General features: G+C 37.3%; 1 protein-coding gene across 1 annotated transcript; it reads right to left on the reverse strand.

The window, feature by feature from the left end:
• Positions 1-43,670: 43,670 nt before the first annotated feature.
• On the reverse strand, positions 43,671-47,617 carry LOC128870186 (tigger transposable element-derived protein 2-like). The gene is made up of 4 exons (XM_054112781.1): positions 47,510-47,617; positions 44,565-44,651; positions 44,271-44,486; positions 43,671-43,991 (listed from the first exon to the last, which is right to left on the reverse strand). Exons 1-4 carry the CDS (start codon positions 47,615-47,617, stop codon positions 43,671-43,673), a joined length of 732 nt encoding a protein of 243 aa, XP_053968756.1.
• Between the last annotated feature and the right edge of the window lie 24,472 nt (positions 47,618-72,089).

A 72,089-nucleotide genomic window follows, 5' to 3' on the forward strand; every position in this document is an offset into this window, starting at 1 on the left:
TCATTAGCATTTATCAACAACTTACAATGGATACTCATGTGGTTCAAACACATCCTAGGGTTATCCAGGTCCACGTTTTGGTCTATATCTCGAGACCCTAGTTACGGAGGGGCATTAAAAATACTCTATACTATAGCAATCAGCAACAGCTCCTATTTGCTACCCATATTGTACAAACACATCCTTAAGTTATCGGGGTCCACATTTTGGCCGATATCTCGAGATCCTAGTCACGGAGCGGCATCAAAAATACTTGATACTATAGCAGTCATCAGCAACCACGTTTTGGCCTATATTTCGCGACCCTGGTATCCAATTCTTAAAATTTCAAAACACAAACCTTCTCCACATGTGTCTCTTCAATGTGGCAAAGTTTGGTTAAAATCGGTTGAGCCATTCTCCGTAAAGTTCATCACAGCGCGAAAAACGGCGGAATTTTTATGTATATAGATAATATGAAAATTTTTTGAAGAGAATACTTAGATTCAATATTTTCATTTCATTTTATTTGAGAGGATTTTTTTTTAAGAAAATATAATAAATAGCGGCCCGTGCTTCGCTACGTATAAAGTGAAATATTAAATCAAACTCATTTATAAAAAAATATATTTAATTATTTGCTAGCTATTTTAAAACTTAATCCAAAACATTTGGATAAACAATATTTTTTGTTTTTCCATTTTGACCATTAATAAACAAGCGGCTGGGGGTACCGACTCTGGAACAGGCAACATAAAGTTGGCCATGTGAAAAACATGATTCCTCCAAATTCACACCACAAACGTTAAGTGTTTGCCCTTGAGCTTTGTTGATGGACATCGCAAATGATAAACGCACAGGATATTGTAATCGTTTGAATTCAAATGGCATAGCAGTTGGAATCATAGGGATACGCGGTATTAAACAAACTTTTCCTTTTGATTTTCCAGTTAAGATCGTAGCTTCAATCAAATTTGGCAATAAATTTTTCACTGCCAATCTGGTGCCATTACACAGTTTTGGTGGATTAATATTTCGTAATAACATAATCAAAGAACCCACTTTCAGATTCAAGCAATGCGGTGGCATACCAGCCGGTTCTAATGAATTTAAAAATTCAGTTGGATAATTCATTGCCTCATCTTGATTCATAGCACTGTCAATTGATTTATATGTCGTGACTACACCTGTGAGTTTTGCTTGAATTTGAAAATTAATGACATTGATATGAATGTTCTTCGGTGCTAAAATGGCGCGATCTCTCAACCAATCATGATTTCTGTAATTCTGAAGAATATTTGGAAAAACACATTCAATCAATTCATCTATCGATTTCGTAATTGTACAAAAATTGTTCGGTACAGTGATCAATCCGTTGGTTCTGTCGATTTGTATTTAGCCATCACCAATTTGTAACAATTGTTTTGAAAACTCATGGGCAGCTGGATCATTTTGTAGGTGAATACGCATATTAATGTTCAGTGTCAATTTTTGTACATATCTCCAAAGAACTGATGACTTCAAACAGGCATTTATTTCATCAGCAGGAGTTGACCGAGGAATGACAGGCAATGTTTGTCGAAAATCCCCTGACAGTAATATCAAAGCACCACCAAAAAGCTGTTGGTTACCACGTAAATCTTGCATTGTTCGATTAAATGCTTCTAGTAATTTTTTATTCGCCATTGTACACTCATCCCATAAAATAATTGACGTTAATCGCAGAACTTTTGCCATAGCAGAATTTCTTGAAATATTGCAAGTTGGAGTTTCAATCACCTGTACATTCAATGGCAATTTTAATGCAGAGTATGCTGTCCGACCACCTTCTAATAATGTAGCAGCAATTCCCGAAGATGCAAGTGCCAATGCAATTTTCTGTTCCGGTTGAATAGTGGCTAAAATCAGTGATATAACGAACGTTTCGCCTGTACCACCAGGTACATCCAAGAAATATAACCCATTATTGGAAATGGCTTGCATGATTGTGTCATATGCATGTTTTTGCTGAATATTCATTTTGGTTATATTCGATTGTACAAATAAACGCAAATCATTAGAATTGAATTCCTGCTCACGTTGCAATTCACGATCAAACAGATCATGCATTTGTCATGATTTGCATGTCACGATTTGGTGCGGTCATACCCAATTGTACTAATGTTTTATTTGCAATCCGTAGACACATATCTTCAATTATTATCAAAACTTCGTTGTACATTTCCAAAGTTATCAACAAATCAGGATTTCTTGCATGATGACGCATACGAATTCAAGTATCTTCTGCAATATTATGTTTATATTTGTTCCATAATTCAAGTGGATTTGATGGCATACATGTTGATAATATAACGGCAAACAGCATTCGTATTTGTTGAGGATGAGCCGAAATAGATGCATCATGAAGTGTTGAATCCCAATGTGCATCATCCTCCAACAAATGCAAAAGTTGGCATGCTTCACGGTATGTTTCACACAAATGACCGTTGACTGTTCTGAATTCCAATGATTTTTCAAATAAAAACACTCAACATTGTTTGGATGTACTGTATATATTCTGCCAATTGCATCTGTTTGGAAAATGCCAGGATGCCCATGAACTGCTGTTCCTTGTTTACGTCTTTGAAATTTTTTCGAAGACACATTTCATGTGTAATACAGAGGCACTTCAGAATATAACAAAGTTATCGCAAATGTATCAGTTTCGCATAATTTGAAAAAAGTTGTTAACGTAGTTGCTGGTGGTTGCGCTGCTCTTTCCAATAAATTTGCTACATTAAAATAAACACGTTGGCCATTCTCAAGATGCACAGCCAAGTGAACAACCGCAGGATGTCTTTCGTGCGTTGGAAACGACATAATCCTCCAGACAGCTTCATTGCTACTAATATAGCGACCCATTTGATACTGAGTAATTTCATCATTTCTATTATCACCAGCAACACCGAAAAAAGCCATATCGATCCCTTTATTTACATACTTACAAATATATTTAATGGATTTGACAGAATTACAATATTCCACATTTATATGAGCGTTGAATATTTTCGATAAGAATGGACAATACGGAACCACCCAACGATTATCAACTTCAATTTCTTGGTTATGCATTCTAATGGCTGCCGTTTTGCCATTATCATTAGGTGATCTACGTCGATACAACGGATATCCGTCATTGCCCGTTATTGTGTCTGAAGTAAATTGCCTTGGGTATTGTCGGGGTATATCGACGATATGTGGCCGATTCCGTAGAAATGAAAAATAGGGTAATTTCAGTTCGTTATAATTTAATTTTTTTGTAATTGGGTATATAATATATACATGTGTATAAGTATGTATTAATTATTTATAATAATAGGTAGATATAATAACCTGTGATGTTCCTATTTATTTGGATTTTGATTTCTTTCGTGCGGTCTTCCTTGCGCTCCGTGTGCTGTTAGTTAAAAAACTGAAACTTTTTATCGATGTTGGTGCTGTTATTAATTCCTGCATTGTCCTTCTTTCGTCTTTCGGAATTTAAGAGGACAATGCAGGGATGTGTTTGTTTGGAATAAACATCCCGGCCGCCTTGCAGTGTCTGTGAATAAAAATTGGTTAATTGGATGGAAAATACCTCTCATGATATTGAGAAATTGTTTTAGGTAACGAGTTATACTTAGGGTCTAGTTTAAAATTCCGGTTAAGATCCATCCTAATGTGGTGTTTTGGGCGACCACTGTACCATTATCGGGATGAAATATGCCGGATTTTATAATTTTTGGGTATAGGTCGGCTCCAAGTTCGAGCATTACGTTGCTTGCCTTCGTGAATAATGGGTCAGCTAGGACTTAGTGATCGAAACGTTTTCGAATCTCGTCGCTTATGTCCTGCTCATATCAAAGCGTGTGTTTCAAGCCGCAATTGATCATCAATTAGTGATCCGATTTCGAGATGGCAAATCTGATGTTCGTTAAGGTATGTTATCGGCAGTCTCAGCTTTTTTATTAAGTCAGAGTCGATGGTGGTTATTTTTTCGATCGGGTTGATGAGGGCCCTGACTTTATGCCATTTGTCTGCTTGTTTGATGCGGATGAGTGCCGTGGGTACAAGGGTCTGCTTGGCCAGTAATGATGGTGGTCCTCTAGGGGTGATGAAGGGATGTGCTTCGACTCCTCGTTCTCTTTTTGTTTCCGTGACATGAGTGTACAATCTTGGGTGTCCATGTAGGGTGGAGTGATGTTTTCCATTGCATGTGGAACATCGCTTCTCACTTGTACAGCTTTTTGTCCGGTGTGATCTGGCCAAGCAATTGATGCAGTATTTGTGGGTTGTGACTGCGTCGTATTTTTCTTTTACATTCATGTTGGTGTATTTGGAGCATGTCACCAACCTATGATCCCTTTTGCATATTCCAAATGCAACGTGTCGGTGTATATTATATTTGGATCGCGTAGTGTTGGAAATTTTGGGGTGCACCGTGCGGTGTATGTCGCTATTTCTCTCTTCCTGTATGGGTGAAAGAGTTGTACGAAACCGGCGTGATCGAATTGCTAAAGCTCTTAAAGCTTTTTCATCCGAGAGTGGTGACAAGCTGCGGGTCGTGCTGAGGGAGCGGATGCTCATTGATGGGCTGCTTCGGCGAGTGGTCCTGACCGTTGAAATGGTCTTCCTTTTTGGAGTTAGGAGGGCCATGATCCTATACAAATTTAACTTTTAATTAATAGGTAGTATTACGAGTTTTGTTATGGGACGGGTTATTGTGCCTTGAGCGGTACGAGTGACTACTACTCGGGTTCTGTTATCTGAACCGCAGTATGCCTTTTTTATTCGGCCTAGTTTCCATTCGTTTGGGGGTAGATTTTCGTTTCTGACGACAACTAAATCTCCAACTTCGACGTTACGTTGAGGGTATTTCCACTTATATCGCTTGTGGAGTTCCTTCAGATATTCTTCTTTCCATCTTTTGGAGAAAAGTTGATGGAGTGCTTTTAGTTTTGTCCATCTGTTTATAATACTTAGGTTAGTATCTTCTAAATGGGGTTCGGCGGGTGTTAATATTGGGGTACCAATCAAAAAGTGTCCGGGGGTTAAGGGTTCTAAGCTTGTTGGGTCGTCATTTGAAGGGCTTAATGGGCGAGAATACAAGCAACCTTCTATGCGGGTTAATAGGGTACTTAGTTCCTCGAAGGTAAATTTTTGGGCTTGTGATACCTTTTTTAAATGGGTTTTGAAACTTTTTACTCCTGCCTCCCATAGTCCGCCCATATGCGGAGCTCCTGGGGGGTTGAAGTGCCAGTTGATGTTTTGATACCCATAATTAGCTGTTACTTGGGTTTGTAGGCTTTTGAGAAATTCTCGTCGATATTTGACCAATAGTTGGGAAGCTCCCACAAAGTTTGTTCCGTTGTCCGAATAGAGATCGGAGGGACATCCACGCCTGGAAAAAAAACGTGCAAATGCTGTCATAAAGGCTTGCGTCGTAAGACTGCTGACGGGTTCAAGATGCATGGCCTTGGTTGCGAAACATACAGATATAACCTTTGGTTATTATGCATGCTCTTTGAGTGTAATTTTTTATTTCATAGGGTTCAGCGAAATCAGTTCCTCTGGCTGCAAATGGACGGGTTAAGGTCGTCCTCTCAGTTGGGAGTGCCGCCATTATTTGTGTGTTGTGTCTTCTTGTATAATATACAAGTTTTGCAGTTATGGATCATCGATTTTATGAGGATCCTTAATTTTGGTATCCAAAACTCTGTTCGCATGAGTCTCAAAACCAATTGATTGCCGCCGTGTAGGGTTATTGAATGGGTTAATAGCTTTGCTAATTGGCTGCTATAGGGTAGTAAGATTGGGTGTCGCTCGTTATATGATACTGCTGCAGAATTGCTTAATCGTCCGTCAACTCGCATTATTCTATTCGGGTCCATTGACGGGTTGAGGGTCAATAATGAACTTTTCTTGGGTATCTGGCTCTTTCGGGTCAAGGCATCATATTCTTGTGGGAATTGAATTCGTTTGGAGTTATTTCTTGGCTTGAGTATTGACATTCACGTCTCCTGGGTGAGGCATTTGAGTAGAACCTAAATAAATACGCAACTATACGAATGGCTTTGGGTAGTGAGGAGAATCTTTCTAGGATATCCTCATGGGTCGTTATTGCGAAAGTCTTTACGGGTTTGATTTCGATCGTCGTGCTATAGGGTTTTTGAATTTTCGGCCATTGTTCTTGTCCGAATCTTAATCAATTGGGCCCGTGCCACCAAAGTTAGGAATTCAAAAGTTCCGTGGGTGTACATCCTCGACTTGCCAAATCTGCGGGATTGTCATGGCTTTCGACATGGCGCCAGTTGTTGACTCCAACCTTTTCCATGACCGCGGTAACTCGGTGAGACACGAATGTACTCCAAGAACATGGTGGTTTGTTTAACCACGATAAAACTATAGTTGAGTCCGTCCAAAAATAGCTTTGATATTGCTTTAAGCTTAATTGGGATAGAATAGTGTCAACAAGACTAGCTAATAGAACGGCTCCACAGAGTTCTAACCTTGGCAACGATATGCTTTTAATTGGGGCAACTCTCGTTTTCGATACTAAGAAGGTGATCCATACTTCGATTTCGATGGTGACTCGAATATAAAGGGCTGCGGCATAAGCTTTCTCGGAAGCATCAGAAAATCCATGAAATTCGATGGTTGCTAATGGTGAGAAATGGGTCCATCTGTGTATTTGAATATTGTTTGCCGTTTCGTGGTCTTTTACGAAATTAAGCCATCGATGAAGCGTGAGTGGCTTAAGACTTTCATCCCAGTCGGTTTTATCAAGCCATACTTGCTGCATAATAATTTTTGCCGTTATTATTACTGGACTGAGCCAACCGGCGGGGTCAAATAATTTGGCAATAGCTGATAAAACCTCGCGTTTGGTGTAGGTGGGCTTATTCTCGATTGGGTTGACGAGAAAGAAAAATGAATCTTTTTTGGAGTTCCATCGTATACCTAGGGTTTTGGTATTGTCGAACTCGGGCAAATTCAATAATTCCATGTTTAATTTATGTTCCTGAGGAAGTTCTGCTAATATTTCTGGGTCATTTGAGGTCCATTTGCGTAAAGCAAATCCAGCTGATTCCAAAGCAGAAATTAGTTCATCTTTTGCCCTTTTAGCAGTTGATAGGTCGTGGGTTCCTGTTAAGACATCGTCTACGTACATTTCGTTGCGAAGAATATTCGATGCTATAGGGTGTGTATCTTGGGCGTCATCGGCTAGCTTTAATAGGGTTCGAATAGCTAAATATGGCGCGCAATTTATACCGAACGTAACTGTTTGGAGTTCAAAGTCTTCTATTGGGTCTTCGACAGATTTTCTGAAGAGTAGACTTTGAAAAGGGGTGTGCTGCGGGTCGACAAGTGTCTGTCGATACATTTTTTGAATATCCGCGTTAAAAACAAATCGAAAGAGTCTCTATTTCAAAATTAGAAGGACTAAGTCCATTTGAAGAGTGTGTCCAACGTATAAAGTGTCATTGAGGCTCTTTCGATTAGATGTTGGGCTTGATGCATTAAATACCACTCGTAATTTTGTTGTTATGCGGTCGGGTTTAATAACCGCGTGATGTGGTAAATAATATGAGGTTTTTTTATCCGCGGGCTTATATTCAACTTTCTTCATGTGGCCAAGTTCCAGGTATTCGGTAATTGCTTTATCATATTCCGCCGTAACTTCGGGCCTTTTAAGTAAAGACCTTTCATTTCTGAGGTATTGAGCTAGCGCTATGTGTCTTGACTCTCCAATTTCGACGTTTTCGGGGTTCTTAAAGGGTAGAGTTACTACATAGCGTCCGTTGGGGTTTCGACGTGAAGTTTTTTGATATCTTTCTTCGCAAAGTACGTCTGATGGGGAGGCTAGGGGCTTTTTGGGAACTTCCTCTACCTCCCGAAAACGAGTAAGTAGGTTATCCGGGCTCATTTTATTGTAAAAAATAGACCAAGTTTGGTGACTGAGACAATCTGGGTACAGGGCCAGTCAAAATCCACCCAAACTCTGTCTCCTGGGCTAAGAGTGAACGTAAAATATTTCAGCTTTTCAAGGCACAACTTAGGGTCAAGTGGGTATGAGGGTAAATTATCCGTGAGGCTGTTTAGAATAAATGTTTGTGCCGATATTCTAAAATGTGTATTCAACCGTGAGTATAGGGTAATTCCGCACATTTTTGTTGGTTTTGCTGAAACTGAGTTATTTAACCCAGTTACTTGGGCTGACATGGAGTGTGTGGGTATATCGAGATTCTGCTGTAGTTTTTTGAATATAAACGTAGCTTCGGATCCCGAATCGATGAGTGCTCTTGCAGTGAATCTTTGGCCATTATGTTCTATCTGAACCATGGCAGTTCCTAATAAAATCTGCTTCCTATTTGGGTTGAATGGGTCTTGGGCTGTCGATAGAGTAGACTGTATGATGTTGGTATAGGTTTGCGGATTTATTTTTGGGGTTTGCGTGGGTGTGGAGGTATCTGTGTTGTTATCAGGAGTTGAACTTAAGACTCTTGATCCCTCCGGGGGGATTGGGTTCGACTTGTTGAGTCTCTATGGAGTAGGGTACTATGTTTTTTATTAGATTTTCTGCAAGAGTATTTGCTTTTGCAGTCTCTGAACCTATGCGACATTGCCAAACAGTTATAACAATATCCGTATTTTTTGATTAGAGATATACAGGTTTCGACACTCATGACTAGGAATTTATGGCATTCACGAATGGAATGTTGTTTTTTGCATATTTGGCAACTGTCTATTTCGAATGGTTTTTTTGAGAAATTAGGTTCGGAATATTTTTTTTTGTTTTGACTGTCCCGGGATGGAGTTATTAGATACGTTGACGTGAAAAGTGTTGTATCGTTTTTCATAGTCTGTTTTTGTTATGGTGGGTTGGGCTGGGTGACTTTTTGAAACTGAAGCTTTAAAATTCCCTACTGATTGCAAAGTTTTATATTTATGGGTCAAAAAACTATCAAAAGTTTCCCATGAGGGTACTGTGGAGTTATCTTCGAGGGTGTATTCAAATGCTTCTAGGGTTTCCTTAGGTAGTTTTGAATTGCAAAGGTATATTAGAATCGAGTCCCAGCTTAATGTGTCTATCCCTAGGTTTGTCAAATTTGTTAAAGAACTATTTATCGTTCTTTGTAGGGTTTTAATGGAGTTGCCTGTTTCTTGTGTTACTTGTGGCAGGTTAAAAAGAGTTTTAGTTGGGTATTCGCCTGCATTCGTTTGTTTTCATATTGGTCGGTTAAATTTTTCCATGCTTGTATGAAACCATCTTTCGTTAAGGGTGCGCCTCTAATTGCTTCTCGTGCTTCGCCCCGGGTCTTTTGGTTCAAGTGGAAGAGCCTTTCCACATTGCTTATCCTTGGATTATGGATATAAAGGGATGTGAACATGTCTCTAAATGTAGGCCATGTCACATAATCTCCGTAAAAGATGTCCGTGTCGCATGGGGGTAGATGAACTGTGGGTGCGAAATCCATTATAGGGACCTGTGAAGGTCTCTCTTTAATTTCTTGGGTATGTTTCGGGTTCTTTAGAATGTCCACATCCTTATTTATTGAAGCTAAGCAGTTGAGATACATTTGATAGTATTTTTTATATGAATCTTTTATTTTGTTTAAATCGATGGCCTCGTCGGCACTATTAGGGGCTCTGCGAAAAACATCATATGCTTTCTTCAATTTATTATAAAGAGAATCGAGTTCAACTCTTTTGATTTCTAAAGTGTATACTGACTCGTTTTCAGGTAGGGTCTGGAAATGATCATCCACGAATTCAATCAAATCAGAAGTTGTTATCTTAAAGTCTTCCATTTTATTAAAAAGAGTGTGGCTTTACCACCGAATGTAATGAAGGGAGTGAGTTCGATTATTATATTGAAGGTAAAGCTCAAATGAATTTTCGCACTTTTATGTTTTATTCATTAAAGGCAACTAAGAATACGTTTCAAATTTTTCCTACAGGGGGTCTTAAATTTTTTCCTACTGGGTCGTTTTTTTCGATTTCCTACTGGGTCATTTTAGTTTGTGAGTACTGGTTGGGTTAACCGTTGATATTGATACCAACAAATTGTTAGGGGAAATGGGTTGCTTTGTTTTTATATACGTGTGGGTGTGTATATTTGATTAAAATGTAAAAAATATAAACAATAATCGCCGTCGACAGAGCAACTGGTATTATAGGGTAGAAGGGGGCACATTCGCCACTCCCCGTTTTCTCTAAATTTATCAGTGATATTGAACATTCATGGTCGATATATTGTACTTCAGTTGACCACCTCCTGTGGCTGCACCTGGGGCACATTCGCCAGGCTACAGGTGGCGCAGTTTCGCCGTCGGTTGTGCCCCATGGGGTAAATGCGCCACTGGAAAATGCAACCTACCCATGAGTTAGACTCAGATAAACTTTTATAAAATTTTATGCTTAGGTTGTTAGTAGCAACATGGTTCGGAACTATAAGAGAAAAACTAATCGTAGCAATTTGGATGAGGAAAAAATTAAACTTGCTATTAAGGATGTTCTTGCAAAAAAATTTTACGTAAGCGAATCCGCGCGAACATATGGCTTAAGTCGCACTACATTAAGAGACAGAATAGTAAAAATGAACAAAGAAAAAACCCAAGCACTTGATGACTCTGGAAATTCTTCAGACGACGAAACATTTCCATTCTCTTCAAAGTACAGCTCCAACCAAGTATTAACAAAGAAACAGGAAAATGAAATAGCAGAATACTTCAAGGTGTGTTCTAACCTTCAACATGGATTCACGTACAGCGCTGCGCGGAAGTTCGTTTACGACTATGCCAATGTGAACGACATAAAAGTTCCTGTAACTTGGATAAGTATCAAAACAGCAGGAATTGATTGGATGCAAGGCTTCATGAATCGAAACAAATATTTAAGTTTGAGAAAACCTGAAAACACGAGCCTTGCGCGTTTTACGTCATTTACAAAAGCAGCTGTAATGGCATTTTTTGACAATGTACAAATTTTGTATAGTAAATATTCGTTCGATCCTGGTGACATATATAATCTTGATGAAACTGGTATAACCACAGTACTTCCCCTGCGGTCCACGTTTTGGTCTATATCTCGAGACCCTAGTCACGGAACGGTATGAAAAATACTCTATACTATAGCAATCATCAGCAGCTTCCATTTGCTACCCATATTGTACAAACACATCCTAGGGTTACCCGGGTCTACGTTTTGGCCTATTTTTCGAGACCCTGGTATTCGATTCTTAAATTTTTGAAACACAAACCTTCTCCACATGTGTCTCTTCAATGTGGCAAAGTTTGGTTAAAATCGGTTAAGCCATTCTCCGTAAAGTTCATCACAACGCGAAAAACGGCTGAATTTTTATACATATATTAGATAACAATCTTAGCAACTTTGGCTATGTTTTTTAAATTCATCTCGAACTGTATTAAGTCCTAGCCATAGTATGTTTAGTTTGATTGGTGTACCACGACTCAAGTGCGATTGACTTCCCCTTTTCGATCACATAAAATGTAGCAATTTGTTCTAAGCCAGTTTTTACCGATATCGGGGCTTCAAAGACTTTTAGTACATTTAGCATCATATCTGCTAAATATGCCTTAAATTGATTAGTCGACTTTGTCCGGCTATTCAGCATCATTGGATTGCTACTTTGGAGTTTTTTTCCAGTCCTTTTGGTTAAGGAGATTGAAATGTGACTCAGGATCAATTATTATCGAGGTGTTTTGCCCCCCTATACAGCATCGTATGGCTTATCCATCGCGAAGGTATCATTAATTTTGAAGCGGTCAAAACTTCGGTCGGGCCCTGTCAGTGCAGCGCAATCACCGGTCGTCTTCGTTTAGCTCATCTAACGGAAACTAGCTGTTTCGACGGGTTGGGTCCAGAGGGAGAGGGGTGTTAGATGAATGGGTTTAATGGGGCATGTGAAAAGGTGGTTAGTGTCGTGTGGGGTGCCTTCACATGCTGGACATATGTTCAGTATGTCGGGGTCGATTCTGGATAAATAGGAGTTTAACCTGCTACAGTATCCGGAACGTAATTGCACCAAGGTTACACGGGACTTGCGGGGAAGTTGGAGATCTTCGTCTGCGATTGGTGGTGGTTGGGCTCCGATAACGGCATTCGGGGGTCGGGAGCTTAAGAAGGTGGTGATAGTCTCTCGATGAATGTCGTTTATTGCCTATCTGTACACTGTCCGATCCAGTAGCTGTCTGTCTGTTTTGTCTGAGATCTCGTCCGCGTAGTTGAGGAGATGCCTCCTGATGTGCCTGGGATGTGGCTCAGGCTCAAACAGGTGTCTGCATGGGTGAGTCCTGCGGTAACACCTTAAAAAAAACTGCTTACTGAGCAATTTCTTATGCTCCTTAATAGGCAGCATTAGGGCCTCATCGTGTAGATGTTGTATAAGTGACATCAGAAGACATCCTGTCGCGGTCTTTAATGCAGTGTTTTGGCAGGTCTGAAGCTTCGTCCATTGCGAAACAACGGTTCTAGGCGACCAGACAGGCGCAGCATAGTTTAGAACCGGCCTATTGCTTTAAAAGTCGACTGCAACATTTCCTTGTCTCTGCCCCAAGTGCTGCCGGCAAGCGACTTGAGAACCTTGTTGCGATTCTGTACTTTAGTTGCAATAGCGGTTGTATGCACTGAGAAGGAAAGCAAGCTGTCAAAGGTGACACCCAATATTTTGGGGTTGTTAACAGTCGGAATTTGTGTATCATCGACTTTCACCTCGAGTTGTATCTTGGCCTCCTTTGTCCAGGTGGTGAAAAGGGTCGCCGTGGATTTAGTGGGAGAGAGTTGTGGTGTTAATGACGGTGGGTGCCGTAGTGGTGCTATGCACTCTTCAGAAGCCATGCTGGTGTGAGGCTGGGGTCAGGTGCGTCGTAAGGAGTGGGAGTAGAAGGGCCTCAAGAGTCTTCACTACTGGGGAAAGGAGAGTAATGGGCGATGAGGCTCCCCTTGGTTGGCGGGTATCCTAGGCTTCAGCAGTGGGACCACTCTCCCTAATTTCCACTTATCAGGAATGATGATAGTGACCACAGACAAATTGAAGACCTTGGTGAGATATTCTACTCCCAATGGACCCAGTTTTTTCAACATCAGCATGTCTAGTCCGTCAGGTATGTATTTTCTTCTTGTTGTATTCATATTCATCCACCTTGCGCTTTTGGGTTCTCGTCTTGCGTTTGCTTGCAAAATGTCCAATACGCCCACAATTGTTGCATTTTTGATACCTTGCTGGACAGTGAGAAATTCATACTCGTATGCCCCTTCTTACCACACCTTCCGCAATCGTTCTCATTGTGTCTTATCCATTGCGAAGTTGCAGCAATTCTATTAACTGTGTCCGGCTGTGTGTTCTATTAACTGTGCCCGGCTTCAATATCACTTTGCGAGTGTTTGTTAATTTGCTCATATATCTGACAATAATTGATAACATTATCTAAGCTTTGTTCTCTTTCCAACAGCTTTTTTCACCTCTATAGGCTCCCATGAATCTATGGGTTTGTCTTTCAATGAAATCTCTTTTATTTCATCTTGCGTTATGCCAAAATTGCACTTGGAGCCGTGTAGTCTTTATTTTTTATTTCACCACATCTGTTATATCTTCTGCTAGAAGATATAAAGTGGGATACCGAAACCATTTTTCGCACTCAGTTCTAAGTAGAGACTTATCAATACTTTCGCAAAGAAAAGGTTTTATATCGTTCATCCTTCTCCCTGTAATTAAATGTATACAATTAATATAGCCACAATTTAATGTGCTTTTTACCTGCAAGCAAATCAAATCGTTTTTAACTTACCACCTAATTAAATGGGCTGTGGCTGCACAATTCAATGTGCTTTCTATTACCGCAATCAGTTAATGGATTTAATAAGGATTTATAACGACCCAGCTGAATTTTTCGCCATATATACATATGAACAACGTCAAAATGATATGCTTTGTTTGTATTTGTATGTTTATGACTTCTCTAGTTGAAATTTTTATTGGGTGAATGGTTATTTGGCACTTGCGAGCACATTATAATTCAAGATTATGTACGTTTGCTGAGCTATTGGTGCAAACGGAACATTTATTCGCGTATGCCAATTTATTGGCTTGCGGTTTTCCTTTAATTTAATTCATTTAAAATTTTAGGACAATTTATTGTGGCTGTAGCATTGCTAGACCGTGGTGAGTCATACAATGCACTGTTTTGACTCGCTGATTATCGAAACGACGTGCAAAGATTAATTAATGCAGGTCCACAAGAATTGGTAATAATTTTATCTGGTGGTGGTTTATATACTACTGCATTTAAGCTGCTACTGGCTTCGAATTATCACCTCTTCTCATATGGGTACGCCGCATTACCAAGGAAGGCGTCAATCAAGCATGGGCGTGGTTACAAGAAAATGAAATAGCTGGTGAGAATAAATAGTTTCTATAGAAACGTTTTCTTTGCTATACGATTTTTTCTATAATTTAGATTTGCCTCATCGTAATAAAACTGTCGATATGACCCGGTCACTGTTACAAAAATTCATTAATGATTATGAGTTAGAAAATTCTACTATCATACGTAGATATATAGCAAACAAGCTGCTAAGTCTCATCGCTTTTATACCGCAATGGCTATATAATGACTACAAGGTATGAAATTTACTGTAAAACCGTTTTATATCATTTTTTAAATACATGCATACCAACAGTTGGCGAATTGTCCTGAGCTGTTGTATTTGTTCGTCAAACATAATCACTTAATTGAAGCTGCAGAATTACCACATGCACTGTTGGAAGCTGGAAGCGAATATTTCTGTTTTAAACATTCGATTCCGAACATAAACCAGGAAATTATCTCTACCACTGAATACATTAAATTTTTTGTTGCATGGTTTGAAATTGAATGCTAATTCAGATATCGCGTATAAGCAGGTATGCATAATAATAATTCGAACAATAGGAATAAATAATCATTTGGATGGTTCCATATATAGAAGTCCACGCGAGTGGGGAAAGTTACTGATCGCCATTCACTTGGGAGTGGCCAGGAATATTCTTCTGCATATGGTTCAAGCAGCTCACAACGTCCGGGACTAGCCCATGTACCCTCTGGGTAGCTTCCGAACACCCGTTCGGGAGTGAGCTAACGTGAGAAGGCGAAACATTCCAGGATAGGAACATGCCTCGGATGAGACCTCCCTATACTGATGACGACCACTGCAAACGAAATAAGGATTACGATTTGAAGGCATGCACCTGGAATGTCCGGTCCCTTAATGGGGAAGGTGCCACTGCCCGGCTGGTTGATGTCCTCGTGAGAGTAAAGGCTGACATCACTGCCATTCAAGAGATGCGATGACGGGTCAAGGCAAGAAAAGCGAAGGACCTTGTGAGGTCTACTACAGCTGCCATGTAAAGGAGCGCAAATTCGGTGTCGGATTTTTTGTGGGAGAGAGACTTCGTCGCCTAGTACTGTCGTTCCCCCTGGTGGACGAGCGTCTGGCAACAATCCGAACGCCCACGCCCCGACGGAAGAGAAGGACGATGGGACCAAATATTCCTTCTATGAGCGCTTGCAACATTCCTATAAGCGCTGCCCCCTCCACGACATAAAAATCGTGCTTGGCGACTTCATCGCCAGGGTGGGCAAGGAGGGAAGTTTTGGTGCCACAGTCGGAAAATTCAGCCTGCGCAATGAAACATCCGGTAACGGACAGAGGCTGATCGACTTCGCTTGGGCCCGAAACATGGTAGTCTGCAACACCAGATTCCAGCATAAGAAGATTCACCAAGCCACCTGGCTGTCTCCTGATCATAAAATACGAAACCAGATCGATCATGTTGTGATAGATGGAAGACACGTTTCTAGTGTATTAGATGTACGTACGATCCGAGGACCCAACACCGACTCGGATCACTACCTTGTTGCAGCCAAACTGCGCACTCGCCTCTGTGCAGCAAAAAACGTACATCTACCTACGCAAAGAATGTTCAACATCGAAAAGCTGCAATCACAACAGGCAGCCAGAAGATTCGCCACTCGACTCTCACTCCTGCTCTCAGACAGTACTGCCCAACAAACCGGCATGCACGAACAATGGAGCAACATTTCTCGTTCTCTACGTACCACCGCCGAAAAAGAAATCGGATTCCGGTGAGCCCGGAAAAACAATTGGTACGACGAGGAATGTCATGTCGCAGAAAGAAAGGATGCCACCTATAGAGCCACGCTGCGATCGGGCGCAACGCGAGCCAAGTGGGATCGCTACAGAGAGCTATCCGACCACGACCACTAAATATCACCTATAAGGTTCTAGCGAGCGTATTGTGTGAAAGGCTGAAGCCCACCGTCAACCAACTGATTGGACCTTATCAGTGCGGCTTCAGACCTGGAAAGTCTATCATCGACCAAATATTCACAATACGCCAAATCTTAGAAAAGACCCATGAAAGGAGAATCGACACACACCATCTTTTCGTCGACTTCAAAGCTGCATTCGACAGTACGAAAAGGAGTTACTTGTATGCCGCGATGTCTGAATTTGGTATCCCCGCAACACTAATACGGCTATGTAAGGTGACGTTGCTCAACACCAGCATCGCCGTCAGAATTGGGAAGGACCTCTCCGAGCCGTTTGATACCAAACGAGGTTTCAGACAGGGTGACTCACTGTCGTGTGACTTCTTTAACCTGATGTGGGAGAGCATCGTACGAGCCGTAGAACTTAATCGCTCAGGCACAATTTTTTATAAGAGCATACAATTGCTGGCGTGTGCCGATGATATTGACATCATCGGCCTTAACAACCGCGCTGTTAGTTCTGCCTTCTCCAAACTGGATAAAGAGGCAAAGCGAATGGGTCTGGTGGTGAACGAGGACAAAACGAAGTACCTCCTGTCTTCAAACAAACAGTCGGCGCACTCGCGTATCGGCACCCACGGCACTGTAGACAGTTATAATATCGAGGTTGTAGACTTCGTTTATTTAGGAACCAGCATTAACACCGATAACAATGTCAGCCTTGAAATCCAACGTAGAATCTCTCTTGCCAACAAGTGCTACTTTGGACTAAGTAGGCAACTGAGCAGTAAAGTCCTCTCTCGTCGGACAAAATAACACTCTACAAGACTCTCATCATGCCCGTCCTAACGTATGGCGCAGAAGCTTGGACGATGACAACATCCGATGAAGCGACGCTTGGAGTGTTCGAGAGAAAGATTCTGCGTAAGATTTTTGGACCTTTGCACGTTGGCAACGGCGAATATCGCCAACGATGGAACGATGAGCTGTATGAGCTTTACGACGTCATAGACATAGCCCAGCGAATAAAGATCCAGCGGCTACGTTGGCTGGGCCATGTCGTCCGAATGGAAACAAACGCTCCGGCTCGGAAAGTATTCGATGCGGTACCAGCTGGTGGTAGCAGAGGAAGAGGAAGGCCTCCTCTGCGTTGGAAAGATCAGGTGGAGAAGGTCTTGGCTTCACTTGGTGTGTCCAACTGGCGCCGTTTGGCACGAGAAAGAAACGACTGGCGCGCTTTGTTAAACTCGGCCAAAATCATGTAAGCGGTTATAGCGCCAATCAAGAAGAAGAGAAAAGACTTCGCATTTTTATGAACCAGCATTAACACCGATAACAATGTCAGCCTTGAAATCCAACGCAGAATCTCTCTTGCCAACAAGTGCTACTTTGGACTGAGTAGGCAACTGAGCAGTAAAGTCCTCTCTCTACGAACAAAACTAACACTCTACAAGACTCTCATCACACCCGTTCTAACATATGGCGCAGAAGCGTGGACGATGACAACATCCGATGAAGCGACACTTGGAGTGTTTGAGAGAAAGATTCTGCGTAAGATTTTTGGACCTTTGCACGTTGGCAGCGGCGAATATCGCAGGCGATGGATCGATGAGCTGTATAAGCTTTACGACGACATAGACATAGCCCAGCGAATAAAGATCCAGCGGCTACGTTGGCTGGGTCACGTTGTCCGAATGGAGACAAATGCTCCAGCTGTGAAAGTATTCGATGCGGTACCAGCTGGTGGTAGTAGAGGAATAGAAAGCCTTCCTCTGCGTTGGAAAGTACAGGTGGAGAAGGACTTGGTTTCACTTGGTGTGTCCAACTGGCGCCGGTTAGCACGAGAAAGAAACGACTGGCGTGCTTTGTTAAACTCAACCTAAATCGCGTAAGCGGTTATAGCGCCAATCAAGAAGAAGAAGAATCGTTTTTTTTATTTCACAGGTGCTCACACATTTAAAGGACGTCATACAGACCAATATCGATACCGCACAGTGCTCAGCAGAGGACAAAATCCAAATGGATTTAATAAATTTAAATGAAAATAAATAATTTGCTTTTCAATCAATTTTGTAAAGTTTAAGAACTTATGTTCTAAATACAGATTATAAAAAGCAAGTTTTTCTTATATCTTATAAAAATACAATTCTCCTTCACCATCGATATAATCTGTTTCAACAGAGAGCTCAAAAAGTGTAAAAAACTGTTTTTTCTTTCATTTATACATATTTAATAAAGTATAATTATATAAAATGAATTCACAAGCATGTTAGAAATTCGTTATCCAGAATTTTTAAGTGTTTTAGATGTAGACCATAGCGACTTATTTGTATGTATTCTATCTAAATTTTCTACGAAAAACATGGAGCAAACATTTTTTGTTCAATATGGAATGCGCATCTCAACAGTATTTACATGAAGTCATCATAGTCATCTCCATAGTCATTAGTAGCATAGTCGTATATCTGATAGCCATCAATATCATATGAGAGTAGCGAATTACACAAGTAAAAATTTCAAATTAAAAATGTGATACAACTTCAATTCAGCTCAATATTACATACATTACTTTCTGTACGCAGTGAGACTTTAATTTTGCCCTTGTTTCGAAGTTTTTCTGCGTTGTGTTTCTCCATTTTAAACTTTTGCGTTTCCAAACTTCATTCTCTACATTCATTTTCGCCTTATTAATGCCCGTGGTAGATACTGTAATGTGTATTAATAAATAAAATACCGCAAACATAGATGATTTTTTTCTTATCTACAAGAACTTACTAAATCGTTAATGAACTGTGGGAAATGTGGCGACTTTTTATTTTGTGACAATTTCCAGCGTAGTTTTCCAACTCAATTTTCCTCAGGTGGTAAATTAGCTAAACGTTTTTCCTCTTTTTATTCTGCTTATCGCTATAAGTATGGAAAACAATCGTTTTGGCGAACGTTTCTAACACCCATTGTAATTGTATGGAATCCTCCTTGCCGCGCTGTGGTTTGGAAGAAATATTATTTAAATGCAAGACCGCTAAGTATTCTCTTTGCTTACCTGCATTCACATCACCGCATCGCAAATGCTGACATATATCTTCAAAGCATTTTGCTCACGCTTACAAATTAATAAATCCAGCTTGGAAAGTACTAAGCAATTTAATTTCACCAGCAAATCCTGAACCTGAAACCTGAAACAAACAGCTGATTTTGACATGATGCCTCCACCAATGCCATTTCCAGTTAATTGCGTCGTCAAATACACAATTTAATGGGCACCCAATAAAATTTCGTTTTATTAACTGAATTTTTTAAATCTCTAACTGCTTGACGTTTTGTTTACAGCTACGTCGAACCTTCAACTCTTTCGTTTCTGCAACGAGTTGATTTTTCGCTTCATGCAAATGAGCAAATAAAAACACACCCAAAATTTTCCAAATTGTAAGAATTAAAAAAAAAGTAAATATATTACAAATGCGTAAGCGTCTCATCAACCTCGTCGCCATTCTATCAACCCATACTTACTTACGATATGTGCATTGAAATAAATACGCTAGAACTTGTTATTCTCATAACAACTTTTTTTGTTTTTGAAAAATTTTAATTTGCACTTATGAGAAAATTCAGAACTTCGAAAACTTTGGGTCGCATTTACAGTTTTCCGTGTGGATATTTATTTAATATTGTTGTATATTGTAGGATGTTGGTAGCTTCTGCTTATATTTATGCACAAATGTTTCCTCTGTTTGGGTTTTTGTTTTGAATATATTGGGTGAATATTCCAATTGTATTTTCCACTCGAAGGACCAAATGTCGGGGTATGTCGACGATATGTGGCCGATTCTGAAATAAGGAAAAATAGGGTTAGCTTAAATTCTTTATATTATTTATATACATATATACATAATAGGGTGAGTGTTTTTTTTTTTATGGAGGTGGCAAAAAGCATTGAAAGCCGAAAAGTGTGAGACTTGTCTTTCGACTCACCCACTAAAAACCCCACCCCAGCTCCGTTTCCCTCCCGCGGGACGACCGTTAGGTAATACTTCACGGGAGGGGGAGCGGCCTATTGCCTCTTCATGAAAATCTGCGCTGATGTTCAGCACGTCGCAGTTTGGTATTTACTTATCATTAAGTATTAATTCTGGGAGGGGAGCGGCCTATTGCCTCTACATAAATATCTGCGCTGTTGTTCATTGCGACGCAGCTGGGTAATTACTATCCTTGCCATGTTACTGATAGCGGACCAATGTTCTTCTGAGTCAAGCACGATATCTACTAGATTGTTAACCATTATTGGCTTCCCCACCCTATCACTCGAAACGAGGGCAGACAAAGAAAACATGTTCTGCATCTTGAACTAGACAGTCGCAAAAGGTGCAGTACGGGTCATCTTCGTGCTTAAATCTATGCAGATAAGCCTTAAAGCATCCATGCCCACTAAGTACTTGGGTCAGGTAGAAATCTATCTGACCATGCTTTCGATTTATCCATCTTGTGATATTCGGGATCAATCGATATGTCCATCGTCCGTTCATGGAGTTCCTCCATTCCTCCTGCCAAGTACGGATGCTTCGCTCCCGTTCAGTCCTTCGGTTAGTCAGCTGTGCTGGATCCGCTCGATGTTTTTTCATTTCGGCGAATTCTAGTGCAGTCGGCTTAACTGGTAGCATACCCGCGAGGACTAATGCAACATCTTCCGATACTGTGCGGAATGCACAGCACACCCTGAGGGTACATAACCGGTATACCGTATACACACTGCTAAGCAACTTCCTAGAAGCCTGCTTAGGTCCTCTCGTATTCATCATAATACGTGTCAATGCGGTTACAGCCTTCGCTGCTTTATCGCTGGCGTATGTTAGGTGCTGTTTAAAGCTCAACTTAGAGTCTAGGGCGTGGTCAACTACTCTGAGATTTGCTGTTTTAACTATTTTCCTGCTACTGATGAGAACTGCCTCTGTTTTACGGTTTGTAAGGCTTTAACCACTATTGCGCAGCCAATCTTTTGTGATTTCGACCGCTTGGTTGCAAATCGCTTCAGCCTGGTTTAGGAATTTAGCAACGACTACGATTGCAATGTCATCAGCAAACCCTATGATTTGGGATCCTGGAGGTAATTGGAGACGCAAAACTCCATCGTACATTATATTCCAGAGGAGTGGGCCCAACACTGACCCCTGTGGTACTCCTCCGGTTACTCTGTACCTTTTCATTCCTTCGTCGGTTTTGTATTGCAGCACTCTGTTAGTGAAGTAGCTTGCAACGATTTTCCGAATGTAGGCTGGGACTCGGAAATTCTCCAGCGCATTTAGGATTTTGCCCCAGTTTGCTGTATTAAATGCTTTTTTACATCTAACGTTGTGACTAGGCAATACTCTTTATCTCCGTAGAGCCAGCGAGAACCTTCAATCGCTTTGTGAGCAATGCGCTTAACCGCTATAACAGCATCTGTGGCAGAGCGTGTTTTACGGAAGCCATATTGGTGCGGCGATAACCCTCCAGCACTATCGATGGAGGATTCCAGGCGATTTACAATTAGCCTCTCTAATATTTTCCCTGCCGTGTCCAGTAAGCATAGTGGGCGGTAGCCTGAGGGATCTTCCGCCGGCTTAGACCCTTTTGGTATTAGCACTAGCTTTTGCAGTTTCCACTCTTTCGGGAATGTGCATTCTTCTAAGCAGGAGTTGTAAACATCCACAAAGATTTCTGAATGCTTTTGGATTGCCAACTTAAGAGCTTCATTCGGGATCGCATCGGGCCCGGGTGCCTTATTGCCTTTGATCTGTTTGCAAATGTGCAAAATTTCGTCAGCGTTGGCCAGACATCGATTTCCATCGTCTTCCATACAGCTGGCAGCGTTGGCTGCGATGCCTTGCTGTTGGGGGAACAATGTTTTGACCACGTTGCGCGGAATAACCGGGCACGTCGTGGGCAGCGGTTTGAAGGCTTTTGTTTTTTTCATCACCAGCTGGTATGCAAATCCCCATGGATTGCTGTCAGCATTCTCGCATAGTTTTTGAAAGCACTGGCGTATTCTGTTCTTAATTGCATTTTTTAGCCTTTTCCTTTTTTGTTTAAATAGGAGTCTGTTCCTTTCATAGCTGGTCGTACCTCTCGACCGCTGATATGTTCTTCTTGCTCTATTGCATTCTTCCTGTGCTAGAGATATTTCTTCTGTCCACCAGTAAACGGGCTCTCTGTGGTTTTTATTAGGCGTTGTTTTACTCATAGCTGCATCGCATGCTTTAGTGAGTTGCCTCATGACTTGGTTAGTTTTTTCAGCCGCATTTCCAGTAGGTGTAAAATTTGCCATCATTATCTCGAACACTTCCGGGTCCAAAGTTCCAACTTGGTATCTGACCTCGTGCGAGTTAGATGACTTCGGCCTATCATGTTTGCCTATAACGCAAAGTATTGCAAAGTGATCACTACCAGTGTAATACTGGCTAAGGGACCATCTCGTACTACTCACGAGGCTAAAGCTAATAAATGTCAGGTCGATTATTGACCCTTTCCCTGCTCTTTGGAATGTTTGCTGGTTCCCGGTATTCATAAGCGCTATGTCAAGCATAGCGAACGCTTCTAAAAGGGCTTTACCTCTAGGGGTGGTTCGAGGGCATCCCCAGCTCACTGCCCAAGCGTTAAAGTCGCCAGCTACAATGACCGGACCGGATGCGTGTATGGCTTCCGCTAGGGTTAAGTAAGCTAGGTGGAAGAAAGCAGCTGTAAACAAACAGCTTACCAACACGGGCTCGTACATAGCCACGTGTTGCGCTTATATTCGTCATTCGTGACCTAATCATTCCACAATTCCATATAGCTGATTTGCCTGTTATGTCGGATACCCAATCATTCCCATTTACGTATTTATAGGGTTCGCTGAGTATTGTAATAAGGTGAGTGTGTGTACAAGTGTGTGTGTGTGTGTATATTGTTTATAAAGTTATTAACAATTATATTAATATTAACCTGTTTATCCGTTTTAGGCCTTTGAAATATAATTTGCTATTTGTTATGGTGACGCTTGGATGTGTCCTTGCGCTCGTAGTTAAAATAACTGAACGTATAGCGATGTTGGTGCGGTTATTCACTCCTGCACTGTCCTTCTTTCGCTTTTCAGAATCTAAGAGTACCATTCAGGGATGTGTTTGTTTAGAATAAAGAAAACAATATATATAATTGGGGCGTACACCCTGTTTGGGTATTTGGCCGAGCTCCTCCTCCTAGTTGTGGTATGCGTCTTGATGTTGTTCCACAAATGGAGGGACGTACAGCTTCAAGCCGACTCTGAACGGAAAACATTTTTTATGAGGAGCTTTTTCATGGCAGAAATACACTCGGAGGTTTGTCATTGCCTGTCGAGGGGCGACCGCTATTAGAAAAACTTTTTCTCCATTTGGTGCCATTTTCGACAGGATTGGAACCTACGTTCTCTGAATTCCGAATGGTAGTCACGCACCAACCCGTTCGGCTACGGCGGCTGGAAATTAAAATCCCCAAATACACATAAGTGATTATATATTGTACTAGCGTACCCTCGCCCGCTTCGCTAGACGATCAATTCAATGATTTGCTGAAAGAGAATAAAATTAATACGAAACAAAGCAAATTCTTTGATACAATTTCATTCGAACTTTATTGTAACACTTTTTGGTAGACAACGTTTTTGGTTTTTTCATCTTTCGCGTGAATAATGACGATGGTTTGCCAACTCGTGAGCAAGCTACATACAATTGTCCATGAGAAAAAATTGGGTATTCTAAATTAATACCGCACATTTGTAGAGACTGTCCTTGCGCCTTATTAATTCTCATAGCGAAGGCAAGGCGAATAGGGAACTGCAAACGTTTGAAATCGAATGGTAAATCCGCCGGAATCAGTGGAATTCAGGGTATCAAAATGTCTTCTCCTTTGTACTTCCCTTTCAAAATTGTTGCTTCGATAACGTTACCCATTAGCTTCTTCACAGCGAGTCTGGTACCGTTGCAAAGTCGGGGCACATTACTATTGCGCAGCATAATAGTCCTTGCTCCAATTTTTAATCGTAAATTATGAGGTGGTAAGCCTGGCAAATCGAGTGAGTTTAAGAATTCAGTTGGATAATTTACGACCTCATCTTGATCAGTAATAGTGTCCATTGACTTATACGCAACTATGTCACCAGGTATTTGATCTAAAATAGCTGAATTTATATCATTGACGTCCTTATTTTTCCCAGCTAAAATTGCTCTTTCGCTGAGCCAATCATGGTTTTTGTAATGTTGAACTATGTTTGGAAATACACTCTGTATCAATGCCTCTTTAGACTGTGCAAAAGTGCAGAAATTGTTAGGCAATGTTATCATTCCTGTTGTTTTTGAAAAAAGGTTTATTTTTTTTGGTTAAAAAGTGTTTTTTGAAGTATTGAAAAACACTTCGCTCTATCAAATTTCTTCTCAGTTAATTGCTGAAAATTAAATATTTTGAAAAAACAATTTTTTTTTTAATTTAACGTTTTTGAGAAAATTTTGTTCTTGAAAAAATTTCATACTTTTGTAAAAGTTTAAATTGATTTGTTAAAAAAGATTTTTGTCCGCTTGGAAAAACACCCCCTCGAAAAAATGTATTCTCTATTAATAGTGGAATATGAAATGCTTTGAAAACACCATTTTTTTTTTAAATTTTGTTTGGTTTTCAGAAAATTTTGTTTTGACAAAATTTCATACCCTTGAAAAAGTTTTATTTTATTTTATTTGTTTAAAATTTTTGAAATTTTTTTTTTTGTAATTTTAGAAAAACACCTCTTCGAAGAAATTTCTTTTATCTTTTTGAGGAAAATTTGGTTTTGAAAAAATTTCATGCTTTCGAAATTTTTTTATTTTACTTTATTTCTTCAAAATTTTTTAAAACAATTTTTTTTATAATTTTCGAAAAACACCCCTTTGAAAAAATGTTGTCTATGTGTCATAGTGGTATTCCATTAACTTTTAGGATTATAGTCAAATACTTACAAATATCTACGCTTTCACAAATAGCAACAATAAACAAATTTCCTTAAAAGCAAAAAATTTACTTTTTTTCTAAAAAAATACTAAACAAACAGCGTAATAAATTTAAAATTTTGTGTTCACTTGTGTTCACGAAAAAACAGTATTGTTTTTATTGTATTAACTGAAGACCAAAATGTTGCAAAAAATCAAAACAAAACTAAATTATTTTTTTGTGTTCATTTGGTCCATATGTTCCATAAAAAGTTGATATGGTAAATAATATGCAGGGTCTGATACACGCAAATTTCCATTGACCATTATAGTGACAAAATTATCGATCACCAATTCCAACAGGATTTCAAAATCAGAGTTGGAATGAGTTGTTGTGTGGTGTACTTCTGAAAAAAATGAGAAATAAACAAAATAAATCTAAAAATTCGAATTCTAACTTTATCTTGTGTATGTTCTTATTACCTAAATTTTCCAAGAATTTTTTTTATCAATTCGCGTTTCTTTCCTTTTTCATTCGATTCCAACATTTGTTCATAACCGAAAACATCGTTTGCAAACGCATTCATTTCCATATAGAATTGGTCAAAGAAAGCATTGCTCAATTGAATTGAAACATTATTTTCATAAATACTTAGGACCTTAACTAATGCACCTTGGTACATACCTAACGCAGATATTCATCGCGACCTTGATATCGATACTATTGATGAAACAATACAAAGCGCTAGCAGAAGACACATAAATAGACTATTAACGCATACAAATCCTATGATGAGAAGACTACCAAATAAAGAAAAATCTACCCAAAGTCGGCTTAACCGTCAAACACCAACAGATCTTGCAAAATCCTTGTAATCAATTGTCAACTAATCGTATATATCATTGTTTGTTAACCACTTGTTTTTAAATAATATGTATATATTTCTTCTAAATGAGCTTGGGGGCATTGGCCCTTCAATATCACTCTCATTCCATCTTTTTGTAAATCAAATTACTTATTGTCTAACGACAGGTGTAATATTTTATGGAAGAAATAAAAAAAAAAAAAAAAAAATTTTCATTCGAATCATTTGAAATTTCTGTATACAATACATTTCTGTATCACAATACAAATACAAAAAATTCAAAAAAAGTTGTACACATAAAATGAATGTCGATTCGAAACTTACTTTAATCTAAGAATCGAGCAAGTTTTGTTTAGTACAATATTTTGATTTTTTCTTTTTTTTATATGAAGAAAATATTTAAAAGAAATTTTTTTTTGCTAAAAACCTTCCCCTAGTGGATCCCTATAATATGAAAAAAGAACGAATAAAATTGGCCTCGTATTGGCCCAAAAAAATGCGGACAAACGAACATCATTTCATTTTTATATATATAGATATACTAACTGATTATACACCAGTGACGAAATGTTGTCCGTGTGAGCTCTATATGAGCTCTGTAATTATCAAAACTACTACCAGGTGGGATGTATGATGCCACTAAATATTATAAAGGGACCCTTACTTGAGTAACCCTCAATACATATACATAGTGATCTAAGATTGAATCATTATTGCTTAAAGAAAAGAGGAAAACACTAAAATAACGCCGAACTACAATAAGAATCCCCTTCACAAAACGGGTCTGTTGGTATCACAATCTTTGCGGAATCCGTTAACTAATTTCAGATCGAAAAATTCGTATCAAAGAAATTTGAATTCTGCCAATTTTCCGCAAAGGTTATTATGTCAAACTTTGAGACTACATTACGAAGGCAAATTTCATCTGAATTGGTACGTACACCACACATATTTCGGAAGTAAATCATTAGATTCCTGGAAGTTGGTTTAAATTTACAAGAGTTGGCTATTTTTGATTTTTTGGTGCTTTTTCCTTTTGAAAAAATTTGAAGGGTCGAAGTTCCACGTGTGCAGGCCATATAGTAGGATTTATTATCTTGTCATATATAGAAGCGTCAACACCCAATTTAAAATTCACTTTCTTAAGTAAAAATATGTCAGTTCCTTTCTTGATTAGCTTCATCATCTTCATACCCACTGGAGCATAGGGCCTCAAATTAGCTTGGAACAATATAAATTATCTTTATCAATATTAGCATTTTTAGAGACAAACGACAATATATTTTCCGCAGTGACAGTAGGCTTAAAAGGGGAGAAGTGTAACCATCTTCTTGAGGCAAATACATCCAAATCTTTTCTAATTTCTGACCGATGACAACGTTACGTTCAGCTTTTTTATAATTTGTCCTCTTCTTACTCTTAACTGGCGCAGCAGTCGCAGAGCTCAACCTGTTCGGTGGAAGCATAAACTGAGGCAGCAACAGCGTAAGAAAGTCGCTTGTCTCAGTTATAGCTACAGAGATTGGAGATGGAGAGGCAAATAATAAATTGTTTTTGTCGGCAGCGCGAACATTGGCATAATAAGTTTTACGCTCATCATCCTTTATATCATTAGAAGCGGTTGGAGCGGCAGTAGCAGCAGCAGCGTATGTACTTGTGCCAACTGAGACACCAGATATGGGAATTAGAAAGCCACTAGTCTTAGTTGAGATTAAAGATGTAGAGGCATCAAAGGCATTGATTATCAACAAACGAGTTAGTAGTTCGTTAACTTTGTCAACAACAAATGTATTTTGCTCTCTTAGCGTAACAACGTCAGTAAGCAACTGTTGCAGAGTTATTTGTTCTTTAGCATAATTTAATTGTTTGACCGGAATCTCTCATAGGATGAGATTCGTCGGGCAATTGATTCATTTGGCTGGTATTAGCATGCACTGAAAACAGTTTCAAAATTAGGAGCAGCCGATTCGTTAGTGGGAGTAATAACGACACTGTCATCTATAAATACGATAGGAAGCGGCGATCGAATAGATGGCGATCTGCAGCATAAACTTTGCAATGGAATGGGTTGTCTGAACTGCGTAAAAACTCGGCATCAGTTGGTAAAATATTTACGCAAGTAAGATAAAATAAAAATTACATTAGCACATTGAATTTTTTGGTGAGACCGCTTCACCTCTTAGACTTTCTTGGATGTTGAGGGTAGATCATCAGCCGGATCTCTGGTTTCCCTAAGAGCGGTAGCTTTTGGTTGAAGTGCCGGAATGTGAAGGAGCGTGCTGTGTCTTGAGTGCTGCAATTATAAGAGCTCGTGCGCCTTTACACCATATGTCCTTACGACAAGTAGCTCAAATAACAGCTATTGCTCTTAACGCACGCGATTCTAACGGTTACTGTTAACTTGCACATTTGTTTAGCGACACTTACTCTGGGTGCGCTTTGGGTGCTTTATTGGCTTTAACTCCTTTTCACTAACTAAAAATATATTTTGCGTTATATATATATCAGTATTATATATATATTATTGTATATATCACTATTTTAAAACCCCGTCACCGACACCGATGTAAAACAAGTGCAAAAAGATAATGACCGTGGTCAGCCATTAGGGAAATAATAAATATATTTAAATATACATGTATTTGGAAGAGCTTTCACCAGCTTTTGTTTTTATTATAGACAAAATATAATAATAACAAAGAAAAACAATATGTTGAAATAAAGAACCACTGGTGACTGGAAATAACGCACATAAACCGAACAACGTTTTAGCCATACGGGGTTAACGGCCTTATCTTTGCAACGACCAAAAATGGTTAGCTAGCAGTTTGCATCAGTTGGAACGGTAGGCGCTATTAACACTAGGATGGCTCGGCGTTTAAGGATTTTAGGGTATGGCTCAAGCAGAAGGTTGAAGTAAATTCGAAACAGCTGATTGTCAAACTGAAAATTCTATTTAATTTTGAATTACAAGTTAGCCTATTCTTTCAGCCTATTAAATGCATCAAAACCACTTGAAATGCCTTAAGAGGGTTGCGCGACGCCTCCTAAGAGATCTCTCAAGGCGAATTTTCCCTTATAAGTAAAGACATACAGCTATGGACAGAGAAATAGGGCACTTATAATTCCCTCTATACGAATTGTTACTTATTAGAATATTAACTGAATTCGTACATATTTTTATGCCAATGTTATGCGGTAAAATGCTTCTCTTCAACATCGGACAATAAGTCCCGTTAACTTTTTTAATGTTTCTTTTTGCCACGATTCACTCTAAATGTACGAGTATATTATTCCGTTTTTGTTTGTATTTTATTTTATTTTAGTCAAACATACAACCATAGGTTATTTTTCCAATGATTGACCTTAAGAATATCTTACATACATACATATTTAAATCCTAGATTATAATGAATTTAAAATTAAATTAAAACTAAAATTGAAGTTAAATGTAAAAAAGCTGAAGTTGTAGAAGGAAGAAAAGATAAACAATAGTGGTAGTAGCTGGTTGGTTAAAGTTGTGATTCACCAAGAACCAAGTTAGAGTTTTCGCATCATTTTGTTGCCACATCCTCGTTATAAGATTAGTCCTTCACGAATATATCCAGCCTGTGTGGTTGAGAAACCTTATAAAGTTGATTACGTCTACACCGGTTATCTCGTCGAGGTTTTCAAAAAGCGGTTTGACACGGATTAAGATCTTCACCTTCCTTAGGGCAGGGTATTTACAGAAGAAGTGGAAAATATTTCCCTTTTCTCCGGTCGATTACAACTATGGCAGTATATATGTATTGTAAGGGCACCCATCTTGGCTGCCTGCTCTCCTATGGACCAGAAACCAGTTATCATTGCCGGGAGCCGCATCCCTTCGTTTCATATTTGTCAATATTGGCCTTTGTTGACCTGGTTATAGGTGGGCCATAACGTTCTCGTCATCTACAATCCGCGGTTCGGAGATATTTTGAGGAGATTGCATTCCCGATTGCTCCCAGTGGTGTGAATACTGATTCTGCAAGAATGTAATTCATGACAGATCCCCCTCTAACCAGTTCATCCGCTTTTACGTTTTCTTCCATGTTCCGATGTCCCACGACCCAGATTAAGGTGACGTTATGGCTTACGCTTAAGGTGGTAAGACTGGTGGTGCCTGGATTGCAGCTTGGCTATCCGAAAGAATAGCGATATTGCCCTTAAAATAAAAATCTGCGATTAGTAGCATAAAACCTTCCCCTATTGCCAACACGTCCGCCTGCAAAACACTTCTAGTATCAGGAAGACGCACACATTTTTCAATTCTAAGTTATGGGAATATATACCAGTTCCAACACCACAATCCAGTATTACTAGTAATAATAGAGATTTATTGGAATTAATTGAGAGAGTGAGAAATTATTTGAGTACATTCAGCAATATTAGGCAATGTAACGAAGCAATTCATGTCTAAAGCGCAAGTTTTCTTTTATGCATTTAATTTTTAGGGTTTAAATTATTCCTGAGTAGTAATGATCTTCTGAAGTAACTTCTTCTTTGTAATTGGCGCTATAATCGCTTCCGCTATAATGTGCCGTCGTAACGCGTATACAGCTCATCGTTCCATTACCTGCGATATTCGCCGTTGCCAATGTGCAAAGGTCCAAAAATCTTTCGCATAATCAGTCAGATCTGTCAGTCACTAGATCGCCGTCTTTATTCTTACAGGAAAACGCCCCGGTCTTGAAACCTTCTGTAAGCCGCCGAACTTTCTGGTAGAATTCTCGCGCGTTGTTCCTATTGACCGGCATCTCAAGTTTCTGGCACTCACGTATTTCGGGATCTCGTTTCTTCTTTCGGATAATACGTCTCTCTTGTTCGTCTGGTTCGCGTTGCGCCCGATCGCTGTTCTTTAGGCAGCACCTTTTCTTTCTGCGGCAACATGACATTCCTCGTCATACCAACTATTTTTTCGGGCTCGCCGGAATCCGATTTCTTCTTCAGCGGTGGTACGTAGCGAACGAGAAATGTTGCTACATTGCTCATGCATTCCGGTTTGTTGGGCAGTTCTCTCTGAGAGCAGGAGTGAGTGTCGAGTGGCGAATATTCTGGCTGTGTGTTGTGATTGCAACTTTTCGATATCAAACATTCTCTGCGTTAGTGGACGTGCCCTTTTTGCTGCACTGGCGCGTGTGCGCAGTTTGGCTGCAACGAGGTAATGATCCGAGTCGATGTTGGGTACTCGGATCGTACGTACATCTAAAACACTAGAATCGTGTCTTCCATCTATCATAACATGATCTACTTGGTTTAGTGTTGTTCGATCAGAAGACAGCCACATAGCTTGGTGTATATTTTTATGCTAGAATCTGGTGCTGTAGACTACCATGTTTCGGGCCCAAGCGAAGTCGATCAGCCCTGTCCGTTACCGGATTTTACGTTGTGTTGGCTAAACTTCCCGACTGTGGAATCAAAAATTCCCGCCGTGCCCACCCTGGCGTTGAAACCGCCAAGCACGATTTTTATGTCGTGGAGGGGGCAGCGCTCATAGGAACGTTCCAAGCGCTCATCGAAGGAATCTTTAATCGCATTGTCCTTCTCTTCCGTCGGGGCGAGGGTGCAATTGAGGGAGATGTTGAAATCTCGTGAAAAGTCCAGCACAGCTGACGTATGGAGAAATCAAATACTGCAAAAGTCGACTGATGCGTCAGGTTATTGTCTCCGGTCCTGAAGCCATCGCGAAGGGCTATGAGACAAAGGACGACACCATAAGGGTACTCGCTTCGCAGTCTACAGCGAAGAGAGGGTACCCCACAAGAAGGCCATTTGCTGGATTCGAGTCCTATCCTGTCTACGTGCCCAGAATCCGGGCATCAGCACGAAGCTTTGTCGAGTCCTCTCGTACACCAAGAACAAAAACCAGGCAGGAAAGGAAGGGGCTGCTCTTGTGGTGCGAGTGGACGAGTAGAGTGTTGATGTCATAGCTTCACGGTACGGGAACCGTCTGAGTCTCTCCTTTGGGACGGTCAGTTTTCACATGTTTCTCAAATGATTGGCTTGGACGGTTCCTGCAGCTACCTTCCCTTAACGGTGACTCAGATTGACTTGCAGCATTCCAAAGCCGCTACTTCTAAGTAGAAGGCTTACCCAGCTGGACACATTACCCCACATAACAACAGTGCAAGAGCCCTGGGTCTGGGCCGCCTCTGTGGCTTATGCATATTGAAAGGAGTTCGAGTAGACCGGTCTTATAGTATCATCCCATCCCACCGTGAGGGGTCTTGAGCAATTCTGTTGCCCAGACTTGATAGCGGCTGAGGTGTGTTACAGAGGTAGGTTGAAATTTGCGATTACATTTGCGTATTTTCCTTACGATGCTCAACGATGGAAGGGCCGGGAAAGGCCACTAGTCTCGCGAGGTTCTGTGAGCGACGCAATCTTATGTTGCGATGCTAATGCCCAGAATACAATCTGGGGCAGCACCAAGTGCAATGGACAGGGCTCTCGAGTATTCGAATTTATTACGTCCTCCTACCTAGACATACATAACAAGGGCTCACAGCCAACGTTTGTAACTGCTAGAAGGTAGAAGGTGATTGATCTCACCCTATCAAACTCAAAACTTGGGTGGTCATTCAAGAACTGGAGAGTCCTTGCCGAAGATTCGTGCTCGGACCACAGATACATTGAGTTTCAGTGTGCCGAGGAGGCACAAATGCCATTGCCCTCTAGAAACCCCAGGCCAACTTCTTTGGTCCAGAGCCCGTTTTGCCACTCCTTCCTGCGGCCATCAAAGCCGCGGTTAGCAAATGGGTTACCAAAACCCATAAGCGAGGCAGGCTGAGAGGGGCTGGAGATGGACAAAACTGATGTTACCTGTCATATCCGATCGACTGTCGTAAACCCTCCTGTCATTAAGCAGAAGGGAGTGCAGACGGCTGCTTGGACTGTGGTTTCTGTGGGCGAAGCACATGGAAAGCCCATCCTTTCAGACAGTGAATCGAATCAGATTTGAGGTCTTTGGCACTAAAAGATCTACTCAGATTTCTTCGGAGATCGGGTAGATTTAAAGAAAATTAAAAGGGAATCCTAGTGTAGTACAATAGACTTAAGTAATGTCTGAGTGCTGCACTGGCTAGTTGTCACGACCAAAAAAAAAAACAAACTGATTGTTAATTCTGAACACGTAAAACAGTAAACACAGAAGCGAAATGAACTTCATCACCTATCCTGAAAATAGAAACAAACATTATTTCGAAGCATCGCAAATAAATACTACCGTCATTTCGCGCATTGGCTACTTCAAAGTGCGAGCGTATCAATACTTTTGCTGTATGAATTTCATACTTACAGTTACATTTTTGCTTGCTGTTGTTGATGCAGCAAAGAAAGTTGATTTTTTTTGTTGATTACGAATTGTATTATTCATATAAAAATAAAGTTTTTCAGAATCTATCATAATGTGCGAAATTTCTTAAAATTATACTTAGAAATGGTAGGTATCAAGGTTTACGTTGTGCACTGTATGTACGTACATATACATACATATGTATGCTGTTATCTTTGCGTGCCGGTGTATATGTACATATGTATGGATTATTTTTTATATGGTTACGGGGCAAGGAAAATATTGTCACAGTGAGTAGTGTTTGTTATTTTGTATGTGCGTTTGTTTTTCTACGCTCCCTTAAAACTTATAATATTTCATATGCACGCTCATACATATGTAGGGGAGAATGGGGAGTTGTGAGACGGGTTTTGTTTTTGGACCCGTATTACTCAAAATCTTAATATTCTGCATATGTCAACGATGGAATCTTTAGTCAATGAATACTCGAAGCTATTGGTATGGCCTATTTAACAAAACTACAATTTTCCTTAAAATTAAAATTTTATATAATAATATAAAATATAATACAAAATACAAAAATGTGGGGAGTTGTGAGACACCATGGTTTAAATCAATAAAAATGACTTATTTTAGTTGTTGGTTCTTTATTAAGATGAAAAATAAAAAAGAAAAGACAATTGTTATAAAAAAGTGTATGAAAAATGCAATGCCATCAATCTGATGATTCGCAGTGAGAACATGTATAATAACCAGTTCGTAAATTGGCACACTTTAGGTGCACAGCTCGATCGCATACATTGCAATGAATGGAGTTGTTTCTGCTTAATTTTTTCAGCATTGCACCTTTGCAGATGATGCAAAAATGATATTATATATATACAAACAATGCATGAATATTGCGAGGTACTTATGAAAGATGCGTTAAAACGTCGAAAAAAACGGTGTCTTAGAACTCCCCAAATCGGTTTTTTTATAAATGGCCGCGTAGTCATAAACACATCGAACGTTCATGCCCAAGTGAATGTGTAAATTCAAAGCTAATAGGACAATTAATAACACCGGCACACAAAAAAAAAAGAGTGGGGAGTACTTTTGACTAGACCCATATATCCCTATGTATTTTGACGCGCTGAATCCGAATTCGGTGTCCGTTTTGCCCGTACACTCCCAAAATTTTAAGTAAATAGCGAAAAACCGTGAAACCCCATGAAAAATCGCTGAAAATCGCATTTATAGACGTTTGTCAATTTTAAAAACTTTTCTTATGAGTGTATTATACCTGATTTCAGTGTATTTTGACGCACTGAATCCGAATCCGGGGTTTGTTTTGCCCGTACACCCCCAAAGATGGGATGTCAACATGATGGCGGATTTTTGCTGGATGTTACAGAGAGACGAAAAAAAGAAGAACAAGAAGAGAAATAGAAATCCATTACATAGATCGTTTGAAGAAAAAAGAGTACGTTACAAAAGAAGAAGAACTAACTCGTATTAGGCACATTAAAATGAACTAAAATCATGTATAATACACTCACAAGAAAACTTTCGAACATTTACCAATGTCTACAAATGCGATTTTCAGCAATTTTTCACGGGTTTTCGCGGTTATTCGCTATTTAATCAAATCTTTGGGGGTGTACGTGCAAAACAAACCCCGGATTCGGATTCAGTGCGTCAAAATACACTGAAATCAGGTATAATACACTCATAAGAAAAGTTTTTAAAATTGACAAACGTCTACAAATGCGATTTTCAGCGATTTTTCATTAGGTTTCACGGTTTTTCGCTATTTACTTAAAATTTTAGGGGTATACGGGCAAAACGGACACCGAATTCGGATTCAGCGCGTCAAAATACATAGGGATATATGGGTCTAGTCAAAAGTACTCCCCACTTTTTTTTTTTGTGTGCCGGTGTAATTTGTATATATTAACATTTGCAATTTGCTTCAACAACTGATCGAATGTATCGCAAAACAAATGATGAAAAAAACTTACCGAGAAATTCCAAAACACAGTAACTGGAGAGACGCGTCGAATGCGTGTAAATATGACCAATGCTTGCTGAAAAGTGAGATCGCATCGAGAACATTTGTTGACACTTAAAATCGAATGTAAACAAATGAATAATGTCGAAAGGTAACAATGTCTCACAACTCCCTGTGTCTCACAACTCTCCATTTTCCCTTACATATTTATATATAACGATAAAAAGGCGAAATGCTGAAAATTATGAAATTTGCTTAAATCTGAACCCGAAGAATTTGGAATTAAGAGACTGATAATTGATAAATGTGTTTTATCTACACCTAGCTGGTTTACTGGTGAGTGAAGAGAACATAGGATTAAACATTGAGTAAGTAATAAGATAGAGTCACAATCACTGAATTTTTGGCCAACGGGTATATTGATGCGGTCCGTCGGGTGAAAAGAAGAGGAAGGGTGAACTGTTGTAACAAGTTTGAGACCCGAGAAACGAAGTCTTTTTCTTGTATCCACAAAAAGAGATCGACACAAAGTACATGCGAATGCGTCGATTTGTCTGTGCCTAAGCACTGAGCAAGAGTACGGTAAACGTATGCACATACATACATATATTCATGTACGCACCAAGAATGATAGAAACAAGATTGCGCCCATCAAAGAGTGTGTGACGTCACTTTTGCCAAGTTGTGCAGTGTTGCCAATCATTTGCTATTCACTATAAATTTAGTGCTTTTCTATAGATCAAAATACGAAAATTTTTAAGCTGGTGTTTGTTTCTTATTTTTAATTTAAAGCTACTGAAACTATAAGTTAGAAAAAAAACTTTACTATTAAACAAAGGAATGTTAAAAAAGGTCACTCTGAGAAGATTTTAGTGTTAATAAAAATTTTTTGGTTCTTATAAAATTTGATATTTTGAAAGTGTAAATTTAATTTTAAGGTTATGGAAGAATATAAAATGTCCCTCTCTCAACTGCAATCGCGGGTAATGCGACCAGATGTTGAAAAAAAGTAAAGCTAAATAAAACTGAGTAACAATTCACTAACTAATTTTAGAAAATGTATATTTTACAAAATTATAAACATTACTTTCAATTAGAACAGGCTAGAAAAATGTCATGAAGAAAGAACTAAGACTCCGAGACTAAATAACAAAAAAAATCATAAATCAAGTTACGAAAATGGTAATCTGGCCATACTGGTGCTAAAACGACGTAACTCATTGTCAAATTCGATGAGAACAAAGTATAGGTACCACGATAGGCGCCATATCCTTATTCTTTCCATCATGCGCACGCACTAATGCATCATATTTGATGCTATGGTAAAATTTTTTTTTTTTTGATTTTTGTAGGATTTTAATATACAATAAAATATTTTTTATTTGAATATTTACGTCGCATGGAAGTAGATAATTTTATACCTACCATACATTACCATTAAACGTTGTATGCTCTAACTAGGAGTTGGAGGATATTATATATCAAGAGAACAAAGATTTGACTTAATATTGAATTATATACAGTGGTCACGCAAATTATTCGTACACCTTGCGTAGTACGTAAAAAACTTTAGCTTTCCGCAAAATATTTGCTGTGACCATATATTGTTTTGGGTTACATTCCTGATGAATTGCCGAAACAAAACTCCCCTTATTTCAACTCACACTGAGGGACTCCAAGGAAAGCAGGCAGACGTAGCAAAACGCTGCAAAGCATTTATTGTACACTTTCAGTTCATGATATTATTGCTACAAAAGTAACAGTAAAAATCGTTTGTGTTTTACTAATATTGCTGAAAACAAAATAAAATAGGTTGTTTTTGTTTTTCTCGCTGATTCAGTTTCAGTTGCGCGTTATATCTCGATTAAAAGTGGCAAAATGAGACGAAGTGCGGATTTGCCATTAGAAATGGGTAAAATTGTTATTAAATTGTCAATGGAAAACAAGTCTCTGCGGGAAATCGACAAAAAATTGGCAAATCGCATTCTACCGTGCAAAGTGTTATTGCTAATTACGTTAATACTGGTAAATTGGAAGCTAATCACCACTAAGCCGGAAGGCGAAAAATATTGACTTCACGTGCGGAACGCAACATAATAGCATCTGTCACGCGAAATCCCGAAATAACCTCCACTATACTATGCCGAAATATTCTAGAGCCTTTGCATAAAAAAGTAAGCCCATAAACAGTCCATAATTGTCTGAAAAACGCTTGTTATCGTAGTAGAGTGGCACGCCTCAGGCCCTACATTTCAGATGTTAACAGAAATAAGAGATTGGAGTTCGTCAATTGCTATATAAATGTGACAGATTCTTTTTGGGAAAACGTCGTATTTAGTGATGAGTCGAAATTTAATGTTTCCGGATCAGATGAAAAAAATCGTATTCCTTCCCTCAAGTACGGAGGAGGAAATGCAATGGTTTGGGGGTGGATAGTTTCATCTGCAGTAGGAAAAATGGTTTCTGTTGATGATAAAATGGACAAACATCTGTATTTAAACATCTTGAAGAATAATTTGCATGATAATGCCGTTAAGCTTGTACTGAATGCTAGAGGGTTCTTGTTCCGACAAGACAATGACCCAAAACACTCATCTCATCTCGTGTAAGAATGGCTTATTTACCACTGTAAGCAGCTTAAATATTCCCCTCAATCACCGCATCTGAACCCAATTGAGCATGTCTAAGAGCTCTTAGAAAGGAGAATCAGAAAGCAAAAAATAACATCAAAAGCGTCATTAAAGACAGCTTTAAGTGTTGAGTGGGAGAAAATTGCAGCTAATGAGACCAAGGTTTTGGGAAAAAGTATGCAACGACGTTTGGAAGCAGTTATTAAAGCCAAAGGCGGCTCAACAAAGTACTAAATACTTGTTTTTTCATTATTTTTTAAATATTTTTTAAATATTTAATAATAAAATATTCCTTATATGGCTATGTACGAACAACATTTTTGCATTAAATTGTGCCTTATTTCGTTATTGCCTTAAGTTCTCTAATTCCCGAAATGAAATTCAAAGTTTTTGTTCCTTAAATATTCAATAAATATGTTATTATTTACGGATATATCAACATTTTATTATTATTAAATATTATGTTTATAAACTGTGAGTGTACGAATAAATTGTGTGACCACTGTGCATAGATGTACATATTTGAATTTATCTATAAAGGTTAATAAAATATATGCCCTTTATTCATTATTTACTTAATGGAATTTTACTTACAGTGGCTCAATAAAGACCTCGGCCATATGTAGCATGCAGTTTCAAATTTTAAATTTTCGAAAGAAATGCAAGTTAAATATTTTTATTTTTATATTTTGCTATTGGGTATTTAAATAGGATTTCAAAAATAGTAATAATACTTTACAAATCATAGTAGTTTACAAAATTTTAGTTTACAAAAATGTATCATGCAACATTCTCAAAATTGGTGTCAAAAAAGAAGTCGGACATCTGGCATTAATGCGATTGTTTGGCACTTTAAAACAGGGAATCCTACAATTAATTTTGTCTTGGTAGAACAGTGCAAAAAAAGAACCAAACATAATAAATTAAAATAAAATTTCAGTCGTGTTCTGTTGGATAAAATTATAAACATGGGTAAACGCGTGGACAAAGCTCAATTGAATTGAGAAATTTATTTATTAGACAACATGTCGACTAAATAGTAATTATATTATTTTTTCTTAAATATTATTTGCCTAACTCTACTTTATATAAATGTCCAAGTTCTTTTTCCCATGTATTTTGCTACGTTTTTATGTTTGTACTTTTTTGTACGAATGAGTTGAAGTTTGCTATGTTTTTTGTAGTTTTGAAGAACGAAAATAAATTTGACACATAAACGCATTCGATTTGCATTTTAATATATGTACACATATATGTATATATTTTTGTTTTATTTAAAACCATATCACTTGGGTGTCCGAGTTCTTTATAGAGTCACTGTACTTACAAAAACAAAATACCTTCATAGGCGCAGAAACAGCATTCTGAAACATTCTTTAATGCAACAAAAACTATTTCATTAATTAACGCAAGCGCATATTTCTCAAAGCAAGTCTCGATCAGTAATAAAAAGAGCCCATCACATCTTCCCTCACGAGCCTAAGCTGCAGAGAACGTTAAATATAGAGAAGTCTCACGAGCTACGAATAGTGTGAATTGTCAAAAATGAAGTGAAACCGCGAACACTATTTCACCTCGCTTAACTCGACAGCGGGGAAGTTCTTAACAGGGCTGATTACAGTGAATTATGTACAAGTACATTGGCTCTGCTCAGTTTTTGGTTTCTGTATGAAATCAAATTGACGAATGCCGACGGCATTTTGCAAGGCATTTGCTTGTGCATTTTTATGTTCCGTTGGTAAACGAAAATTTATTCAATTTGTATTTTCAAACAAAGGTGATGAAGAAAAAAATGATTGAATGTATGCGCCAACATTTCAAATCAAAGTACCTTTAATATTTTGATTTAATTTGTAAAAGTTCATTATAAAACGACGTCTCACATTTTGGTATGTGCGTTTTAGTAAATTTAAAACTAAACAAATTTGATGAAAATTTTTACTAATTTTTTGAGTCGAAATTAATTCATAGCATACAAGTGTTTTGGTATATCGACATATGTACATATGTATTTACATTTGAACATGCATTTATTTGTTCCTTTGGCAAACCAATTTTTTTTCAATTTACATTTTATTACAGGGAATAATAATATACATAAATTTGTATGTATGCATTTTCTAGATAGTATAAAAGTTTAAAATAAATAAAGGAAAACTTCAAAGAAACGTATTTGCATATATGGGACAACTAAGTTCTATTGCATCTTTAATAAATAGTGTTGCACGCATATGTATGCACTGAAGCAACATGACCTACCTCACGAGCATCGCCTTATCATATTTCATGCAATAATTAGGGTGTAAATATTCGAATGATCGAATTCCTGCAAATGCTAAAACAACTTCTTCTGCATATGCATCGACGTACATATGTGCATGTGCGTATATGCACACTTGATGCCCTAACTATATATATACAGTGAAATTCCCCATTACGGACAGTCCTTATAACCGGACAGCTCCAATAACCGGACAAATTTTGGGCACACAGGTTTTTCATTCATTTTTTCATACAAATATCATCCTAATAAACGGACACTCTAATAACCGGACGCGGACAAAGTATTTCAAACCATTTTCATAAAAAAATTTCTCATAAACGGACAAAATTCAAAAATATCACAATCAAGCTTTGTTGTTCATTATAAAAATGAAATAGGTGATTCCCCTTTTAACATGTATGCACTCATTCAAGTCCTGTGTTTTAAATTAAGAGTAGTTTTCCATTCAGTTTGTTAAGTCAGTTGCATGCGAATGGTTGCGTTCAAAGATTTTCTCTAAATGGATCAAAATGTTTTCACTGAGGACAACAATATAGAAGTTCAATTTGACCAACAAGATGATACTATGGACATAAGTGATTCAGAAAATGGATTTTCAGAAGAAATAAGTGAGCCTATAACATCATATGATGAGGCTTTGAAACTTGTTGCGGGCTTGAAACAATATGCAAAAAATTACTATGTAGCTTTTCAGCACATTAATAATATCGAGAGTCTCTTTGAAAATGAACATTTTAAATTAAAGCAATCAAGCATTACCTAATTTTTTCAATCAAGCTAGTATTGAAATGTAAAGACTTGTACAATGTACTTAATCGCTATATGTATGCAAATATTCTTTACTTCCAAAAATTTCTTAAATAAACTATGTACAATACAATTTATATGTGTGGTATATATTTTGTGACTTCATCCCTTATAAGCGGACATCTCCCATAGCCGGACAAAAACACTGCGACGGTGAGTGTCCGGTTATAAGGAATTTCACTGTATATATGTACGTTCAATTGATCAAATCAAAAAATTCTGTATACAAAACGCTTCATTACCAGGCACACAGGAAGATGGCATATGCAAATATAAATATTGAATTCAAGCAAAACAATGCTTATTAATATACACATATGCATGTACATACAACCGCAAACAGAGGGCATTCGCTTTATTCCTCAAAATGCGTATGCCGTTCAAAGCTAAAATTCTATGCCTAGCGACTACAAGAACAAAATGCAGTCATAGACGCAGGCGTAGCGGCCATCATTCTAGTTGCCATAGCGCTGAACAGTCGCGGCGGCGCCGAACAGTTTCAACTATTGTACTGTGCAACAAAAACTCATCTTCAAAAAATTCATTGATAAATTCGAGCTCATAGTTCTAAGAGCAAGAACTTTCATTCATAAAACGAGCCGCCCATATGCCAATTTTCTCGACAATTCGAAAATAGTCAATATTGGAATATTTCGCGTAGAATTATTTGCCAATATTTGATAAATCTTCAATTTTTGTCAAGTCGAGTGCCCGCGGCATCGTACATATGTATGCAAAAATATATGTATGTAAATATGTCTTTCTAAATGCTCGACAGCCGCAGCTGCTGTGCGTCAAGTGCGCGCATGAGCATACAGTAAGTTGCAGAAAACAAGTAGCTTAAAAAAAAGGTCTGATTCGGACATTTTAATACTAAGATAAAATTTGGAAACAATTATTTTATGTTAACTGATAGTAGGCAAATAGTTAATTAGTAGATTACTTTACGTATGTAGTTTTTCAATTGATAAAAAGTGCACAAAACATATGCATATATCTGCAGTTAGAAACTTACTCTGAAATCAGAGCATTTGAAGATGCCTGTAAACATTTCACGCTTACTGTACATACAATGCTGTGCCAATGAATGTGCGCTGCGCCTATGAATGCGCGCTGGATTTCTTGAGAAGTTTTACCGTTTTATCTTGTGCTGTGGCTGGTGAGCATACATACACACAGCATATACATATGCGCAAATGTATATAAATTCACAAATGTATATAAATTCACAAATTTACATTTGCATATGCCATCTTCCTGTGCGCCTGGTAATGAAGCGTTTGCTATAGAGGATTTTGATTCAGTTGAACAAAGTTTTACAGACACCAGACAGACAGACATAACATATGTACATAATTTGGATGATTTGGAGAAATTCAAATATATAGGTCATATTAAAAAGCTACCTAGCATTCTTTGCTTCTAATCACCAACAAATTCTTATCGACTGCTGCTAAATTTACATAATTCAGCCCCTTACTGTTAATTTTTGTTGAAAAATGTGTCTGTGGTGAAATTGTCTTCGCGAAACGAGTACCCCTCGAAAATGAACACTTTCCTGTCATTAAGACTTCTCTATATTTAACGTTCTCTGTAAGCTGTCCATAAGAATGTTATACTTGAGGAAGAAAAAAATATGTATTTGGTTAACCGTCAATTCAACGTAAATTCATAGAGAAGGCGCAGTCCCGGCCCGTTCCTCATTTTGGGCTCTAACAAAATACGTGTAAGAAAATGAAATCAGCACAAGTTAACAGTAGGAAATTAATTAATATGGCTGCCGGAGAGAAATGAGAGGGAGAGAGTGATACGCAAGTGTGAAAAAATGTAGTTTACATTAGCTTACAATTGCTTGCGTACAGAACAAATTTGTTCATTTGATATGTCCATATGATTTGTATGCATGTTTACAGATTTGTTCTTTTTGGTTTTTTTATGAAAATTGCGCGTAATTGTATGTATGCATGTTTATATACATCTATTAGCAAAGGACATATCGCACCCTAAATACAAAAGGGGCACAACTCAAAATTTTCCACACTCGAGCTTGACTTGTTTACAGTAGCACAGAAAACAAACTATGTGACATATCACGCTGAAATTTGCCATGTAAGCTTATAACAGTCCTACCAAAAACCAAAAAATGTATTTTTGCCATATGTCATCCGCGGACCGTTTTATTGATAACGTCTCGTTCATATTTGAGCAGAAGTACATTTTGAGTTGTGACCCTTTTGTATTTAGGGTGCGATATGTATACTAGGTTTATATGAAAATTGCGCCAAATATTGGAAAAAATGTATGATTGCATTAGATTTGATTTTGATTGGATAAATGTATATACAGTAGACTCGGGGTTGAGGGAACTAATTCGTGCAAGGGCTATTCCCCTCAACCCAGACTTTCCCTTGAAGATTGAAATTATACATGTACAGAAGTGGGCGGATTATAATTTTTTTTTTAATACTGTTGTATGTAAGGTAGACGTACATAGTTTGTGCAGTGAGTGTATTTATTTCATATAATAAAAACATATTATTTAAAGAAGTCCAATATAGTACTTTGTTTTTTCTTAGCTTCCAGTGATTTTTTCACTGCAATATCCCCGATATTGTTAAGAAAAGTGATGTGTTCGAGCGAGTTGGTATTGTGTTCGGTCCAATGGATTGCTTTGTCAAAAATTTTAATGGCTTCAGCTGCCTCTATTGTACACTTGTCGCCGTTTATTTCGTCATGCTCATCCTCATCCTCATCCTCATCAGATGCCTCAACAGGTTGATTAGCATCATTGATAACGCCCGCAGTACCATTAGCGCAATTGTTATCGATTCTTAGATCGTTGACACTTAGGTTCGACTGAAATAAAAAAATTATGGCATGTTAAGTGCATGCGTAACTGTAATGATTGTGTTTTTTACCTGTGGAAATACAGTTTCAGTTAAATTGAGTAAATCTTCAAATTCGGAATGTTGTTTGCTGCTGTCTTAAAACACTGAGAGGCACATCATCCTCGATACACCAGCATTATTTAATAACGTCCTCATCGACTTTTTGCCATGCTTGAGTCAAAAGGCAAATGTCATCTTTCAAAGTAATTTTTTTTTTAAAGTCGGCTATTTCGTCTTTATCAATAGCTGATTTTAATAAATTTGTTCTATAGTGCAACTTGGTTAACCTTATTACATTCTGGTCCATCGGCTGGAGAAGGGGTGTTACATTTGGTGGCATATATAAAACGAAAATTGAACCACATTCTGTTTTTAATAACCCTTGTTTTGGATGGCACGGTGCATTATCTAAGATCAAAACAGCTTTGACTGGTAGACCCTCGTGTATTAGGAATGTGGTAACCTAAAAAACAAAAAAAAAAATTATTTAGTTCAATTTATTATGTACCTATGTATGTTATGATTTAATAATTTTATTTACCTCTGGTACAAAGGAATTGTGGAACCATTCTTCGAAAATGTCCGCAGTCATCCATGCTCTTTTTGAGCACCTGTAGTTCAACGAAAGCTGAAAATTTCTGAATGATCATTTTTTAGTCGCCAAAATTTTGCCTTTAATGCTAGCACTGCTTCTTGATCAGAAGATAGTTTTTCACCGCAAATTTTCAACAATCTAATTCCAAATCTAGTCCTGAATTCATTTAGCCAGCCCGAACTTGCGTTAAAGCCACTTCCATTTCCATAAATTTTTGCATGCAGTTCTTTAGCTTTTTCTTTAATAAGGTTCCAGATATTGGAATATATCGACTTCTTTGAGTGATGAACCATTTATATAGCTTAGTTTCGATATTAGCAAACTCACCCTTCTTCAGAGACTTCCGTTTAATGCTGCACGCTGTCGATGCTTTTAAATCTTTCTTTTGCCATTTTTTATATGTGATATGGTCGATTTGGTAACACCATATTGATAAGCCAATGATTTTAATGTAAAGCCTTTATCGAGCTTTTGTATAATTTCAGATTTTGTTTTGAGGGGTAAAAACCTTTTCCCTTTCATAGCTAACTAGCAAAAGTAAATGTTTCTTTATATCTCTATCTTATTTCGCACAATTGCTTCAACGCACTGAACCGAACTAAATAGCTTTACACTGGACAATGTACACAATATACATATAGCAGGTGGCGCTAAAGTAATCCTCCTATCAGAAAATGCTATACATTTTGCGATTGGCCCCTAATGTCAGTTCTGTTTCGGCATTTGTGTAGTAAACACATGCGAAGTCCACGTTAATAAACAATGTTACGCTACACTGCTCCAGAACGCGGAATATTACTGACTATTTATTTGACCAATAATCGGTCGGTGACTTTGGCACAACGTGAATTTCGTCGCAGATTTCCTCGCCGTCCAACGCCTACTGGTGAAACACTGCGACGTTTAGCCGCTCGCCTCGAAAATACTGGCACAACACGAGATGCTGCCAGGCGTGGCAGACCCCGGAGTAGCCGTTCTGTAGAGAATATTGCTGCTGTAGCCGAGGATGTCATGGAAGCGCCGTCGACATCGACCAGACGACGTGCCACGCAAATGGGTATCAGTCGACGGTCTTTACAGCGAATTTTGGTACAAGATTTGAAGATGTTTCCGTACAAAGTCCAGACGGTGCATCAGCTGTTAGCTGCTGACCGCCAATCGCGTCTAACATACGCTCAAGCCATCCTTAATCACCACCAAGCGGAAGATGATTTTTAATCAAAAATAATCATGAGTTATGAGGCCCATTTCCATCTTAGCGGGTACGTAAGTAAGCAAAATTTACGCTTCTGGGGCACTGAAAATCCGCGTGTAACCCACGAAGAGCCATTACACCCGCTCAAAGTCACTGTATGGTGTGCTGTATGGTGTACTGGAGGAGTCATCGGACCTTTTTTCTTCGAAGACGTCGCGGGCCAAACGGTTACTGTGAATGGTGCGCGCCAGAGCAATGATCAACGAGTTCTTTTTGCCGCAACTTGATGAATTGGGATTGGAAAACATGTGATTCAAACAGGACGGTGCAACGGGAAGGATGCATTTCCCGGGCGCCTAATCTCCCGTTTTGGCGATTTGCACTGGCCAGCAAGATCGCCAGACTTCTTTTTGTGGGGCTTTTTGAAGTCGCGGGTTTATGTCAACAAGCCTCAGACTCTTGCAGCTCTTAAAGACAATATCCGTAAAGAATGTGAGGACCTATCGCCGGAAGTTTTGGCCAAAGTGATGGAAAATGCCATAAAAAGGGCTCAAAAGGCAATCAACTGTGGCGGCGGCCATTTACATGACATCATATTCTCGACTTGATGTAAAAAAAATTAAAAGACCAAAGATAAATAATCCACAAGAAGAATCAAAGTTTTTCATTTTTTTTTAATTACAGCCAAAAAACATCGCAAGGTTACTTTTGCGCCACCTTGTAGGTATGTATATACCAATCATATACGCATTCTAACTTAACTGTAAAATAACTGAAATTGCATACAAATTTTGAGGTTCCTTCTACTCGGTACTTATTAGATTGAAGGTTCCCTCTACAGAGTACTCAATGAAAGAATTTTTGTGGTCCCCTCAACCGAGTAGTTCCCTCAATCCGGGGTTCCCTCAACCGCGAGTCTACTGTATGTACATATGTAATTATATGAAAATTGCGCCAAATATTGAAAAGCTCTTATGATTGCTTGTAACCAATTGAACTTTGGTTTGAATTTTAATTCGAAAAGAAAGGCAATTGTAAGTGCACGTGCGCGGTGAAGCAAACATTTTGAAAATATTAATAACTAATTAATAAAAAAAAAAATGCCTAAAGTTTCAAAATGTCGTGTTCGGGAGTGTAATAGTGAACAAAACGTTCGTTCGTTTGCATTTCCCAAAAATCGGGAATTATCAAATTTGTGGAAGGAGAATTTGCGAATCTCACCCTCAATGCAAATACCAATACATAATTCATTTGTATGCATTAAACATTTTGAGGAGGATGCCGTGGGACCAAAATATCTTAAGAATGGAGCGGTTCCAACTCTTAACTTGGGTAAGTAAATTAATTTATTATTATGTCTCCATATATGTATGTACAGTGAAGAAAAAATAAACGGAGTTACCGTCAATATTATTATTTCTTATAAATCTGTGAATATTTTTTTAAATATTAGTATCCCAGTTTCTTTTTGGTTCACTGTACATACATAAACTGATAATCGTATGCTTGGATGTCGTTTTCAATACTTCGTGCCTATTCAAAAGCACAGAAGCGAAATGAACTTCATCACTTATACTGAAAATAGAAACAAACATTATTTCGAAGCATCGCAAATCAATACTACCGTCATTTCGCGCATTGGCTACTTCAAAGTGCGAGCGTATCAATACTTTTGCTGTATGGGTTTCATACTTACAGTTACATTTTTGCTTGCTGTTGTTGATGCAGCAAAGAAAGTTGATTTTTTTTGTTGATTACGAATTGTATTATTCATATAAAAATAAAGTTTTTCAGAATCTATCATAATGTGCGAAATTTCTTAAAATTATACTTAGAAATGGTAGGTATCAAGGTTTATGTTGTGCACTGTATGTACGTACATATACATACATATGTATGCTGTTATCTTTACGTGCCGGTGTATATGTACATATGTATGTATGGATTATTTTTTATATGGTTACGGGGCAAGGAAAATATTGTCACAGTGAGTAGTGTTTGTTATTTTGTATGTGCGTTTGTTTTTCTACGCTCCCTTAAAACTTATAATATTTCATATGCACGCTCATACATATGTACATATTTATATACAGTGCACTCGCGATAACTCGAACTAATTAAAACAGGCGCTGTTCGATTTATCGAATTTGTTCGACTTATCAATTGAGTGTGCTATGTTAAAAAAACAGTCATCGATATCGATTTTTTTCAATTAAATTTATTTATTTATTTACATATGGATATGAACATGAATATGTTTAAAATAATTAATTCGTTTCAATATTTTTCATCAAATATTTGGCAGTCTTTGTGTCAGTTACACAAAAAAAGTCAGCTTTAACAGAAAAGTTAGGCCGAAAAGAAAGTTGTAATGTGTGTTTGTCTTTTCTTGCCTGCAGCAATGTTGAATATGACTTTTTCACGCAGCAATTGAAGAGTGTTAACCTTTGCGGGGCTTACTTGTTCAGTTGTGGCAAACTGAATTACCTTATTGATAGAGCTAACTGCCTCCTCAGATGATATCCGCTCACATGTCTCAGTTGTGTTGTTAAACTCAGACTCAGAATCACTAGTTTCAATTATTACTTCTGTGTCGGTAAATTCGGCACCATCATTCCATTTGTTAACATCATAAAGCGTAAATTCGACCTGTAAATTATGTTTTTCATGTTATGTTCTTTCAAGATGAGTCCACTTATTGGGTAATTCTTTTTTCTTTGGGACAGAAACCATTTGTATAAAGCGGCTTTCATTTTAGGAAACTCAGAAGCTTTTAAAGTTCTCCTCTTCCCAGGACCCAAAAACGTGTTGTTTACTGCTTTTAAAATTGCCTTGTCTTTCTTTTTTATAAGCTTATGGTGGACTTGGCTACCCCATATTCCTTCGCTAGAGAAGTAACACTGCGTCCACGTTTAATTTTGTTAAGGACTTCAGCCCTCTCTTTTAATGTTAAACACTTCAACCTTTTACGATCCATTACTCACGTGCACTGATACACTACAAATGACAAATTTAAAGCAATTTGGTCAATGCAAGATGTTGTTCCCAGAAAACTAACGGGATATTAACGTCGAAATATTCATATGGACAATACACTAGTATACATATAATTTATATACATATACTATTACATATGTATGTATGTGCAAAATGTACATGTTTGAAAAGAATGTGTGTACAAATAAATTTGTTTTTTTGTTCGAGTTATAGCGCTTTAATATTGTTCGAGTTACAAACTAGTCAATAGGGAAAAAAATGTGTTCGAGTTAGCACGTCGTTCGACTTAGCGGCTATTCGAGTTACCGCGAGTGCACTGTATAACGATAAAAAGGCGAAATGCTGAAAATTATGGAATTTGCTTAAATCTGAACCCGAAGAATATGGAATTAAGAGACTGATAATTGATAAATGTGTTTTATCTACACCTAGCTGGTTTACTGGTGAGTGAAGAGAACATAGGATTAAACATTGAGTAAGTAATAAGATAGAGTCACAATCACTGAATTTTTGGCCAACGGGTATACAGAGAACGTTAAATATAGAGAAGTCTCACGAGCTACGAATAGTGTGAATTGTCAAAAATGAAGTGAAACCGCGAACACTATTTCACCTCGCTTAACTCGACAGCGGGGAAGTTCTTAACAGGGCTGATTACAGTGAATTATGTACAAGTACATTGGCTCTGCTCAGTTTTTGGTTTCTGTATGAAATCAAATTGACGAATGCCGACGGCATTTTGCAAGGCATTTGCTTGTGCATTTTTATGTTCCCTTGGTAAACGAAAATTTATTCAATTTGTATTTTCAAACAAAGGTGATGAAGAAAAAATGATTGAATGTATGCGCCAACATTTCAAATCAAAGTACCTTTAATATTTTGATTTAATTTGTAAAAATTCATTATAAAACGACGTCTCACATTTTGGTATGTGCGTTTTAGTAAATTGAAAACTAAACAAATTTGATGAAAATTTTTACTAATTTTTTGAGTCGAAATTAATTCATAGCATACAAGTGTTTTGGTATATCGACATACATATGTATTTACATTTGAACATGCATTTATTTGTTCCTTTGGCAAACCAATTTTTTTTCAATTTACATTTTATTACAGGGAATAATAATATACATAAATTTGTATGTATGCATTTTCTAGATAGTATAAAAGTTTAAAATAAATAAAGGAAAACTTCAAAGAAACGTATTTGCATATATGGGACAACTAAGTTCTATTGCATCTTTAATAAATAGTGTTGCACGCATATGTATGCACTGAAGCAACATGACCTACCTCACGAGCATCGCCTTATCATATTTCATGCAATAATTAGGGTGTAAATATTCGAATGATCGAATTCCTGCAAATGCTAAAACAACTTCTTCTGCATATGCATCGACGTACATATGTGCATGTGCGTATATGCACACTTGATGCCCTAACTATATATATGTATATATATGTACGTTCAATTGATCAAATCAAAAAATTCTGTATACAAAACGCTTCATTACCAGGCACACAGGAAGATGGCATATGCAAATATAAATATTGAATTCAAGCAAAACAATGCTTATTAATATACACATTCGCATGTACATACAACTGCACACACAGGGCATTCGCTTTATTCCTCAAAATGCGCATGTCGTTCAAAGCTAAAATTCTATGCCTAGCGACTACAAGAACAAAATGCAGTCATAGACGCAGGCGTAGCGGCCATCATTCTAGTTGCCATAGCGCTGAACAGTCGCGGCGGCGCCGAACAGTTTCAACTATTGTACTGTGCAACAAAAACTCATCTTCAAAAAATTCATTGATAAATTCGAGCTCATAGTTCTAAGAGCAAGTACTTTCATTCATAAAACGAGCCGCCCATATGCCAATTTTCTCGACAATTCGAAAATAGTCAATATTGGAATATTTCGCGCAGAATTATTTGCCAATATTTGATAAATCTTCAATTTTTGTCAAGTCGAGTGCCCGCGGCTTCGTACATATGTATGCATCAATATATGTACGTAAATATGTGTATATGTACAATGCTGTGCCTATGAATATGCGCTGCGCCATGAGTGCGCGCTGGATTTCTTGCGAAGTTTTACCGTTTTATCTTGAGCTGTGGCTGGTGAGCACACATACACACAGCATATACATATGCGCAAATGTATATAAATTCACAAATTTACATTTGCATATGCCATCTTCCTGTGCGCCTGGTAATGAAGCGTTTGCTATAGAGGATTTTGATTCAGTTGAACAAAGTTTTACAGACACCAGACAGACAGACATAACATATGTACATAATTTGGATGATTTGGAGAAATTCAAATATATAGGTCATATTAAAAAGCTATCTAGCATTCTTTGCTTCTAATCACCAACAAATTCTTATCGACTGCTGCTAAATTTACATAATTCAGCCCCTTACTGCTAATTTTTGTTGAAAAATGTGTCTGTGGTGAAATTGTCTTCGCGAGACGAGTACCCCTCGAAAATGAACACTTTCCAGTCATTAAGACTTCTCTATTCATTAACGTTCTCTGGGGTATATTGATGCGGTCCGTCGGGTGAAAAGAAGAGGAAGGGTGAACTGTTGTAACAAGTTTGAGACCCGAGAAACGAAGTCTTTGCTTGTATACACAAAAAGAGATCGACACAAAGTACATGCGAATGCGTCGATTTGTCTGTGCCTAAGCACTGAGCAAGAGTACGGTAAACGTATGTACATACATACATATATTCATGTACGCACCAAGAATGATAGAAACAAGATTGCGCCCATCAGAGAGTGCGTGTCGTCACTTTTGCCAAGTTGTGCAGTGTTGCCAATCATTTGCTATTCACTATAAATTTAGTGCTTTTCTATAGATCAAAATACGAAAATTTTTAAGCTGGTGTTTGTTTCTTATTTTTAATTTAAAGCTACCGAAACTATAAGTTAGAAAAAAAACTTTACTATTAAACAAAGGAATGTTAAAAAAGGTCACTCTGAGAAGATTTTAGTGTTAATAAAAATTTTTTGGTTCTTATAAAATTTGATATTTTGAAAGTGTAAATTTAATTTTAAGGTTATGGAAGAATATAAAATGTCCCACTCTCAACTGCAATCGCGGGTAATACGACCAGATGTTGAAAAAAAGTAAAGCTAAATAAAACTGAGTAACAATTCACTAACTAATTTTAGAAAATGTATATTTTACAAAATTATAAACATTACTTTCAATTAGAACAGGCTAGAAAAATGTCATGAAGAAAGAACTAAGACTCCGAGACTAAATAACAAAAAAAATCATAAATCAAGTTACGAAAATGGTAATCTGGCCATACTGGTGCTAAAACGACGTAACTCATTGTCAAATTCGATGAGAACAAAGTATAGGTACCACGATAGGCGCCATATCCTTATTCTTTCCATCATGCGCACGCACTAATGCATCATATTTGATGCTATGGTAAAATTTTGATTTGCCTACTTTTGATTTTTGTAGGATTTTAATATACAATAAAATATTTTTTATTTGAATATTTACGTCGCATGGAAGTAGATAATTTTATACCTACCATACATTACCATTAAACGTCGTATGCTCTAACTAGGAGTTGGAGGATATTATATATCAAGAGAACAAAGATTTGACTTAATATTGAATTATATACAGTGGTCACGCAAATTATTCGTACACCTTGCGTAGTACGTAAAAAACTTTAGCTTTCCGCAAAATATTTGCTGTGACAATATATTTTTTTGGGTTACATTCCTGATGAATTGCCGAAACAAAACTCCCCTTATTTCAACTCACACTGAGGGACTCCTAGGAAAGCAGGCAGACGTAGCAAAACGCTGCAAAGCATTTATTGTACACTTTCAGTTCATGATATTATTGCTACAAAAGTAACAGTAAAAATCGTTTGTGTTTTACTAATATTGCTGAAAACAAAATAAAATAGGTTGTTTTTGTTTTTCTCGCTGATTCAGTTTCAGTTGCGCGTTATATCTCGATTAAAAGTGGCAAAATGAGACGAAGTGCGGATTTGCCATTAGAAATGGGTAAAATTGTTATTAAATTGTCAATGGAAAACAAGTCTCTGCGGGAAATCGACAAAAAATTGGCAAATCGCATTCTACCGTGCAAAGTGTTATTGCTAATTACGTTAATACTGGTAAATTGGAAGCTAATCACCACTAAGCCGGAAGGCGAAAAATATTGACTTCACGTGCGGAACGCAACATAATAGCATCTGTCACGCGAAATCCCGAAATAACCTCCACTATACTATGCCGAAATATTCTAGAGCCTTTGCATAAAAAAGTAAGCCTATAAACAGTCCATAATTGTCTGAAAAACGCTTGTTATCGTAGTAGAGTGGCACGCCTCAGGCCCTACATTTCAGATGTTAACAGAAATAAGAGATTGGAGTTCGTCAATTGCTATATAAATGTGACAGATTCTTTTTGGGAAAACGTCATATTTAGTGATGAGTCGAAATTTAATGTTTCCGGATCAGATGAAAAAAATCGTATTCCTTCCCTCAAGTACGGAGGAGGAAATGCAATGGTTTGGGGGTGGATAGTTTCATCTGCAGTAGGAAAAATGGTTTCTGTTGATGATAAAATGGACAAACATCTGTATTTAAACATCTTGAAGAATAATTTGCATGACAATGCCGTTAAGCTTGGACTGAATGCTAGAGGGTTCTTGTTCCGACAAGACAATGACCCAAAACACTCATCTTATCTCGTGTAAGAATGGCTTATTTACTACTGTAAGCAGCTTAAATATTCCCCTCAATCACCGCATCTGAACCCAATTGAGCATGTCTAGGAGCTCTTAGAAAGGAGAATCAGAAAGCAAAAAATAACATCAAAAGCGTCATTAAAGACAGCTTTAAGTGTTGAGTGGGAGAAAATTGCAGCTAATGAGACCAAGGTTTTGGGAAAAAGTATGCAACGACGTTTGGAAGCAGTTATTAAAGCCAAAGGCGGCCCAACAAAGTACTAAATACTTGTTTTTTCATTATTTTTTAAATATTTTTTAAATATTTAATAATAAAATATTCCTTATATGGCTATGTACGAACAACATTTTTGCATTAAATTGTGCCTTATTTCGTTATTGCCTTAAGTTCTCTAATTCCCGAAATGAAATTCAAAGTTTTTGTTCCTTAAATATTCAATAAATATGTTATTATTTACGGATATATCAACATTTTATTATTATTAAATATTATGTTTATAAACTGTGAGTGTACGAATAAATTGTGTGACCACTGTGCATAGATGTACATATTTGAATTTATCTATAAAGGTTAATAAAATATATGCCCTTTATTCATTATTTACTTAATGGAATTTTACTTACAGTGGCTCAATAAAGACCTCGGCCATATGTAGCATGCAGTTTCAAATTTTAAATTTTCGTAAGAAATGCAAGTTAAATATTTTTATTTGTATATTTTGCTATTGGGTATTTAAATAGGATTTCAAAAATAGTATTAATACTTTACAAATCATAGTAGTTTACAAAATTTTAGTTTACAAAAATGTATCATGCAACATTCTCAAAATTGGTGTCAAAAAAGAAGTCGGACATCTGGCATTAATGCGATTGTTTGGCACTTTAAAACAGGGAATCCTACAATTAATTTTGTCTTGGTAGAACAGTGCAAAAAAAGAACCAAACATAATAAATTAAAATAAAATTTCAGTCGTGTTCTGTTGGATAAAATTATAAACATGGGTAAACGCGTGGACAAAGCTCAATTGAATTGAGAAATTTATTTATTAGACAACATGTCGACTAAATAGTAATTATATTATTTTTTCTTAAATATTATTTGCCTAACTCTACTTTATATAAATGTCCAAGTTCTTTTTCCCATGTATTTTGCTACGTTTTTATGTTTGTACTTTTTTGTACGAATGAGTTGAAGTTTGCTATGTTTTTTGTAGTTTTGAAGAACGAAAATAAATTTGACACATAAACGCATTCGATTTGCATTTTAATATATGTATGTACACATATATGTATATATTTTTGTTTTATTTAAAACCATATCACTTGGGTGTCCGAGTTCTTTATAGAGTCACTGTACTTACAAAAACAAAATACCTTCATAGGCGCAGAAACAGCATTCTGAAACATTCTTTAATGCAACAAAAACTATTTCATTAATTAACGCAAGCGCATATTTCTCAAAGCAAGTCTCGATCAGTAATAAAAAGAGCCCATCACATCTTCCCTCACGAGCCTAAGCTGTCCATAAGAATGTTATACTTGAGGAAGAAAAAAATATGTATTTGGTTAACCGTCAATTCAACGTAAATTCGTAGAGAAGGCGTAGTCCCGGCCCGTTCCTCATTTTGGGCTCTAACAAAATACGTGTAAGAAAATGAAATCAGCACAAGTTAACAGTAGGAAATTAATTAATATGGCTGCCGGAGAGAAATGAGAGGGAGAGAGTGATACGCAAGTGTGAAAAAATGTAGTTTACATTAGCTTACAATTGCTTGCGTACAGAACAGATTTGTTCATTTGATATGTCCATATGATTTGTATGCATGTTTACAGATTTGTTCTTTTTGGTTTTTTTATGAAAATTGCGCGTAATTGTATGTATGCATGTTTATATACATCTATTAGCAAAGGACATATCGCACCCTAAATACAAAAGGGGCACAACTCAAAATTTTCCACACTCGAGCTTGACTTGTTTACAGTAGCACAGAAAACAAACTATGTGACATATCACGCTGAAATTTGCCATGTAAGCTTATAACAGTCCTACCAAAAACCAAAAAATGTATTTTTGCCATATGTCATCCGCGGACCGTTTTATTGATAACGTCTCGTTCATATTTGAGCAGAAGTACATTTTGAGTTGTGACCCTTTTGTATTTAGGGTGCGATATGTATACTAGGTTTATATGAAAATTGCGCCAAATATTGGAAAAAATGTATGATTGCATTAGATTTGATTTTGATTGGATAAATGTATATACAGTAGACTCGGGGTTGAGGGAACTAATTCGTGCAAGGGCTATTCCCCTCAACCCAGACTTTCCCTTGAAGATTGAAATTATACATGTACAGAAGTGGGCGGATTATAATTTTTTTTTTAATACTGTTGTATGTAAGGTAGACGTACATAGTTTGTGCAGTGAGTGTATTTATTTCATATAATAAAAACATATTATTTAAAGAAGTCCAATATAGTACTTTGTTTTTTCTTAGCTTCCAGTGATTTTTTCACTGCAATATCCCCGATATTGTTAAGAAAAGTGATGTGTTCGAGCGAGTTGGTATTGTGTTCGGTCCAATGGATTGCTTTGTCAAAAATTTTAATGGCTTCAGCTGCCTCTATTGTACACTTGTCGCCGTTTATTTCGTCATGCTCATCCTCATCCTCATCCTCATCAGATGCCTCAACAGGTTGATTAGCATCATTGATAACGCCCGCAGTACCATTAGCGCAATTGTTATCGATTCTTAGATCGTTGACACTTAGGTTCGACTGAAATAAAAAAATTATGGCATGTTAAGTGCATGCGTAACTGTAATGATTGTGTTTTTTACCTGTGGAAATGCAGTTTCAGTTAAATTGAGTAAATCTTCAAATTCGGAATGTTGTTTGCTGCTGTCTTAAAACACTGAGAGGCACATCATCCTCGATACACTCATCATTGCCTATCGGATGTTTATAGTCAAGTAATGGACACCAGCATTTTTTAATAACGTCGGCATCGACTTTTTGCCATGCTTGAGTCAAAAGGCAAATGGCATCTTTCAAAGTAATTTTTTTTTTAAAGTCGGCTATTTCGTCTTTATCAATAGCTGATTTTAATAAATTTGTTCTATAGTGCAACTTGGTTAACCTTATTACATTCTGGTCCATCGGCTGGAGAAGAGGTGTTACATTTGGTGGCATATATAAAACGAAAATTGAACCACATTCTGTTTTTAATAACCCTTGTTTTGGATGGCACGGTGCATTATCTAAGATCAAAACAGCTTTGACTGGTAGACCCTCGTGTATTAGGAATGTGGTAACCTAAAAAACAAAAAACAAATTATTTAGTTCAATTTATTATTTACCTATGTTATGATTTAATAATTTCATTTACCTCTGGTACAAAGGAATTGTGGAACCATTCCTCGAAAATGTCCGCAGTCATCCATGCTCTTTTTGAGCACCTGTAGTTCAACGAAAGCTGAAAATTTCTGAATGATCATTTTTTAGTCGCCAAAATTTTGCCTTTAATGCTAGCACTGCTTCTTGATCAGAAGATAGTTTTTCACCGCAAATTTTCAACAATCTAATTCCAAATCTAGCCCTGAATTCATTTAGCCAGCCCGAACTTGCGTTAAAGCCACTTCCATTTCCATAAATTTTTGCATGCAGTTCTTTAGCTTTTTCTTTAATAAGGTTTCCAGATATTGGAATATATCGACTTCTTTGAGTGATGAACCATTTATATAGCTTAGTTTCGATATTAGCAAACTCACCCTTCTTCAGAGACTTCCGTTTAATGCTGCACACTGTCGATGCTTTTAAATCTTTCTTTTGCCATTTTTTATATGTGATATGGTCGATTTGGTAACACCATATTGATAAGCCAATGATTTTAATATAAAGCCTTTATCGAGCTTTTGTATAATTTCAGATTTTGTTTTGAGGGGTAAAAACCTTTTCCCTTTCATAGTTAACTAGCAAAAGTAAATGTTTCTTTTTATCTCTATCTTATTTCGCACAATTGCTTCAACGCACTGAACCGAACTAAATAGCTTTACACTGGACAATGTACACAATATACATATAGCAGGTGGCGCTAAAGTAATCCTCCTATCAGAAAATGCTATACATTTTGCGATTGGCCCCTAATGTCAGTTCTGTTTTGGCATTTGTGTAGTAAACACATGCGAAATCCACGTTAATAAACAATGTTACGCTACACTGCTCCAGAACGCGGAATATTACTGACTATTTATTTGACCAATAATCGGTCGGTGACTTTGGCACAACGTGAATTTCGTCGCAGATTTCCTCGCCGTCCAACGCCTACTGGTGAAACACTGCAACGTTCAGCCGCTCGCCTCGAAAATACTGGCACAACACGAGATGCTGCCAGGCGTGGCAGACCCCGGAGTAGCCGTTCTGTAGAGAATATTGCTGCTGTAGCCGAGGATGTCATGGAAGCGTCGTCGACATCGACCAGACGACGTGCCACGCAAATGGCTATCAGTCGACGGTCTTTACAGCGAATTTTGGTACAAGATTTGAAGATGTTTCCGTACAAAGTCCAGACGGTGCATCAGCTGTTAGCTGCAGACCGCCAATCGCGTCTAACATACGCTCAAGCCATCCTTAATCACCACCAAGCGGAAGATGATTTTTAATCAAAAATAATCATGAGTGATGAGGCCCATTTCCATCTTAGCGGGTACGTAAGTAAGCAAAATTTACGCTTCTGGGGCACTGAAAATCCGCGTGTAACCCACGAAGAGCCATTACACCCGCTCAAAGTCACTGTATGGTGTGCTGTATGGTGTGCTGGAGGAGTCATCGGACCTTTTTCCTTCGAAGACGTCGCGGGCCAAACGGTTACTGGGAATGGTGCGCGCCAGAGCAATGATCAACGAGTTCTTTTTGCCGCAACTTGATGAATTGGGATTGGAAAACATGTGATTCAAACAGGACGGTGCAACGGGAAGGATGCATTTCCCGGGCGCCTAATCTCCCGTTTTGGCGATTTGCACTGGCCAGCAAGATCGCCAGACTTCTTTTTGTGGGGCTTTTTGAAGTCGCGGGTTTATGTCAACAAGCCTCAGACTCTTGCAGCTCTTAAAGACAATATCCGTAAAGAATGTGAGGACCTATCGCCGGAAGTTTTGGCCAAAGTGATGGAAAATGCCATAAAAAGGGCTCAAAAGGCAATCAACTGTGGCGGCGGCCATTTACATGACATCATATTCTCGACTTGATGTAAAGAAAATTAAAAGACCAAATATAAATAATCCACAAGAAGAATCAAAGTTTTTCATTTTTTTTTTTAATTACAGCCAAAAAACATCGCAAGGTTACTTTTGCGCCACCTTGTAGGTATGTATATACCAATCATATACGCATTCTAACATAACTGTAAAATAACTGAAATTGCATACAAATTTTGAGGTTCCTTCTACTCGGTACTTATTAGATTGAAGGTTCCCTCTACAGAGTACTCAATGAAAGAATTTTTGTGGTCCCCTCAACCGAGTAGTTCCCTCAATCCGGGGTTCCCTCAACCGCGAGTCTACTGTATGTACATACATATGTATATGAAAATTGCGCCAAATATTGAAAAGCTCTTATGATTGCTTGTAACCAATTGAACTTTGGTTTGAATTTTAATTCGAAAAGAAAGGCAATTGTAAGTGCACGTGCGCGGTGAAGCAAACATTTTGAAAATATTAATAACTAATTAATAAAAAAAAAAATGCCTAAAGTTTCAAAATGTCGTGTTCGGGAGAGTAATAGTGAACAAAACGTTCGTTCGTTTGCATTTCCCAAAAATCGGGAATTATCAAATTTGTGGAAGGAGAATTTGCGAATCTCACCCTCAATGCAAATACCAATACATAATTCATTTGTATGCATTAAACATTTTGAGGAGGATGCCGTGGGACCAAAATATCTTAAGAATGGAGCGGTTCCAACTCTTAACTTGGGTAAGTAAATTAATTTATTATTATGTCTCCATATATGTATGTACAGTGAAGAAAAAATAAACGGAGTTACCGTCAATATTATTATTTCTTATAAATCTGTGAATATTTTTTTAAATATTAGTATCCCAGTTTCTTTTTGGTTCACTGTACATACATAAACTGATAATCGTATGCTTGGATGTCGTTTTCAATACTTCGTGCCTATTCAAAAGCACAGAAGCGAAATGAACTTCATCACTTATACTGAAAATAGAAACAAACATTATTTCGAAGCATCGCAAATCAATACTACCGTCATTTCAGGTATGGGTTTCATACTTACAGTTACATTTTTGCTTGCTGTTGTTGATGCAGCAAAGAAAGTTGATTTTTTTTGTTGATTACGAATTGTATTATTCATATAAAAATAAAGTTTTTCAGAATCTATCATAATGTGCGAAATTTCTTAAAATTATACTTAGAAATGGTAGGTATCAAGGTTTATGTTGTGCACTGTATGTACGTACATATACATATGTACATATGTATGCTGTTATCTTTGCGTGCCGGTGTATATGTACATATGTATGTATGGATTATTTTTTATATGGTTACGGGACAAGGAAAATATTGTCACAGTGAGTAGTGTTTGTTATTTTGTATGTGCGTTTGTTTTTCTACGCTCCCTTAAAACTTATAATATTTCATATGCACGCTCATACATATGTACATATTTATATATAACGATAAAAAGGCGAAATGCTGAAAATTATGGAATTTGCTTAAATCTGAACCCGAAGAATTTGGAATTAAGAGACTGATAATTGATAAATGTGTTTTATCTACACCTAGCTGGTTTACTGGTGAGTGAAGAGAACATAGGATTAAACATTGAGTAAGTAATAAGATAGAGTCACAATCACTGAATTTTTGGCCAACGGGTATATTGATGCGGTCCGTCGGGTGAAAAGAAGAGGAAGGGTGAACTGTTGTAACAAGTTTGAGACCCGAGAAACGAAGTCTTTGCTTGTATACACAAAAAGAGATCGACACAAAGTACATGCGAATGCGTCGATTTGTCTGTGCCTAAGCACTGAGCAAGAGTACGGTAAACGTATGTACATACATACATATATTCATGTACGCACCAAGAATGATAGAAACAAGATTGCGCCCATCAGAGAGTGCGTGTCGTCACTTTTGCCAAGTTGTGCAGTGTTGCCAATCATTTGCTATTCACTATAAATTTAGTGCTTTTCTATAGATCAAAATACGAAAATTTTTAAGCTGGTGTTTGTTTCTTATTTTTAATTTAAAGCTACCGAAACTATAAGTTAGAAAAAAAACTTTACTATTAAACAAAGGAATGTTAAAAAAGGTCACTCTGAGAAGATTTTAGTGTTAATAAAAATTTTTTGGTTCTTATAAAATTTGATATTTTGAAAGTGTAAATTTAATTTTAAGGTTATGGAAGAATATAAAATGTCCCTCTCTCAACTGCAATCGCGGGTAATACGACCAGATGTTGAAAAAAAGTAAAGCTAAATAAAACTGAGTAACAATTCACTAACTAATTTTAGAAAATGTATATTTTACAAAATTATAAACATTACTTTCAATTAGAACAGGCTAGAAAAATGTCATGAAGAAAGAACTAAGACTCCGAGACTAAATAACAAAAAAAATCATAAATCAAGTTACGAAAATGGTAATCTGGCCATACTGGTGCTAAAACGACGTAACTCATTGTCAAATTCGATGAGAACAAAGTATAGGTACCACGATAGGCGCCATATCCTTATTCTTTCCATCATGCGCACGCACTAATGCATCATATTTGATGCTATGGTAAAATTTTGATTTGCCTACTTTTGATTTTTGTAGGATTTTAATATACAATAAAATATTTTTTATTTGAATATTTACGTCGCATGGAAGTAGATAATTTTATACCTACCATACATTACCATTAAACGTCGTATGCTCTAACTAGGAGTTGGAGGATATTATATATCAAGAGAACAAAGATTTGACTTAATATTGAATTATATACAGTGGTCACGCAAATTATTCGTACACCTTGCGTAGTACGTAAAAAACTTTAGCTTTCCGCAAAATATTTGCTGTGACAATATATTTTTTTGGGTTACATTCCTGATGAATTGCCGAAACAAAACTCCCCTTATTTCAACTCACACTGAGGGACTCCTAGGAAAGCAGGCAGACGTAGCAAAACGCTGCAAAGCATTTATTGTACACTTTCAGTTCATGATATTATTGCTAGTAAAGTAACAGTAAAAATCGTTTGTGTTTTACTAATATTGCTGAAAACAAAATAAAATAGGTTGTTTTTGTTTTTCTCGCTGATTCAGTTTCAGTTGCGCGTTATATCTCGATTGAAAGTGACAAAATGAGACGAAGTGCGGATTTGCCATTAGAAAAGGGGAAAATTGTTATTAAATTGTCAATGGAAAACAAGTCTCTGCGGGAAATCGACAAAAAATTGGCAAATCGCATTCTACCGTGCAAAGTGTTATTGCTAATTACGTTAATACTGGTAAATTGGAAACTAATCACCACTAAGCCGGAAGGCGAAAAATATTGACTTCACGTGCGGAACGCAACATAATAGCATCTGTCACGCGAAATCCCGAAATAACCTCCACTATACTATGCCGAAATATTCTAGAGCCTTTGCATAAAAAAGTAAGCCTATAAACAGTCCATAATTGTCTGAAAAACGCTTGTTATCGTAGTAGAGTGGCACGCCTCAGGCCCTACATTTCAGATATTAACAGAAATAAGAGATTGGAGTTCGTCAATTGCTATATAAATGTGACAGATTCTTTTTGGGAAAACGTCATATTTAGTGATGAGTCGAAATTTAATGTTTCCGGATCAGATGAAAAAAATCGTATTCCTTCCCTCAAGTACGGAGGAGGAAATGCAATGGTTTGGGGGTGGATAGTTTCATCTGCAGTAGGAAAAATGGTTTCTGTTGATGATAAAATGGACAAACATCTGTATTTAAACATCTTGAAGAATAATTTGCATGATAATGCCGTTAAGCTTGTACTGAATGCTAGAGGGTTCTTGTTCCGACAAGACAATGACCCAAAACACTCATCTTATCTCGTGTAAGAATGGCTTATTTACTACTGTAAGCAGCTTAAATATTCCCCTCAATCACCGCATCTGAACCCAATTGAGCATGTCTAGGAGCTCTTAGAAAGGAGAATCAGAAAGCAAAAAATAACATCAAAAGCGTCATTAAAGACAGCTTTAAGTGTTGAGTGGGAGAAAATTGCAGCTAATGAGACCAAGGTTTTGGGAAAAAGTATGCAACGACGTTTGGAAGCAGTTATTAAAGCCAAAGGCGGCCCAACAAAGTACTAAATACTTGTTTTTTCATTATTTTTTAAATATTTTTTAAATATTTAATAATAAAATATTCCTTATATGGCTATGTACGAACAACATTTTTGCATTAAATTGTGCCTTATTTCGTTATTGCCTTAAGTTCTCTAATTCCCGAAATGAAATTCAAAGTTTTTGTTCCTTAAATATTCAATAAATATGTTATTATTTACGGATATATCAACATTTTATTATTATTAAATATTATGTTTATAAACTGTGAGTGTACGAATAAATTGTGTGACCACTGTGCATAGATGTACATATTTGAATTTATCTATAAAGGTTAATAAAATATATGCCCTTTATTCATTATTTACTTAATGGAATTTTACTTACAGTGGCTCAATAAAGACCCCGGCCATATGTAGCATGCAGTTTCAAATTTTAAATTTTCGTAAGAAATGCAAGTTAAATATTTTTATTTGTATATTTTGCTATTGGGTATTTAAATAGGATTTCAAAAATAGTATTAATACTTTACAAATCATAGTAGTTTACAAAATTTTAGTTTACAAAAATGTATCATGCAACATTCTCAAAATTGGTGTCAAAAAAGAAGTCGGACATCTGGCATTAATGCGATTGTTTGGCACTTTAAAACAGGGAATCCTACAATTAATTTTGTCTTGGTAGAACAGTGCAAAAAAAGAACCAAACATAATAAATTAAAATAAAATTTCAGTCGTGTTCTGTTGGATAAAATTATAAACATGGGTAAACGCGTGGACAAAGCTCAATTGAATTGAGAAATTTATTTATTAGACAACATGTCGACTAAATAGTAATTATATTATTTTTTCTTAAATATTATTTGCCTAACTCTACTTTATATAAATGTCCAAGTTCTTTTTCCCATGTATTTTGCTACGTTTTTATGTTTGTACTTTTTTGTACGAATGAGTTGAAGTTTGCTATGTTTTTTGTAGTTTTGAAGAACGAAAATAAATTTGACACATAAACGCATTCGATTTGCATTTTAATATATGTATGTACACATATATGTATATATTTTTGTTTTATTTAAAACCATATCACTTGGGTGTCCGAGTTCTTTATAGAGTCACTGTACTTACAAAAACAAAATACCTTCATAGGCGCAGAAACAGCATTCTGAAACATTCTTTAATGCAACAAAAACTATTTCATTAATTAACGCAAGCGCATATTTCTCAAAGCAAGTCTCGATCAGTAATAAAAAGAGCCCATCACATCTTCCCTCACGAGCCTAAGCTGTCCATAAGAATGTTATACTTGAGGAAGAAAAAAATATGTATTTGGTTAACCGTCAATTCAACGTAAATTCATAGAGAAGGCGCAGTCCCGGCCCGTTCCTCATTTTGGGCTCTAACAAAATACGTGTAAGAAAATGAAATCAGCACAAGTTAACAGTAGGAAATTAATTAATATGGCTGCCGGAGAGAAATGAGAGGGAGAGAGTGATACGCAAGTGTGAAAAAATGTAGTTTACATTAACTTACAATTGCTTGCGTACAGAACAGATTTGTTCATTTGATATGTCCATATGATTTGTATGCATGTTTACAGATTTGTTCTTTTTGGTTTTTTTATGAAAATTGCGCGTAATTGTATGTATGCATGTTTATATACATCTATTAGCAAAGGACATATCGCACCCTAAATACAAAAGGGGCACAACTCAAAATTTTCCACACTCGAGCTTGACTTGTTTACAGTAGCACAGAAAACAAACTATGTGACATATCACGCTGAAATTTGCCATGTAAGCTTATAACAGTCCTACCAAAAACCAAAAAATGTATTTTTGCCATATGTCATCCGCGGACCGTTTTATTGATAACGTCTCGTTCATATTTGAGCAGAAGTACATTTTGAGTTGTGACCCTTTTGTATTTAGGGTGCGATATGTATACTAGGTTTATATGAAAATTGCGCCAAATATTGGAAAAAATGTATGATTGCATTAGATTTGATTTTGATTGGATAAATGTATATACAGTAGACTCGGGGTTGAGGGAACTAATTCGTGCAAGGGCTATTCCCCTCAACCCAGACTTTCCCTTGAAGATTGAAATTATACATGTACAGAAGTGGGCGGATTATAATTTTTTTTTTAATACTGTTGTATGTAAGGTAGACGTACATAGTTTGTGCAGTGAGTGTATTTATTTCATATAATAAAAACATATTATTTAAAGAAGTCCAATATAGTACTTTGTTTTTTCTTAGCTTCCAGTGATTTTTTCACTGCAATATCCCCGATATTGTTAAGAAAAGTGATGTGTTCGAGCGAGTTGGTATTGTGTTCGGTCCAATGGATTGCTTTGTCAAAAATTTTAATGGCTTCAGCTGCCTCTATTGTACACTTGTCGCCGTTTATTTCGTCATGCTCATCCTCATCCTCATCCTCATCCTCATCAGATGCCTCAACAGGTTGATTAGCATCATTGATAACGCCCGCAGTACCATTAGCGCAATTGTTATCGATTCTTAGATCGTTGACACTTAGGTTCGACTGAAATAAAAAAATTATGGCATGTTAAGTGCATGCGTAACTGTAATGATTGTGCTTTTTACCTGTGGAAATGCAGTTTCAGTTAAATTGAGTAAATCTTCAAATTCGGAATGTTGTTTGCTGCTGTCTTAAAACACTGAGAGGCACATCATCCTCGATACACTCATCATTGCCTATCGGATGTTTATAGTCAAGTAATGGACACCAGCATTTTTTAATAACGTCGGCATCGACTTTTTGCCATGCTTGAGTCAAAAGGCAAATGGCATCTTTCAAAGTAATTTTTTTTTTAAAGTCGGCTATTTCGTCTTTATCAATAGCTGATTTTAATAAATTTGTTCTATAGTGCAACTTGGTTAACCTTATTACATTCTGGTCCATCGGCTGGAGAAGAGGTGTTACATTTGGTGGCATATATAAAACGAAAATTGAACCACATTCTGTTTTTAATAACCCTTGTTTTGGATGGCACGGTGCATTATCTAAGATCAAAACAGCTTTGACTGGTAGACCCTCGTGTATTAGGAATGTGGTAACCTAAAAAACAAAAAAAAAATTATTTAGTTCAATTTATTATTTACCTATGTTATGATTTAATAATTTCATTTACCTCTGGTACAAAGGAATTGTGGAACCATTCCTCGAAAATGTCCGCAGTCATCCATGCTCTTTTTGAGCACCTGTAGTTCAACGAAAGCTGAAAATTTCTGAATGATCATTTTTTAGTCGCCAAAATTTTGCCTTTAATGCTAGCACTGCTTCTTGATCAGAAGATAGTTTTTCACCGCAAATTTTCAACAATCTAATTCCAAATCTAGCCCTGAATTCATTTAGCCAGCCCGAACTTGCGTTAAAGCCACTTCCATTTCCATAAATTTTTGCATGCAGTTCTTTAGCTTTTTCTTTAATAAGGTTTCCAGATATTGGAATATATCGACTTCTTTGAGTGATGAACCATTTATATAGCTTAGTTTCGATATTAGCAAACTCACCCTTCTTCAGAGACTTCCGTTTAATGCTGCACGCTGTCGATGCTTTTAAATCTTTCTTTTGCCATTTTTTATATGTGATATGGTCGATTTGGTAACACCATATTGATAAGCCAATGATTTTAATATAAAGCCTTTATCGAGCTTTTGTATAATTTCAGATTTTGTTTTGAGGGGTAAAAACCTTTTCCTTTCATAGTTAACTAGCAAAAGTAAATGTTTCTTTTTATCTCTATCTTATTTCGCACAATTGCTTCAACGCACTGAACCGAACTAAATAGCTTTACACTGGACAATGTACACAATATACATATAGCAGGTGGCGCTAAAGTAATCCTCCTATCAGAAAATGCTATACATTTTGCGATTGGCCCCTAATGTCAGTTCTGTTTTGGCATTTGTGTAGTAAACACATGCGAAATCCACGTTAATACACAATGTTACGCTACACTGCTCCAGAACGCGGAATATTACTGACTTTTATTTGACCAATAATCGGTCGGTGACTTTGGCACAACGTGAATTTCGTCGCAGATTTCCTCGCCGTCCAACGCTTACTGGTGAAACACTGCGACGTTTAGCCGCTCGCCTCGAAAATACTGGCACAACACGAGATGCTGCCAGGCGTGGCAGACCCCGGAGTAGCCGTTCTGTAGAGAATATTGCTGCTGTAGCCGAGGATGTCATGGAAGCGCCGTCGACATCGACCAGACGACGTGCCACGCAAATGGCTATCAGTCGACGGTCTTTACAGCGAATTTTGGTACAAGATTTGAAGATGTTTCCGTACAAAGTCCAGACGGTGCATCAGCTGTTAGCTGCAGACCGCCAATCGCGTCTAACATACGCTCAAGCCATCCTTAATCACCACCAAGCGGAAGATGATTTTTAATCAAAAATAATCATGAGTGATGAGGCCCATTTCCATCTTAGCGGGTACGTAAGTAAGCAAAATTTACGCTTCTGGGGCACTGAAAATCCGCGTGTAACCCACGAAGAGCCATTACACCCGCTCAAAGTCACTGTATGGTGTGCTGTATGGTGTGCTGGAGGAGTCATCGGACCTTTTTCCTTCGAAGACGTCGCGGGCCAAACGGTTACTGGGAATGGTGCGCGCCAGAGCAATGATCAACGAGTTCTTTTTGCCGCAACTTGATGAATTGGGATTGGAAAACATGTGATTCAAACAGGACGGTGCAACGGGAAGGATGCATTTCCCGGGCGCCTAATCTCCCGTTTTGGCGATTTGCACTGGCCAGCAAGACCGCCAGACTTCTTTTTGTGGGGCTTTTTGAAGTCGCGGGTTTATGTCAACAAGCCTCAGACTCTTGCAGCTCTTAAAGACAATATCCGTAAAGAATGTGAGGACCTATCGCCGGAAGTTTTGGCCAAAGTGATGGAAAATGCCATAAAAAGGGCTCAAAAGGCAATGAACTGTGGCGGCGGCTATTTACATGACATCATATTCTCGACTTGATGTAAAGAAAATTAAAAGACCAAATATAAATAATCCACAAGAAGAATCAAAGTTTTTCATTTTTTTTTTTAATTACAGCCAAAAAACATCGCAAGGTTACTTTTGCGCCACCTTGTAGGTATGTATATACCAATCATATACGCATTCTAACATAACTGTAAAATAACTGAAATTGCATACAAATTTTGAGATTCCTTCTACTCGGTACTTATTAGATTGAAGGTTCCCTCTACAGAGTACTCAATGAAAGAATTTTTGTGGTCCCCTCAACCGAGTAGTTCCCTCAATCCGGGGTTCCCTCAACCGCGAGTCTACTGTATGTACATATGTATATGAAAATTGCGCCAAATATTGAAAAGCTCTTATGATTGCTTGTAACCCATTGAACTTTGGTTTGAATTTTAATTCGAAAAGAAAGGCAATTGTAAGTGCACGTGCGCGGTGAAGCAAACATTTTGAAAATATTAATAACTAATTAATAAAAAAAAAAATGCCTAAAGTTTCAAAATGTCGTGTTCGGGAGAGTAATAGTGAACAAAACGTTCGTTCGTTTGCATTTCCCAAAAATCGGGAATTATCAAATTTGTGGAAGGAGAATTTGCGAATCTCACCCTCAATGCAAATACCAATACATAATTCATTTGTATGCATTAAACATTTTGAGGAGGATGCCGTGGGACCAAAATATCTTAAGAATGGAGCGGTTCCAACTCTTAACTTGGGTAAGTAAATTAATTTATTATTATGTCTCCATATATGTATGTACAGTGAAGAAAAAATAAACGGAGTTACCGTCAATATTATTATTTCTTATAAATCTGTGAATATTTTTTTAAATATTAGTATCCCAGTTTCTTTTTGGTTCACTGTACATACATAAACTGATAATCGTATGCTTGGATGTCGTTTTCAATACTTCGTGCCTATTCAAAAGCACAGAAGCGAAATGAACTTCATCACTTATACTGAAAATAGAAACAAACATTATTTCGAAGCATCGCAAATCAATACTACCGTCATTTCAGGTATGGGTTTCATACTTACAGTTACATTTTTGCTTGCTGTTGTTGATGCAGCAAAGAAAGTTGATTTTTTTTGTTGATTACGAATTGTATTATTCATATAAAAATAAAGTTTTTCAGAATCTATCATAATGTGCGAAATTTCTTAAAATTATACTTAGAAATGGTAGGTATCAAGGTTTATGTTGTGCACTGTATGTACGTACATATACATATGTACATATGTATGCTGTTATCTTTGCGTGCCGGTGTATATGTACATATGTATGTATGGATTATTTTTTATATGGTTACGGGACAAGGAAAATATTGTCACAGTGAGTAGTGTTTGTTATTTTGTATGTGCGTTTGTTTTTCTACGCTCCCTTAAAACTTATAATATTTCATATGCACGCTCATACATATGTACATATTTATATATAACGATAAAAAGGCGAAATGCTGAAAATTATGAAATTTGCTTAAATCTGAACCCGAAGAATTTGGAATTAAGAGACTGATAATTGATAAATGTGTTTTATCTACACCTAGCTGGTTTACTGGTGAGTGAAGAGAACATAGGATTAAACATTGAGTAAGTAATAAGACAGAGTCACGATCACTGAATTTTTGGCCAACGGGTATATTGATGCGGTCCGTCGGGTGAAAAGAAGAGGAAGGGTGAACTGTTGTAACAAGTTTGAGACCCGAGAAACGAAGTCTTTGCTTGTATACACAAAAAGAGATCGACACAAAGTACATGCGAACGCGTCGATTTGTCTGTGCCTAAGCACTGAGCAAGAGTACGGCAAACGTATGCACATACATACATATATTCATGTACGCACCAAGAATGATAGAAACAAGATTGCGCCCATCAGAGAGTGCGTGACGTCACTTTTGCCAAGTTGTGCAGTGTTGCCAATCATTTGCTATTCACTATAAATTTAGTGCTTTTCTATAGATCAAAATACGAAAATTTTTAAGCTGGTGTTTGTTTCTTATTTTTAATTTAAAGCTACCGAAACTATAAGTTAGAAAAAAAACTTTACTATTAAACAAAGGAATGTTAAAAAAGGTCACTCTGAGAAGATTTTAGTGTTAATAAAAACTTTTTGGTTCTTATAAAATTTGATATTTTGAAAGTGTAAATTTAATTTTAAGGTTATGGAAGAATATAAAATGTCCCTCTCTCAACTGCAATCGCGGGTAATACGACCAGATGTTGAAAAAAAGTAAAGCTAAATAAAACTGAGTAACAAATCACTAACTAATTTTAGAAAATGTATATTTTACAAAATTATAAACATTACTTTCAATTAGAACAGGCTAGAAAAATGTCATGAAGAAAGAACTAAGACTCCGAGACTAAATAACAAAAAAAATCATAAATCAAGTTACGAAAATGGTAATCTGGCCATACTGGTGCTAAAACGACGTAACTCATTGTCAAATTCGATGAGAACAAAGTATAGGTACCACGATAGGCGCCATATCCTTATTCTTTCCATCATGCGTACGCACTAATGCATCATATTTGATGCTATGGTAAAATTTTGATTTGCCTACTTTTGATTTTTGTAGGATTTTAATATACAATAAAATATTTTTTATTTGAATATTTATGTCGCATGGAAGTAGATAATTTTATACCTACCATACATTACCATTAAACGTTGTATGCTCTAACTAGGAGTTGGAGGATATTATATATCAAGAGAACAAAGATTTGACTTAATATTGAATTATATACAGTGGTCACGCAAATTATTCGTACACCTTGCGTAGTACGTAAAAAACTTTAGCTTTCCGCAAAATATTTGCTGTGACAATATATTGTTTTGGGTTACATTCCTGATGAATTGCCGAAACAAAACTCCCCTTATTTCAACTCACACTGAGGGACTCCAAGGAAAGCAGGCAGACGTAGCAAAACGCTGCAAAGCATTTATTGTACACTTTCAGTTCATTATATTATTGCTACAAAAGTAACAGTAAAAATCGTTTGTGTTTTACTAATATTGCTGAAAACAAAATAAAATAGGTTGTTTTTGTTTTTCTCGCTGATTCAGTTTCAGTTGCGCGTTATATCTCGATTGAAAGTGGCAAAATGAGACGAAGTGCGGATTTGCCATTAGAAATGGGTAAAATTGTTATTAAATTGTCAATGGAAAACAAGTCTCTGCGGGAAATCGACAAAAAATTGGCAAATCGCATTCTACCGTGCAAAGTGTTATTGCTAATTACGTTAATACTGGTAAATTGGAAGCTAATCACCACTAAGCCGGAAGGCGAAAAATATTGACTTCACGTGCGGAACGCAACATAATAGCATCTCTCACGCGAAATCCCGAAATAACCTCCACTATACTATGCCGAAATATTCTAGAGCCTTTGCATAAAAAAGTAAGCCCATAAACAGTCCATAATTGTCTGAAAAACGCTTGTTATCGTAGTAGAGTGGCACGCCTCAGGCCCTACATTTCAGATGTTAACAGAAATAAGAGATTGGAGTTCGTCAATTGCTATATAAATGTGACAGATTCTTTTTGGGAAAACGTCATATTTAGTGATGAGTCGAAATTTAATGTTTCCGGATCAGATGAAAAAAATCGTATTCCTTCCCTCAAGTACGGAGGAGGAAATGCAATGGTTTGGGGGTGGATAGTTTCATCTGCAGTAGGAAAAATGGTTTCTGTTGATGATAAAATGGACAAACATCTGTATTTAAACATCTTGAAGAATAATTTGCATGATAATGCCGTTAAGCTTGGACTGAATGCTAGAGGGTTCTTGTTCCGACAAGACAATGACCCAAAACACTCATCTCATCTCGTGTAAGAATGGCTTATTTACCACTGTAAGCAGCTTAAATATTCCCCTCAATCACCGCATCTGAACCCAATTGAGCATGTCTAGGAGCTCTTAGAAAGGAGAATCAGAAAGCAAAAAATAACATCAAAAGCGTCATTAAAGACAGCTTTAAGTGTTGAGTGGGAGAAAATTGCAGCTAATGAGACCAAGGTTTTGGGAAAAAGTATGCAACGACGTTTGGAAGCAGTTATTAAAGCCAAAGGCGGCTCAACAAAGTACTAAATACTTGTTTTTTCATTATTTTTTAAATATTTTTTAAATATTTAATAATAAAACAATCCTTATATGGCTATGTACGAACAACATTTTTGCATTAAATTGTGCCTTATTTCGTTA

The sequence above is a fragment of the Anastrepha ludens genome, chromosome X (genome assembly GCF_028408465.1).
Source record: "Anastrepha ludens isolate Willacy chromosome X, idAnaLude1.1, whole genome shotgun sequence".
In the NCBI taxonomy this organism is placed as follows: Eukaryota; Metazoa; Arthropoda; class Insecta; order Diptera; family Tephritidae; genus Anastrepha; species Anastrepha ludens.

What these genes read in the sequence shown, in the direction of transcription:
- LOC128870186 (XM_054112781.1), bottom strand. Translation starts at nt 47,617, where the DNA reads ATGATAGATTCTGAAAAACTTTATTTTTATATGAATAATACAATTCGT. An exon ending in ACAATTCCTTTGTACCAGAG is followed by an intron (nt 44,487 to 44,564) that starts GTAAATAAAATT and finishes TTTGTTTTTTAG; the next exon opens with GTTACCACATTCCTAATACA. An exon ending in GAACAAATTTATTAAAATCA is followed by an intron (nt 43,992 to 44,270) that starts GCTATTGATAAA and finishes TTTTTATTTCAG; the next exon opens with TCGAACCTAAGTGTCAACGA.